Source organism: Bufo bufo, chromosome 1 (genome assembly GCF_905171765.1).
Source record: "Bufo bufo chromosome 1, aBufBuf1.1, whole genome shotgun sequence".
Lineage (NCBI taxonomy): Eukaryota > Metazoa > Chordata > Amphibia > Anura > Bufonidae > Bufo > Bufo bufo.
In genome coordinates, this window is record NC_053389.1 from 783,626,275 (window position 1) to 783,694,136 (window position 67,862).

The 67,862-nt window shown below is 46.4% G+C and overlaps 1 protein-coding gene across 1 annotated transcript; it reads right to left on the reverse strand.

The window, feature by feature from the left end:
• Positions 1-5,141: 5,141 nt before the first annotated feature.
• Positions 5,142-60,546, reverse strand: DSN1 (DSN1 component of MIS12 kinetochore complex). The gene is made up of 10 exons (XM_040415829.1): positions 60,420-60,546; positions 57,047-57,292; positions 46,607-46,680; positions 43,367-43,439; positions 29,175-29,262; positions 25,939-25,998; positions 23,850-23,921; positions 14,199-14,346; positions 5,449-5,536; positions 5,142-5,352 (listed from the first exon to the last, which is right to left on the reverse strand). Exons 2-10 carry the CDS (start codon positions 57,279-57,281, stop codon positions 5,285-5,287), a joined length of 906 nt encoding a protein of 301 aa, XP_040271763.1. The 5' UTR covers positions 57,282-57,292; positions 60,420-60,546; the 3' UTR covers positions 5,142-5,284.
• Positions 60,547-67,862: the final 7,316 nt, after the last annotated feature.

Consider the following 67,862-nt stretch of genomic DNA (forward strand, 5'->3'; position numbering starts at 1 on the left):
TGTGCGGGGAAAGTAACATGACCGTTTTATAGATCAGGTCGTTACGGACGCGGCGATACCAAACATGTGTAGGGAATTTTATTTTTTTCATTTTTAATCAGTGATAAATGTGTTTTTTGATTTTTTACTTTTTTTTCACTTTTTTTTGACCCAGACTCACTTGGTTCTTGAAGATCCAGTGAGTCTGATGTCTGCATAATACAGTACAGTACACTATATAGTGTTTTGTACTGTATTTTACTTACACTTTGTCTGAACAGATCTATGCCTTTAGCACAGATCTGTTCAGCACCATGGACAGCAGGATGCCTGAGAAGGCGTCCTGTTGCCATGGGAACCTTCCCCGTCTGCTCAGTTGTGGCCACAACTTCGCAGACGGGGAAGGGTAAGGAGGGGGCTGCCTACGGGCTCTCTCCTTCTCCATCGGGAAGCTGCAAAGGCACAGCAGCCCCCCGATGGGAGAGGGAGGGAGCTCCCTCTTACTGTTAACTTTTTCCATACAGCGGTCCGTACGGACCGCGGTATGCAAAGGGTTAAACGGCTGACATCTGCTCAGATGTCAGCCGTTTATAACAGAGTGTCAGCAACTAATTTTCAAGAGGAGGCGGGCGGGGGTCACTTTAAGTGCTGATAACTTTAAAACGCTTTGACTTATCCAGGCCATTCTGAGATTGTTTTTTCGTCACATATTGTACTTCATGACACTGGTAAAATGAAGTAAAAAAAAAACATTTTTATTTATAACAAAAACACCAAATTTACCAAAATCTTTTAAAAAATTGCAAATTTCGAAGTTTCAATTTCTCTACTTCTATAATACATAGTAATACCTCCAAAAATAGTTATTACTTTACATTCGCCATATGTTTACTTCATGTTTGGATCATTTTGGGAATAATATTTAATTTTTTGGGGATGTTACAAGGCTTAGAAGTTTAGAAGCAAATCTTGAAAATTTTCAGAAATGTTCAAAAACCCAATTTTTAGGGACCAGTTCAGGTCTGAAGTCACTTTGCGAGGCTTACATAATAGAAACCACCCAAAAAGACCCCATTCTAGAAACTACACCCCTCAAGGTATTCAAAACTGATTTTACAAACGTCGTTAACCCTTTAGGTGTTCTACAAGAGTTATTGGCAAATGGAGATGAAATTTCAGAATTTAAATTTTTGGGCCAATTTTCCATTTTAATCAATTTTTCCCAGTAACAAAGCAAGGGTTAACAGCCAAACAAAACAATATTTATGGCCCTGATTCTGTAGTTTACAGAAACACCCCATATGTGGTCGTAAACCGCTGTACGGGCACACGGCAGGGCGCAGAAGGAAAGGAATGCCATATGGTTTTTGGAAGGCAGATTTTGCTGGACTGGTTTTTATGACACCATGTCACATTTGAAGCCCCCCTAGAGTAGAAACTACGGGATAGGGTGGCAGTTTTGTTGGTAATAGTTTAGGGTACATATGATTTTTGGTTGCTCTATATTACACTTTTTGTGAGGCAAGGTAACAAGAAATAGCTGTTTTGGCACCGTTTTTACCTTTTTGTTATTTACAACATTCATCTGACAGGTTAGATCATGTGAAATTTTTATAGACCAGGTTGTCACGGATGCGGCGATACCCAATATGTATACTTTTTTTTAAATTTATGTAAGCTTTACACAATGATTTCATTTTTGAAGCAAAAAAAAAATCATGTTTTAGTGTTTCCATAGTCTGAGAGCCATAATTTTTTCAGTTTTTGGGCGATTACTTTGGGTAGGGTATGATTTTTGAGGGATGAGATGACGGTTTTATTAGCACTATTTTGGGGTGCATATGACTTTTTGATCGCTTGCTATTACACTTTTTGTGATGTAAGGTAACAAAAAATGGTTTATTTAGCACAGTTTTTATTTTTTACAGTGTTTATCTGAGGGGTTGGGTCATGTGATATTTTTATAGAGCCGGTCGATACGGACGCGGCGATACCTAATATGTATACTTTTTGTTTTATTTATGCAAGTTTTACACAATGATATAATTTTTTAAACAAAAAAAAAAAGATGTTTTAGTGTCTCCATATTCTGAGCCATAGTTTTTTTTACTTTTTGGGCGATTGTCTCAGGTAGGGGCTCATTTTTTCCATGGGGCTGGATCTCACAGGCTCGTCACCGGAAGGCAGCGCAGATGCCTAAGAAAGGCATCGTGCTGCCTTCCATGCCATCGGGTCCCCCCTACAGCCGCATGGGGACCCGATTGCACCGCCGCCCGCCGGATAAGGTAAAAGCCGCAAACCGCAGGTCTGACACGGGGGGGGGGGGGGGGGTCACGGGACCCCCCCGGCGTTGTGACAGGATGCCCGCTGAATGATTTCAGCGGGCATCCTGTTGCGATTAACCCCCGCCGCAATCGCGATTTAAAGTTAGGACGTACCGGTACGCCCTGAGTCCTTAAGGACTCGGGAAACAGGGCGTACCGGTACGTCCTAAGTCCCTAAGGGGTTAAAAATGTTTTAAATATGCTAAGGAACCTCTAGGTGCTATAAGGGCGTTGCTTCAGCACCTAGAGGTTCGGTCTACGCACCCTTTGGCATTCCCAGGTCCAGTTGATTGACTTTCGAGTTCTCCTCAGTGTCCCGTAAATCCCGCGCTTCCGCCGTCCCCTTTAGTATTCGGTGCAGGCGCAGTGAGGAAGCCGGCAGCAGGAGCGCATCCTTCCCTCTCTGCGCCGAATACTAAAGGGGACGGCGCAGGCGCGGGATTTACGGGATGATGAGGAGAACTCGAAAGTCGATCAACTGGACCTGGGCGTGCCCAAGCCTCTAGGTGCTGAGGCAACGACCTAATAGCACCATGAGGTTCATTAGCATATTTTAAAAGTCTTTATTTTAAGAGAACGGCGGCAGGCAGGGAGTTATAAAGCACACTGTTATGTACTGCTGACATTAGCACATCGCTAATGTCAGTCAGCTACATAATGTTATTTCTCATGACAGAAACCCTTTAATATAAGCTGTTATTATAAGGTAATTACAGATCTTTTGACAATCATTGACAGACTAAGGACTCATGCACACGACAGTATGGCTTTTTCAGTGTTTTGCAGTGTTTTTTTTACGGATCCGTTGTTCTGTTTTTTTGTTTCCGTTTTTCCGTATGCCATATACAGTATACAGTAATCCCCGAAACGCGTTTGGTACCGTCCTAAGAACCCTGCATATCCTGGATTAACACCGGAGGATCACACACAAGGAATCAGTTACAGGAGATTCAGATTTTTGGATAACGAACATACCATTACTACACTGCCAATTGTTCACATCCCCCTGCTGACGCGGACATCAATACATCCGGTGACATCACCGCCATGTGGGACACCGGGCAGAGGAGACGCGCGCGCGCTACCCACGAGCCGCCGCCACACGCCGAACACAGGACCATCTAAAACAGACTGCGGGGGAATCAAAGGTACTAGGGCACTACACCGTTCTCTTAATACCTCCATTTTAAAGTTATGTACAGTACAGACCAAAAGTTTGGACACACCTTCTCATTCAAAGAGTTTTCTTTATTTTCATGACTATGAAGGCATCAAAACTATAAATTAACACATGTGGAATTATATACATAACAAACAAGTGTGAAACAACTGAAAATATGTCATATTCTAGGTTCTTCAAAGTAGCCACTTTTTGCTTTGATTACTGCTTTGCACACTCTTGGCATTCTCTTGATGAGCTTCAAGAGGTAGTCCCCTGAAATGGTCTTCCAACAGTCTTGAAGGAGTTCCCAGAGATGCTTAGAACTTGTTGGCCCTTTTGCCTTCACTCTGTGGCCCAGCTCACCCCAAACCATCTCTATTGGGTTCAAGTCCGGTGACTGTGGAGGCCAGGTCATCTGGCGCAGCACCCCATCACTCTCCTTCATGGTCAAATAGCCCTTACTTTCAAAGTTTTCCCAATTTTTCGGCTGACTGACTGACCTTCATTTCTTAAAGTAATGATGGCCACTCGTTTTTTTTTAATTAGCTGCTTTTTTCTTGCCATAATACAAATATTAACAGTCTATTCAGTAGGACTATCAGCTGTGTATGCACCTGACTTCTCCTCAACGCCACTGATGGTCCCAACCCCATTTATAAGGCAAGAAATCCCACTTATTAAACCTGACAGGGCACACCTGTGAAGTGAAAACCATTTCAGGGGACTACCTCTTGAAGCTCATCAAGAGAATGCCAAGAGTGTGCAAAGCAGTAATCAAAGCAAAAGGTGGCTACTTTGAAGAACCTAGAATATGACATATTTTCAGTTGTTTCACACTTGTTTGTTATGTATATAATTCCACATGTTTTAATTCATAGTTTTGATGCCTTCAGTGTGAATCTACAATTTTCATAGTCATGAAAATAAAGAAAACTCTTTGAATGAGAAGGTGTGTCCAAACTTTTGCTCTGTACTGTATATTACAAAGGAGAGGTCCGTGTCACCCTAAAATAGGGGGTGTATTCTCCTTAATATTTCAAGAGGCTAATTTGCTGAGTGCTGGACATCTATCCTTTGGAAGTATTTAGCAGCTGTATTTTGTGCAGCGGTATATGACCAATATTCGGCCCGGCTGCTGCAAGTTGAATTCATCTGTTCAGAAAAGAGTCCATACTGGATGTCCACTGGTGTATAGCTATGATCACTGGGGCACATTATAGTGTTTGTACCATTTTTTTTTGGAAATGCTGTTTTAGTCATTCTAATTTTATTAAGTGCCTTTACTACTGAAACTGCGCATGTTTCAGAGGCATTTGCGCCTCGTTTGATCATTTTGAGACTAATTCAGAAGTTATCTAACTTTTGCTTCGATCTATGTCGGTGGCCCTATTCTATGTATGAATTAGGTGCAAAACCAGTCTAAAAAATATGTTTGTGTGCATGAGCACCAAGCAGTCCTCACTTGTCTCCACTCTGCGCTCTATGGCTGCTGGGTATAATCACTAGCCCACCGCCTACCTAGCAGAAAGTCAGTGCATGGGGATAAGATTTCCAAAGCAGCAAGGCAAAAAAAATAAAAATCTGCAGGTAACTAAAAGGCAGCTGCGTGGTCCTGGAACTCAGATTTTGCAGATCTGCACAATCGTGTCAAAAAGTAACAAGAAAACCACACACAGACGTTTGAAATTTATTACAAACATTAATCACAATAAATTTACTTTATCCTACAGACCCTATATACAATGAACGGAAATTCTATAGAACGTCAGCCTTACAAGCATGTCACCTGTACGATGACTACGGATCTCCAGGTCACGCTTCATTTTTTGTAAACTTTTAGGAATGTTCGGACGGGCGAATCTTCCATTGGTCTAAAAGACTGGGTTTCTGCAAATGAAAGCAGGAAAGTTCACGTCCGGCCCCTTTACCCACAAGCCTCATATTAACAAGACGACATAAACCTCCGACTGACGGAAGACTTACTCAGTTGTGTCGACAAATGCTGCAGATGGGAGGTGCTGTCATTCAGGAAGGAGTTTAACAAGTTGATTGACTGCTGCACGTTATCCAGCTGAAACGTAGAGGACAATCATCAGTAAAATACAGCCATACAACAGCTAATGCATATCTATCGTAAACCGCCAGGCCTAGGAAAATAAAAGGGGCCGTGCAACCTGTTTGAATTGTTGAGTGATCTTCGGAACCATAGACATTTAACCCCTCAGATGCTGTGTTCAATTGCTACCACGCAATCTGAGATGACTTTACTCAAGAACGCTACGCTCTCTGAGCCTACAGCTAACTTCATATGGAGCTGCCTTGCTTGGTCCGCAAAACATGGATCTGCATATGTTTTTTTTTATTTTTTGCAGACCCATTGGCTTCATGCATCCGATGGAACGCTTGCTCCTCACTGGAGGGAGCAGGACCTGCGCTCCTAGCGTCGTGACGTCACAATGATGGGGACGTCAGGTCCTGGTGCCTCCAGTGTGGAGCGAGTGTTCCATCGGATGCAATTAGAGGAGCTATTGTATTGTTTTTTTTATTTAACCCTTGAAGGGCCTTCCCCTTCCCCCACAGTGTACACGTCTTTAATGACAATTGGAAGGGGTGCACTTCCATCTAAACAGTTGTTAAAACCAAGCCCACTGATTTCAATGGTGTCATAAAAACTGCTGAAAAAACTACATGTCCTATTTTTGACAGCAGCTATTCAGAGGCCAAAAAAAAAAAAAAAAACACGCCATGTAAATAACCCCCATTGACTTTAAAGGGTTTCTATCACTCACTGCGCCTAATATTAAAATGTACGGTGCAGGCGCGGGATTTGCGGGGCACGGAGGAGACCAAGGATGTCAATCGCCTTTACAAGGGCGTGCCAAACGGTGAGAGGACGGAGCCTCTAGGTGCTGCAGTAACGCCCCACTAGCGCCTAGAGGCTCATTTGCATATTATAAAAGTCATTATTTAGCGCGAACGGCGGCAGGCAGGGAGATATAAGTCATACAGTTATGTTATAGCCCATCGCTCATGTCAGCCAGCTACATAACGATTTTCTGATGACAGAAACCCTTTAATTGGTTTCAAAAACAGACGTGTGAAATACTTTATAAACATGGACATTTTTCACATTTATGAGAATGCAGCCAACAGGGTTAGACTTCTCAAGAACGAAGCAATGTGGCACACGACAAAATACTGCAATATGGCTTTGTTTTTTACATTCTGTGCCTTTTCATCAGTTTAGCGAGGAGCATGAAGGAGTTAAGAAATCTCCTAGAAATGTGCCGCCTTTTTGGCATCAAGCAATGGAGCGAATGTATCTTGCACGGCATATATTGCCATAATTTTCAGCTGTTCTTCACGACATATTAAATTATTTCTCTATTTCTGTGTCTGACGCACCTGTTACAAGTCTACAGAAAAATCTGTCCCAGCGCGGACACTGCTTATAAAGAAAACGGACGCCTTCTAGATTTCATTACACCGCACAGCAAATATATATAGATTAGTTACACAACATATTACCGGACAGATTTCCAGGCCATTAGGTCTGTCTGACCGAATTCAACAGAAGGAGGATTCTGTAGCCCTGACAAAATTTAGCGAGGCGATAAACCCATCATCCTAAGGTTAAAGGTAGGACACATCTGAATAGGAGAAAAATCTACACGCTGCTCTCTGATCGCAAGGTGCTGTACAGGGGTTGTCACTTCAGCAAATGACATTTATCATGCAGTGTATAATGCGATGGAAAAATGAATCCAGCCAACAAAGGAGGCAATATGGACAATCACAATACATTAGTAAGTGGCTTGTATTAACTTTCTCTACATGATAAATGTTATTGGCTGAAGTGAGACGATCCCTTTAACTTCTTTGGGACACAGCCTTATTTCACCTTGAGGACCAGGCCATTTTTTGCAAATCTGACCAGTGTCACTTTAAGTGGTGATAACTTTAAAACGCTTTGACTTATCCAGGCCGTTCTGAGATTGTTTTTTCGTCACATATTGTACTTCATGACACTGGTAAAATGAAGTAAAAAAAAATATTTTTTATTTATAAACAAATACCAAATTTACCAAAAATTTGTAAAATATTGCAAATTTCCAAGTTTAAATTTCTCTACTTCTATAATACATAGTAATACCTCCAAAAATAGTTATTACTTTACATTCCCCATATGTCTACTTCATGTTTGGATCAATTTGGGAATGATATTTTATTTTTTGGGGATGTTACAAGGCTTAGAAGAAAATCTTGAAATTTTTCAGAAACCCACTTTTTAGGGACCAGTTCAGGTCTGAAGTCACTTTGCGAGGCTTACATAATAGAAACCACCCAAAAATGACGCCATTCTATAAACTACACCCCTCAAGGTATTCAAAACTGATTTTACAAACGTCGTTAACCCTTTAGGTGTTCCACAAGAATTAATTGAAAATAGAGATACAATTTCAAAATTTCACTTTTTTGGCAGATTTTCCATTTTAATATTTTTTTTTCCAGTTACAAAGCAAGGGTTAACAGCCAAACAAAACTCAATATTTATGGCCCTGATTCTATAGTTTACAGAAACACCCCATATGTGGTCGTAAACTGCTGTACGGGCACACGGCTGGGCACAGAAGGAAAGGAACGCCATACGGTTTTTGGAAGGCAGATTTTGCGGGAACTGGTTTTTTGACACCATCATGGGACCCCCCCCCGCGCAATTAGCCAAGGTGCCTGCTCAACGATTTGAGCAGGCACCGGGTTCCGATCACCACCCGCCGAGCGGCGGTGATCGGAAATACCAGGGCTGTGGAGTCGGAGGCAATTTTGGGTACCTGGAGTCGGAGTCTGCAAAAAATGAACCGACTTCGACTCCTACTAGATTTAAATTGGAATAAAAAAAAAAGCAAGTTTAAATGTCCCAATTCACAAAAAGTTATAATTAATTACCGTATTTTTCGCCCTATAAGACGCACCTAGGTTTTTGAGGAGGAAAATAAGAAAAAATAAATTTTTAACCAAAAAGGTGTGCTTTTGGTTTTGAACTAATGGTGGTCTGTGGATGACACTATTATGGGGGGGGATCTGTGGGTGGCATCTGTGGGTGGCGCTGTTATGGGGGGCATCTGTGGGTGGCGCTGTTTTGGGGGGCATCTGTGGGTGGCGCTGTTTTGGGGGGCATCTGTGGGTGGCGCTGTTTTGGGGGGCATCTGTGGGTGGCGCTGTTATGGGGGGCATCTGTGGGTGGCGCTGTTATGGGGGGCATCTGTGGGTGGCGCTGTTATGGGGGGCATCTGAGGGTGGCGCTGTTATGGGGGGCATCTGTGGCTGGCGCTGTTATGGGGGGCATCTGTGGCTGGCGCTGTTATGCGGGGCATCTGTGGCTGGCGCTGTTATGCGGGGCATCTGTGGCTGGCGCTGTTATGCGGGGCATCTGTGGCTGGCGCTGTTATGGGGGCACCTGTGGCTGGCACTGTTATGGGGGCACCTGTGGCTGGCACTGTTATGGGGGCACCTGTGGCTGGCACTGTTATGGGGGCACCTGTGGCTGGCACTGTTATGGGGGCACCTGTGGCTGGCACTGTTATGGGGGCACCTGTGGCTGGCACTGTTATGGGGGCACCTGTGGCTGGCACTGTTATGGGGGCACCTGTGGCTGGCACTGTTATGGGAGCATCTGAGGATGACATATATATAGCATCTTATCTTATGTGTCATCCACAGATCCCCCCCATAACACTGCCCTATCTTAAGCAGAAGATCAGCACACAAAGGAGAAGGCAGCGGCTTCCTAGCCAGTAGTTCTGTAGTAATGACATGTACAGTACAGACCAAAAGTTTGGACACACCTTCTCATTCAAAGAGTTTTCTTTATTTTCATGACTATGAAGGCATCAAAACTATGAATTAACACATGTGGAATTATATACATAACAAACAAGTGTGAAACAACTGAAAATATGTCATATTCTAGGTTCTTCAAAGTAGCCACCTTTTGCTTTGATTACTGCTTTGCACACTCTTGGCATTCTCTTGATGAGCTTCAAGAGGTAGTCCCCTGAAATGGTCTTCCAACAGTCTTGAAGGAGTTCCCAGAGATGCTTAGCACTTGTTGGCCCTTTTGCCTTCACTCTGCGGTCCAGCTCACCCCAAACCATCTCGATTGGGTTCAGGTCCGGTGACTGTGGAGGCCAGGTCATCTGGCGCAGCACCCCATCACTCTCCTTCATGGTCAAATAGCCCTTACTTTCAAAGTTTTCCCAATTTTTCGGCTGACTGACTGACCTTCATTTCTTAAAGTAATGATAGCCACTCGTTTTTCTTTACTTAGAATTTGTATTATGGCAAGAAAAAAGCAGCTAAGTAAAGAAAAACGAGTGGCTATCATTACTTTAAGAAATGAAGGTCAGTCAGTCAGCCGAAAAATTGGGAAAACTTTGAAAGTAAGGGCTATTTGACCATGAAGGAGAGTGATGGGGTACTGCGCCAGATGACCTGGCCTCCACAGTAACCGGACCTGAACCCAATCGAGATGGTTTGGGGTGAGCTGGACCGCAGAGTGAAGGCAAAAGGGCCAACAAGTGCTAAGCATCTCTGGGAACTCCTTCAAGACTGTTGGAAGACCATTTCAGGGGACTACCTCTTGAAGATCATCAAGAGAATGCCAAGAGTGTGCAAAGCAGTAATCAAAGCAAAAGGTGGCTACTTTGAAGAACCTAGAATATGACATATTTTCAGTTGTTTCACACTTGTTTGTTATGTATATAATTCCACATGTGTTAATTCATAGTTTTGATGCCTTCATAGTCATGAAAATAAAGAAAACTCTTTGAATGAGAAGGTGTGTCCAAACTTTTGGTCTGTACTGTATGTTGCCTTTCTTTCCTTCAAGGACTGTATAAAATACATTTGCATATTAAATACAGAGGAGTTGGAGTCGGGAGTACCAAAAACTGAGGAGTCGGAGTCGGACCATTTATCTACCGACTCCACAGCCCTGGGAAATACACATGACGTACCGGTACGTCATGTGTCCGGAAGAGGTTAAAGGGGTTTTCAGATATATTAATAATGATGACTTATCCTCTGGATAGGTCATCAGTACCTGATAAGTGGGGGTCCAACACCCGGGACCCCCAACGATCAGCTGTTTTTAGAAGGCAGTGCCGCTCGCAGTAGCGCCTCGACCTTCTCTCAGCTTTTCCTAGGTCAGTGACATCACATTCATCGGTCGCATGACCTGGGCACAGCTCAGCTTGGGGCTGAGCTGCGATACCAAGTACAGCCGCTATACAATGTACGACGCTGTGCTTGGTGAGCACAGGGAAGGCCGCGGCGCTCACAGGAACTCTGGTGTCCTCTCAAACAGCTGATAGGTTTTAGACTAGTACTCGATTCACAGAGCAGGTATCTGGTGGTATACTATTAGGAGAACTAAAGCAGAGTCAGGTTTTTCGACATTCAAAAAAGGCACTTTGCAGAAATTAAGTTGCTTCCATGCCTACAGCTTGACAGCTCAGTCCAGTCCTCACTCCCTTGCTGTCATCTCCTCATATAACTTGTCTACAAGGCATGAAGGTACGAAGACAATTTGAAGGAATTGGGATGCCTTCCAAATAAAGATCCATAACTGGACTGTATCAACCTACAGTTAAAGGGGTTTCATGACATAAAGTCTATTTACTGTGTAATGAAAAAAAAAAAATTCAGTATGCCTCAGGTCAACATCTCCGCTTGCTGTGATTCAATAAAACCCTTCGCCATTCATGTGATGGACACACAGGTGCACATTATGGCACAGTAATCAGACCGGTATCTGAGATGAGCCGAGCAGCCATGTGACCAGGAGAAGGTAGATACAATGAAAGTTCATGGCGAATAACTGCAAGCAGAGACCTTGAAAACCATGTGAAAAAAGTGCTACATTTTTAAGTACCACAAAATATAACATTTGTTGTAATCAAAATGCCCCTTTAGCCAACTCTGATCACTGATATTTAGAGGGGTTGTCTGAGACACTGGTGGCATATCACTAGGCTATGCAACCAATGTCAGGGACCCAAAGGTGAGACCCACACTCTCTAGAACAGGGCCAAAGTGAACGAGGACGCACCACACAAGCACAGCCACCCTCCATTTTTGTCTATGGGACTTCCGTAAAAATAGCCGATCACCGGCGTGGCTAAATCCCGCATCACTATGGAGGTGAACGGATAGGTGACTGTGCATGCGCGGTATGCTCTCAATTCACTTCTATGGGATCTCCAGAGATAGCCAAGTGTGCTTGTTTAGCTATTTTTGGAGCTCCCACAGAAGTAAATAGAGAGCATACCGCGCATGTGCGGTGCTCTCTTCTTCGCTTTGAGGGCCCCATTCTGGAGATGGGTGTGGGTTCCAGAGGTGGGACCTGCACCTATCTGACATCGATGGCATATCCTAGCCACCAATGCCTCAGATGACACAACCCCTTTAACGCCTCAACTGCGAATACTGCCAGTGAGCGATCAATTAGAAGGTGGTGGCTCCCTCCAGAGATCAAATGGCCCCACTTGATGAGAATGTTGGGGCCATTTAGTTGCTATGGCAGCCTTGGGAAGGCAGGAAGGACTTAAGGGGAGCACAACTTTTTATGTATTTTTTTTTTTTTTACCACAGACTGCAGTACTATATTATTTTAGGGTAGGGGAAAAAACAATCCAGTGATTATTGTTCAGGTTCCCTAGAACTAAAAAAAATAAAAAAATTTAAAAAAGTAAATTTTTTATTTTTTTTTAAAGTAATCTTTGATCATCCTCTGTCCCCATTTTACAAATGAAAAGGACAAGTGCTGAGTGTCGATATCGGGTCAACCCCATAAAGGTAATGAATGTTTTTCTTCCCAGTAAGACCACTGTAGAAAGAAATTAATTAAAAAAAAAACAAAAAAAAAAAACGAGAGATGCAGCTTAGAGATGTGTGATCAATTCTAATGAATCGGTTCTTCTGATCAGTAGGAATTCCTCACCTTGGGGGGGGTTGTGCCCCAAGACCTGACAATTTCCTGTCTGCACCACTGATCCAATTAGCAGAGCAAGCAGTCTGCGCAGCTGGGTGCCGCCTTCTGCGCAGCTGCTGCTCTGGAAGCAGAGCTTCTGCCTCTGCTCGGATAATGGGAGAAGTGGCGCAGGCAGGAAATTATCAGAGCCGGGATAAATGTTTGGCCATGTCAATCTAGCGACAGGTGGGTACTTCTTTGATTTATTTTTCTGTTACGCCGTTGACCGCATAGGAGACATGTTTTTATATTTTAATAGTTTGGACTTTTCGGACGTGGTGATATGTAATATGTTTATTTATTGTTTATATATTTTATATGTAAAATTGGAAAAATGGCGTGAATTAACCACATAAGGACCAATGATGTACATGTACGTCCTATCTCGCCGTAACTTAAGGACCGACCAGTGACGTACAAGTACGACATGCTGATCGAGCGGGTGCAAGAGCTGCGCCCGCCCGATAAGCTGCAGGGGTCTGGCAGTAACTGATAGCCGGACCCCTGCTGTATGCGCCACGCATTAACTCTCGCACTGCCGCATTTAGCGATGACTGCGGCACGTGTGGGATCCTGCCAGGTGGCCATCGGGTCCCCGGGCTGCTATGACGGGGACCCGATGGCAGGGATAACAGCCCGATTCCTTCCTTAGGCATCGTGGCTGCCTTCTATGACAGCCTGTGAGATCCAGCCCCCTGGATCTCACAGGCAGGAAGGCTGTAAGTGTATTACACTGGTAATACACTTACAGCCAATGCATTACAATACAGAAGTATTGTCATGTATTGTAAAGGGGATCAGACCCCCAAGAGTGGGACAAAAAAAAAAGTTTAAGAAATAAAGTTTTAAGTAAAAAAAAAAAAGAATAAAAAAAAGGGTCCTTTCTCAAAATAAAGTAAAAGAAAAATTGTAAAAAATAGGACCAAAAAAATTAAAAAGTTGACATATTAGGTATCGCCGCGTCTGTATCGACTGGCTCTATAAAAATATCACATGACCTAACCCCCTCAGGTGAACACCACCATATGAAAATATAATAAAAACTGTGCTAAAAAAAAAACTAAAGTGCAACACCAGGCGATCAAAAAGGTCTAGGACCCGCACCTATATCAAGCATGGAGCCCCGCAAGTGAAGGAGGGCGCACTGCGCATGCGCAGCCGCCCTCCGTTCATTTTCTATGGGGCTGGTGAAAATAGCCGACTGGCTCGGCTATTTCCGTCGGCCCCATAGAAATGAATAGGAGCGCAGGCCGCGCATGCACAGTACGCTCCCATTCACTTCTATGGGGAGCTAACTTGGTGGTGGCCGGACCGGAGTCCTCCAGCCACCACCTTGCGGGGCTCCATTCTCGATATTGGTGCAGGTCCCAACAGTGGGACCCGCACCTATGAGACAATGGGGGCATAGAAATCCAGGGATATATTACAGCAAAAGACCTATAACATTCACCCCTAATTCACATTTTTATTCAATAATTTAAATAGGTATATAAAAATAAAAATAAACTGATATACGGTATATTAAACCTTACTGTGTAGTTGCAGAACACAATTAAATTTTGTTGTTTTGTGAAGGAGAAATAAATCCTGGCTGACTACCATAATACCTCTTGACTAACGAAATACAATCTGGTCAGAAGATGGAATGGTGACAAAATGTGATGAACATGGAAAGGCACGTTTTCTACAACATGAAACTTACCACAATTTCCATGCAGTCAAATACTGCCCCCTGCTGGTGTAAAATAGTGCTGTAGTCTGGTTTGCTCTGGAGGACTTGATTTTGGGAAGATGGCACATCAGTGACGCTGGGTGGGGGATGGTTATTGGCTTTGCTTTCTTCAAGTTGCCTTTTGAAACAAGAGAGTAAATACTGCTTATACTAAGGGTCCATTCACACGTCTGTGTGTGTTTTGCGGATCCACAAAACACGGACATCGCCAGCACTTAATAGAAAATGCCTATTGCGGACAAGAATAGGACATGTTCTATTTTTTTCGGGAACGGAATTGCGGACCCGGAAGTGCGAATCCGCAATTCCGGATCTGGGCAGCACATCGTGCTGCCCCATAGAATTGAATGGGTCCGCAATTCTGTTCCGCAAAATGCAGAACGAAATTGCGGACGTGTGAATGGACCCTAAAAGTGATCAAGAAGGCTGGATGACTGAAAAGTGCATTTGCTGTAAGAGGAGGGGAAAAGAAAAAAAAAACTGCAAAAAATTAAATCCTGAAGTCAGCAAAAAAAGTATTGCAATTTTCACACTGAGCACCCCCAAGAGGCTGCCACATCCTGTCATTTGTGAGTATGTGTGTTGTAGATTAGTGACGTAGACTTTGGTCTCAGTGGTTCAACATAATTATTTAAAATTACGTCCCGGATGGCGGAAAAGTATACAAATTTATTTTTATTTTCATAAATCAATGGTACAAGCAAAGATTAGAAAACCACCTACCCCTGGACTAATCACAAGCTCTCAAGTCACTGCCAAAATCCACCTTCACCTGTTTATCACATCCACACATTTTCTATCCTGTGTAGGATGTCCATTGTGGTACTTGTGGTCAGCTGTAGGCATCCTCCATTGTATGCATTTTTGCTGGGGATTGCCATTAGCAGCGGACCACAAGTGCAGGATCTACCCCCCCGGTATAGATGCACCACATTTGCTAAATCTAAGCGTTTTAGCTCGCTTCAATGCTGGATTAACAACAACACTACAGCTGTATAATGTATATGCACTACAGCTTTTTAGAGTATGCAACAGTTGCAGTATCTCCTCTTCTATGTATACAGTTTATAGCAGACATCGTACCAGCTGAGCTCCACACAATAATTCAGTGAAACAGAGCCGACAGTACAGGAACGCTGCTAAAAATGCAGGAGACATGTCACATAAAGGTCAGAAATACTGTTATTCCTCAATACATGATAGCTAATTATGAAGTCACATGAAACAACATACATATATGTTATAGAGTACACACCCAAACACACTGATGAGGAGAGTAAGCACACCGGCGTGCTGTGTTTTGCAGTCCGCAAATTGCGTATCTGCAAAACACAGATACCGGTCGTGTGCATTATGCATTTTGCGGAACGCACAGGGCCGGCGCTAGGGGTGGGCGATATGGCCTAAAATCTATATTGCAATATAATTTTAAGAATGTGCAATATGCGATATATTCTATATTTCGGGGGGTAAAATGAGATTTTTGTGAACTCACCAGTAAAATCTCTTTCTCGCTTGATTCATTGGGGGACACAGGACCCTGGGTATAGCTTGCTGCGGCCACTAGGCTGAAAACTGTTAGCTCCTCCCCTGCAGGCTATACCCCCTCCAGCCTGGAGAGAGCATTTCAGTTTGTGCTCCAGCAGTAGGAGAGACCAAATTAAAGTAAAAATCAACAGAAAAATGTACACTGTCATGAGACTGAACCAAACACAAGGTCCCAACAGACAAAACAGGAACCCCACTTGCCTCACAACAATATGTGGGTGGGTGCTGTGTCCCCCAATGAATCAAGAGAGGAAGAGATTTTACAGGTGAGTTCACAAAAATCTCATTTTCTCGCTCATATCATTGGGGGACACAGGACCGTGGGACGTCCTAAAGCAGTCCCCGGGGAGGGAAACAAAATTCTCCCAAACCAACTCTCTATAGAAGTCACTGAACTGCGGCCTGCAGAACCCTGCGGCCGAGTGAAGCATCCGCCGAGGCCAATGAATGCACCCGGTAAAATTTAGTAAAGGTGTGTAGAGAGGACCAAGTCGCTGCTTTACACAACTGAGACGCAGAAGCGTGGTGGAGGTGTGCCCAAGAGCCGTGATCCCGGGTGGAGGAACCTTGTCCCTGGAACGATAGGCCTCGGCAATGGCCGAGCGAATCCACCGAGCAATAGTCACCTTTGAAGCTGCCAAACCTTTACGAGGGCCTTCCGAGAAAACGAACAGAGCGTCAGTGCGTGTAAAGGGGGCCACCACCGACAGATAGATCTTCAAGGCCCGTACTACATCCAAACGATGGAGGGAGACCTCCCGAGGATGAGAAGGCTGAGGGCAAAACGAGGGCAAAACAATGTCCTCATTCATGTGAAAGGCAGAAACAACCTTTGGTAAAAAAAGATGGCACTGGACGAAGAACCACCTTATCTTGGTGAAACACCAAAAAGGGTTCCTTGTAGGAGAGAGCTGCCAGTTCCGAAACCCGTCGAATAGAGGTAATGGCCACTAAAAAGGCCACTTTCCAGGAAAGTAGACGGACGGAAACTTTACTCGGAGGTTCGAAAGGCGCTGTCTGGAGTGCACCGAGAACCAGGTTCAGGTCCCAAGAATGTAATGGGGGCAGATATGGGGGAACGGTGTGAGCTACTCCTTGCAAGAAAGTCTTGACCGGACCTACGACGGCTAGAGTACGTTGGAAAAAAAATGGACAGGGCCGAGACCTGCCCTTTGAGGGAACTGAGAGCCATGCCCAGGTCCAATCCTGACTGAAGGAACGCTAGAACCGTCAGAAGGGAAAAACGCCTGGGAGGAAGAGCTCGTTCCTTGCAGAAACACAAGAAGGATTTCCAGGTCCGGTAGTAAATCCTAGAAGAGGAAGGTTTCCTGGCCCTAATCATGGTTCGAATGACCGCATCAGAAAAACCTCTGCATTTCAACAGAAAGGTTTCAACAGCCACGCCGTTAAACTCTGATGGAAGACTGGGCCCTGGGAGAGTAGATTGGTTCTGATTGGCAGAGGCCACGGAGCATCTTCTAGCAGAAGAATGAGTTCCGAGTACCAAGCTCGTCGAGGCCAGTCTGGGGCGATCAGGATCGTCTTGATGCCTTCCTTCCTGATTCTGCGTAGGATCCGAGGTAGAAGTGGGAACACGTAAAGAAACGCAAAGCTGTCCCAAGGTGCCACGAGAGCGTCCACGCCGTGTGCTGTTAGATCCCTTGCGCGAGAGAGGAAGCACGGGAGCTTGTGATTGAACCTGGACGCCATCAAGTCCACTTCCGGACGTCCCCACCTGAGACAGATGGCCTCGAACACCTCCGGATGGAGGGACCACTCCCCCGGGTCCACTGTTGTCCGGCTGAGAAAGTCTGCCGTCCAGTTGTCCACTCCCGGGATGAAGACTGCCGAAATTATCGGAACATGGGACTCCGCCCACTGCAAAATCTTCGCAGACTCCTGCATCACCGGAAGGCTGTGAGTCCCTCCTTGGTGGTCGATGTAGGCCACAGCTGTGGCATTGTCCGACTGCACCCTGATCGGACGACCCTGCAGAAGTGGAGTCCAATGGACAAGGGAGCGATAAATGGCCCGGAGTTCCAGTATGTTGATGGGAAGTTTGGACTCCGATGGAGACCAAACACCCTAGACCGTCCGTGTGGCGAGAACTCCGCCCCAACCGCGAAGGCTGGCGTCTGTTGTAATGATCGTCCATATCACTGGAAGGAAGGATTTCCCCGCCAACAGATGCGCAGACTCTGTCCACCAACCGAGGGCTGTATGTGTTTGGAGGGACAGCCGGATCCGGCGATCCAGAGAATCCGGGGATTTGTCCCAAGATGACAAAATGGCACGTTTAAAACACCTAGTGTGAAATTGAGCGTAGGGAATGGCTTCCCGCATGCAATTGTGGATAGACGTATTGCGGCGTTGGAGTAATATGCGTATAGATCTCTGAATGTCCACGCTCTTATCCAATGGCAGGCGTACCACGGTGGACCTGAATCTAGTATCATGCCCAGAAACCTGATTTGTGTGGTGGGAGATAAGCAGGATTTCCACCGATTGACTATCCACCCGAAGCGGGACAGGGTGCTCAAAGTGATCTGAAGAGTCTCCTTGCATTGGGAGACCGTAGATGCTTTGATCAAGATATCGTCTAGATATGGGAGGAGAGTGATGCCCCTGGAGCGCAGGAGACCCAGGAGGGGGGCAAGAACCTTTGTGAACACTCTCAGAGCTGTCGCTAGGCCGAATGGCAGGGCCACGAACTGATGAATAACATGAATAAATGGCAAAACCAAGAAAATGTTGATGAGCGGGTGCGATGGGAACGTGTAAGTAGGCGTCTTGGATGTCTATCAATGCCATGAGTTCCCCCTGTACCAAAGAGGCAATCACGGAGCGGAGTGACTCCATCTTGAACCGTTGAATGCGGAGGAAGCGATTCACTATCTTGAGGTCCAGCACTGGGCGAACATCGCCTTCCTTTTTGGGTACTACGAAAAGGTTTGAATAGAAACCCGTAAATCTTTCGTGTAAGGGGACCGGAATTATCACGCCCCGTATGAGAAGGGACTGGACTGCTTGGAAGAAAGCAGCTGCCCGACCTGGATCCTTGGGCGGCTGGGAGACGAAAAAACGGTTGGGTGGGATAGATTTGAATTCTATCTTGTATCCTGATGTCACTGTCCTGATTGGGTGGCCTAGATGCAGGTGGGGCCGCCAGACGAGTGCCCGCAAACCTACGAAAGCACTGATTACGGGAAGATGTGACCCTAGGACGAAAGGAACGTTTTGCCTTGGGTTGCGGTAAATGGGCGCTTTTTCCCCCTGTTGCTTCCGAAATAATATCATCTAGCCGGGTACCAAAGAGTCGAGACCCGGCAAAGGGAAGTCTTGAAAGAGAACGTTTGGAGGATGAATCCGCCGACCAGACTTTAAGCCACAGTTCTCGACGGCTAGATACCGCGAGAGCCGAGGAACGGGCGACCATCGTCCCCACGTCCAGAGCCGCTTCGCAGAGGTACTTTTCTGCCTGCGAAAATTTGTACCGCCAAGGACAGGAGTTCCGCCGGAGGAAGATTGGTCGCAAGGTCTTGGTTCAAACGGAGGGCCCACTCCGAAACCGCCTTGGCTACCGATGCGAAGATTGGGCGTAAGGCTGAACCACTGGCTGCAAAGACCGACTTCGATAGCGAGTAAATGCGCCAATCTACTGATTCCTGGAGAGGAGCCATCCGCCACCGAAATAGTCGTGTTCTTTGCGAGGCGAGCGACCGGTGGGTCTACCTTCGAAGGTGAGGCCCATTTTTCCAGACAATCAGTTGGAAAAGGGTAGAGCAAGTCTAACCGCTTTGGGACAATGAAGCGCAAACCTGGCTGGTCCCAAGCGATCTCCAACCATTAGAAGTCCCAGGTCCTGTGTCCTTGTGGCAAGGGAGCGCTGGAGAGGTCTTCCGGAGTGCCGCGGTGGGAAAATAGGCTCCGCCCCCTGCCGTAATTAACCCCTCAGGACCGGAGGGGTTAATTGCGGCAGATCACGGTGCGCAGTAATAGAGGCCGGGTATGGGATATGGCCGGCACATGCAGGCTACGTTTGTATTCAGTCCCTTCCCTCCTCCTCTCTGTTCTCATTGGTGGCGCAGTGGCCACAGTCCCTCCCCTCCTCCTCCTAGTCTCTTCTCATTGGTGGTCAGCGGCAGCCGCTCACAATGGGGAGGGAGGGACTCCCTCCTTCTCCACTGCGCCGGCTCAGGAGAACATGGTGCGTGCCGAGAGTGGCGCATGTCATGTTCTACTGCGATCTAGCGATATAAACGAAATCTCTATCGTTGGCCAGATTTATATCGTTTATATCGCCCACCCCTAGCCGGCGGACAAGAAAAGAACATGCTCCATATTTTTTTAAATTAAGGGACGTTTGCAGACCCATTAATTTCACGGTCGTGTGAATGTAGCCCAATGCTGAATATCCTGCAATATCCTGTGTGTCAGAGCGTTTTACCTTAGTGAAAGAGGCCACTGCTATAGGGAGGACCTCTCACTACAATGAAGGGGGGCACTTGTCTGTACAAGGTTTAAGTAGGTGGTATTTATCACATCCACATGAATGTGAGGACCCAAGGTTTTCTAGCAGAACACTGCCCAGAGTATCACACTGCCACAGCTGGCTTATCTTTTTCCCATAGTGGATCCTGGCTTATCTTTTCTCCAAGTAAGTAACGATCGAGTAAAAGATAATGTGATTCATCAGACCAGGCCACCTTCTTTCATCGCCCTATGGTCCAGCTCTGATGCTTATATGCCCATTTAGGTGACACTGACAGTGGACAAAGATCAACATGTGCACTCTGACTAGTCTGAGGGGGCACAGTCCTATATAAAGAAAGCTGCGATGCCCTGTGTGTTCTGTCATCTTTCCATCTTAAGCAGTAACTTTCAGAAATATGTGCCACAATAGATTTTGCGGGATCAGAAAAGGCAGGCTAACCTCTGCTCCTCACACACATCAATGAGCCTTGGGGTGCCCATGTAGCCCGTCCACTAGATGTGCTTACTTGTACCACTTTTGGTAGGTACTAACCGCTCAGGGGTGTGGAAATCGTATCGCCCGAGACATGCAGTTCCGGGCAGGTAGTTTGTTCAGTAGCTTAGCCCTGCTGTGGGCAAGTAGCAGGGCTGAGATGGCTTTGTTTACTGGAGCAGTGGATCGGCGACGATCTGGGCGTGGAGAGGCGTTCCCATGGTGATGGGGACGCTTGAAGTTAAAATATACCATCGGATTGGAGAAAACTCCGATCCGATGGTATATTCTAAACCCGAGGTGTTCCCATGGTGATGGGGACACACCTCTGACAGGGCGCTGCCATCTGCGGCAACTGAGGGGTTAATTGCGCGGACGGCGGCTCCCTGTCAGAGGTCGGGTGCCGGGAATGTTTCTACAATGTTTGCATTGGTGGGCAGTGCGCCCCGCCCCCTCCCCGGTATTAAAATCATTGGTGGGCAGTGCGCCCTCACCCCCCCCCTTCCCAGTATTAAAATCATTGGTGGGCAGTGCGCCCTCCATCATTGGTGGCAGCGGCAGTTCCGATCGGAGTCCCAGTCTTCTTGTAACTCACAGGTCTGTGCGGCGCATACCTATAAGCTATTGCCCACCAATGATTTTAATACCGGGGAGGGGGGTGGGGGGGGGGGGAGGGCGCACTGCCCACCAATGCAAATATTGTAGAAACATTCCCGGCACCCGACCTCTGACAGGGAGCTGCCACCCGCACAATTAACCCCGAAGGTGCCGCAGATGGCAGCGCCCTGTCAGAGGTGCGTCCCCATGAGAACGCCTCGGGTTTAGAATATACCATCGGATCAGAGTTTTCTCCAATCCGATGGTATATTTTAACTTCAAGCGTCCCCATCCCCATGGGAACGCCTCTGTGTTAGTATATACTACGATCGCGAATACTCATATCTGAAAAAGGTAATAGTATTATTTTCCGTTATAAATGGTGTTGGGCGTGGTGTAGTGACAGCGTGGGGAAGAAGAAATGACAGAGCTGGAGGGGTGGAGCAATGAAAGGTTCTGTCACGACTCCGGCTCGGGGGGAGGAGCAGTGACAGCCGTTACAGAGCCGGGGGCATTGATAGAACTCTCAACTCTGCCAGCATCCCTCAGGGACCCCCTTTCTGCAGGTGTTGTCAAACTGGGAAGGTGAGGGGGGTCCTTTCCATGCCACATCAGCAGCTAATTTGCCTAAACCACCTAGAGGTACGGGTAGTAATGTGCTAAGAACAAGAGTGTGCACTAAACTAATTGCTGTGATCACATTAAGGCCTCGTTCCCACCAGGCAGTGAGTTCCGGCCTGATTCTGTCCAGAATGCACTGCACCGCATTGCGGCTGGCTAACTATATTGTGGGGCAGGAGGGGGCGTAGTGGTCTGTTGAAGTGATTGGCACCATAACCATGCCCAACGGCTGCAATGCGATCGGCTGCACAGGATTGCAAGGCACATTATGCAAGCAGCATTTTGACCGGACCTCAGGCATAATTGTGCCTTGCGATCCCGTACATCCGATCGCCTGCGGCTGTGGCTATGGTGCCATTCACTTCAATGGATCGTCACGCCCCCTCCTGTCCCATAACATAGTGAGCCGGCCGCGATGTAGTGCATTCTGGACAGAATCATCTGGTGTGAACGAGGACTAAACTTAGAGTCATTTCACACCACAAAGACTGGAACGCAAGCCAGCCACCTCCTTGCATTAGGAAGCGTGGCAGTGCATTGAAATATGGTTTTGATTTAAAATTATTTTTTTGTATCAGGACAAGTAGATTGAGCCCCCACTTTAGTCCTTCGACAAGTATTTATTAAATTTTTTTATTTCCACACCCCTGCCGCTGCATACTGACCTGCCATTTTGGAAATGCTCTGACCCAGTCGTCTAGCCACGACAATCCGCCCATTGTCAAGCTAAGCCAGTCCCCTTCTGCATCAAGGCAGAAGGGAGCTTACTTAGCTAATGAACCAAGAAAGACAGCCCTTCATCCACATCTTTGACATACTGGGGCAGGAAGTTCCCTGCTTATGCAAGTACAAATGCAGAAGTGGAACTTCCAGAACCAAGATGAGGTCTAAAATAGGATGTTTCATGCAGCTTCAATTTATATATTATCAAAGGGGTTGTCTCACATTAGCAAATAGCATTTATCATGTAAAAAAAAAAAAAAGAATATAAGGCTCTTACTAATGTTTTGTGATTGTCAATATTGCCTCCATTGCTGGGCGGATTCATTTTTCAATCACATTATACACTGATTGTATCCAGGGGTTACGACCACCCTGCAATCCAGCAGCAGTGGCCATGCTTGCGCACTATAGGGAAAAACAAAACAAAATGCAGATCACTCCTGTGGCAGAGACCATGAGTGTGTGCATAGGCTGATGCAAGCACGACCACCACTGCTGGATTTCAGGGTTTACAATTAATCGATTCAACAAAGGAGACAATATGGACAATCACAATACATTAGTAAGTGCCTTGTATTAACTTTATCTACATGATAAATGCCATTTGCTGAAGTGAGGACCCCTTTAAATTCTATTAATTTACATTTGAAATACAAAAAAAATTATAATAATTAAGTTAAGTTAAATCGTATGCACTAAGCTACCTCTAGTGGTGTCTTTGGGCAGTGACAATCTTATCTTTTTACTTCAGGTCTGAATATGTAGATTTAAAAAGTAAGATCATGCTAAAGGCATTCAATATAAGGCCTCCTGCAGTGCACACAAACTTTTCCGTTTGAACCATTCATTTAAATGGATCAGCAAAAAAAAAAAAAAAAACGGAAGGTGTTCCGTTTGCCTTCCGTTTCTGTATTTCCGTTCAAAGATAGAACATGTCCTATTATTGTCCGCATAACGGACAAGGATAGTACAGTACTGTTCTATTAGGGGCCAGATGTTCAGTTCCACAAAAAACGGAATGCACACGGATGTCATCCATATTTTTTGCGGATCCGTGTTTTGCGGACCGCAAAATACTGAAAAAGCCATAAGGTCGTGTGAAGGATGTCTAAGACACAAGGGGTTAACATCAGTTTAAGGGATTTGCACGTTTTCATAAAACTTACCTGCTTAAGACAACAGTTTTCTCTTTGTAATCTTCAAGGAGCTCTTCCCAGCGACTGGACTCCGTAGTGAACCTGAGAACACAGAAGGCTTAGTGATGAGACTGTAATAAACGCCAATCATCTGGAATTAGTACATTGATCAAAAGGATGCAACTTCAAAAGTAGTTGTCCTGGGGTTAGAGCCTGACAGAACCAACCCGCCTGCCGCTTTATAAACAGGCTGTAAGGCAGGGAGAAGCTGTTAGTCACGGCAGCCATTGGCTCGCCAAGCACCCAGGAGATGAGGAACGGTGACAGCTACAGGGCAAGAGGTTGCTCATCCGTGTTGTATGGTCTAGTGAAGATGGCCAATTAATAGACTATCCTGTCTCTATTTCCAGCTGCTACCACCGATGCGGTCAGGAGTTTCTTAATACATTGCACAGATTCAGAGGACTTTCCTCACACTCTGTTAATTACACCAGAAAGTCTTTGAAGTTTTCCTCTTTCCAGAGACATTGTGGAGAAGAAAAGACTAATTAAAATGTTAAGTATCCTCAGTTGTATGGACGGCTTGCTCTGTACCAGAAGACTTTCCTCCGTTAAGTGTCAGAGGTGACTACACAAAGATGAAAGATTCTGAGGAATTATCTGGTTTATACTTTTCCGACACACTTCTAGTTGTTATAAGGCTACTTTCACATTAGCGGCAGCCTTCTCCGGCAGGTGAAGAGCCTGCCGGATCCGTGCTGCCGGAGGTCCGCTCCGGCCCCATTGACTATAATGTGCATGGGCCGGAGGTCCGGTGGCTGCACGGCAAACATGCCGAGAGGCGGCCGGAATAAAACTACGACAGAGAAGGCTGACGCTAATGTCAAAGTAGCCTAAGTTATCCCATATCCACAGGATAAGGGATAGCTATTAAATTGGTGGGGGTCCTACCAAAGGGGCCCAAACGATTACGAGAGCCACCCGGCAAGTCAGGCATGGGAACTGCTCCTCTATTCATTTCTATGAGAGTTCTGGAAATAAAATGACAGAATTGATGTAGAGATGAATGGAGAGGCAGTGTGCATGCTCAACGTGCAGCTCCATTCATGTGGTGTGAGGGGTAAGAGGTCACCATTCTAGGGGTTGCAGCAGTAGGACCCACACGATCTAATCGTCATTCCCTATCCCGTTGATAGGGGATAACTTGTAACAACTGGAATACCGCTTTAAAACAAGAAAACACATTCTATCTGTATAGACCATGGCTACACAGAACCCAGACACCAAGGTGCCTTGAAAATCCTTGGACAGTGCTCTGGCGACCGGGCTTTACTTTATGTCCTTCAAACATTTGGTGGCCAGGTGCTCTCTGACTAAAAGGAAAGAGGTGGCAAATTGGTTGACATCTGCCAAGACCATTGCTGGGGCGCTCTTGCTATGACCATGGGGAAAAGGGTGGCTGAAGGGAACTTATACTAGGACTAGTTGGAAGGGGCTCGCCATCAATCACTACCGGGAGGGGGCTTACAGTTAAAGGATGGATAACTTATCAACCATCCACAGGGTAGGTGAGAAGTGTCTGACTGGTCAGGATCCAACTGTTAGGACCTTCACGGATCATGAGAACGGGGTCAAGAGTCCCACATTTGAACATGCGCATTGCTACTCCATTCGGTTTCTATGGCACTGCCAAAGTCTGCCTGGATAAATTCAGTAGTCCCCTACACAATAAATGGAGCCTCAGTGCATAAGTTCAACTGCCACGCCATTGAAATCGGGGGACATGGGACCCACATTCTTGTGATCGGTGAAGGTCCCAGCCCCAATGATCAGCCACTTATCGCCAATCCTGTGAATAGGTAATATGTTGTAACTCTAAGCTACCTCTTCCAAAGTCTACGGATGAATGGGGTGGTCTACTGGCTGGTGCAGGGGTGCTTGCTGCGACTACTGGCTGAGGATGTTGTTAGGAAGAGTTTGGGACGCAACTTTTAGAAATGTAAGAGAGGGGGCACGGATACGCTAAAGAATGCTCTATTGTTACTACGGGAAGGGGAAGTCATATGTTAGACCAGGCTTTAGGATACAGAAAGATGCTATTATTGAAGTGAAAACTTACTTGGAGATATTGTCTTTGATTTCTGCCTGAGCAATCTCATATTCTTCATCTTCCATGAAACTTGTGAGAAGAGAAAAAACGGACACGTTAACATAATGTAAGCAGTGTGCCTTACAAAAAGCCTAAGGGCTCCTAACGATGAAAGACACCATTTATTTGCACTTCAGACCTAGTAAAATAACAGGTTATATATTTCCATTTCCGGGGCCATCAGCTATATTGATTTCTACTGAAAGAGAAGCCAGTTACTACCTCTCAGAGAAGACCTGCTCATTTGTTCACAGACCGGTTACGCGGATTCACTCAGACGTGTGTTTTTACAATGAAAGGAAGGTTATTTCCATGCGACAGAGTCACGAGAGGATAAAAGGTGAGGGAATACATGTGACAAAGTTGTCGGCCACATGAAAGGTAATATGGCTGACAATTATGGCAGTCAGATCCATGCTTCAGACCTTAAAGGGAATCCGTCATCAGAAAATGACTTCATGTCCCTTTTTATGTTTAACATATTTTTAAATAATTTTTGATGATGTTATTTTAAATTTTCCATGTCATTTTTTTATATTTAAACTAAAACAAACAATCCTGCAGTTTTTGCACTGGCCATCAGGGCTAATAATAGGCGCCACTTCTTGGTCTGTACAGAACACTTTACTGCAGTTATCTGTCATTCTAATGCTGCCTGTAATGATATCACCTCTGTGTATAGATAAGACAGGACCCGACATTCACAATAGGTGATATTACATCTTATCTATTCTTCCCTTGTCCAATGACCTCTGCACAGGTCACAGAGCAGCCTAGAATGAGGTCTCCTCCTGACCATTGTGCCTATGGCCCATGGGGCTGCCGTAAAGCAATTTTCTTAATGTTTTCTAAATGCTGTTAAGAACAGCTCAAGCGAGATGGCCGCCCCCATAATCAGGTTCAGGAAATAGAATTTAGAAAAAATCTACAATCAGAAAATAAAAATATTAGAAAAAAATTTGATGTGTTACTATCTAGTTTTAACATAACAGATAAATATATTGGTGACACACTGCCTTTAAAGGGGCTGTTCCATGTCACACATTGGGGGCAGTCTGATAGGTGCGGGTCCCACACCTATCTTTAGAACGGAAGTTAAGGAGGGGGCACCGCACATGCGTGGCTGCTCTCCATTCATTTCTATGAGACTGCCGAAAATAGCAGTGCGCTTCCTACCCATTTCAATGGGACTTCAGAAAATAGTGGAGTGCGCTGCTTAGCTAGTTTTGAACCTTAGATAAAAATGAATGGAGGACGGCCATGTGTTCGCAGTGCGCCCTCCTTCACTTTGCGGGCTCCGTTCTAAAGATAGGTGCGGGTTCCAGAGGTGGGACCTGCATCCTTCAGACAATGGGGGCATATTCTAGCAATATGCCCCCATGTACGAGATGACACCTCCCCTCCTCTAATAGATAAGTAATACTTTATTATTTTATGTCATTTTCCACCATTGACCTGTTTTTTTGGTTGTTTACGGACAACCCCTGGACGAAACATCCAACCAGGACATACATTTGAATTGCAACTAGTTCAACATGCAATTCCGTGGAAATCCACAGCATTTTTAGGCATCATGTGGATGAGATTTGTTATCAGTTCCAATTTGCCGATACTGGAAAATGCTGTGGATTTCACACACCTGGTGAACATTCTTAAAGGGGTTGTCCACTTTTTACTATTGAAGACCTATCCTCAGGACAGCTCATCAATATAGAAGCCGCCCCATAGAAGTGAACGGGGACGCCATACTTGTAATTACACTGCTCACCACTGCGGCGAGCAGGTAAACAGAGCAGAGGAGTCAGTGCTTGTATGAGAGTTGCTTTCTCTTCTAACAGTCGACCGGGGGGGGGTGCCCCCCCTATCTGATATCGAAGGCCTATCCTGAGGATAGGTCATCAGTAGTAAAAAGCGGAAAACCCCTTTAAAGTCTCAGCAGAGCGCTGTCCTTCTTCCATTCACGACCTTCTCCACTCTCCCTGAACCATGTGATGCTTAAAAGGCAAAGGACACCTTTAGAGCATTTTTTGAATCAATATAGCTAAACTCTTAAAGGGGTTGTTATAAACTGGAGATCTCTCAAAGGTTGATACCGTTTAATGGCCAACTGAAAAGATGACTACAAAACTGGAAGCCCTTGAGAGTACTCGGGTTTCTTTCTCGGGCATGTTGTAACGGTATCTGAAGTTTCACATATGTATACACAAAAACACATGTAATAGCGAGGTAGGTATATATCCAGTACAGGAATGTGATGAACCCAGCAATTCTGCGGGTCAAATTAATTAAGAGATGTAGAAGGTCAAAAATCTATGTGGCACATTCATTACTGATCTGAGGGTCATGAGCTTGTACTCTTTTCTGTCCTTCTTAAGATTTGAAATTCCCTTCTAAAGGGGTCGTCTCACTTCAGCAAATGACATTTGTCATGTAGAGAAAATGAATATAAGGCACTTAACGAATGTATTTTTATTGTCCATATTGCCTCCTGTGCTGGCCGGATTCATTTTTCCATCACATTATACACTGCTCGTTTCCATGGTTATGACCACCCTGCAATCCATCAGCAGTTGTCGTGCTTGCACACTATAGGAAAAAACGCCAGCCTCTCTGGTGGCTGAGGCCGTGGGAGCTCCCATCCCTACCACCTCATATCAGTGCTGCTGTGGTGGCCGTAAGCCCCGCAAACATCCCCTGTATAATGCGATAGAAAAATGAATCCAGCCAGCAAAGGAGGCAATATGGACAATCACAATACATTAGTAAGGGGCTTGTATTAACTTTGTATAATAAATGCCATCTGGGGCAGTAAGACAACCCCTTTAACATCAAGAGTTTCCTGTTTCATCTTTGTGCAGTGCAAAGATATGTCCTAAAGATAGGTCACCAACATCAGATCGGCAGGGGTCTGACTCCCGGGACCCTGGCCGATCAGTTGTTTGAAGCTGTAGAGGAAAAACTGTTGAATATTCTTAATTAAGACGAAGTGAAGAAATGAGTTTAGGCCCACAAGGAGTAGAAAGGTGTCCATAGCCTTTAATTTCTCCTGTGGTAAAACTGCAATACTGCTAGATTTTTACATAGATTAAAGCTGATTAAAGAAGGTCCCTGCAGTGCGACACCACGATTCCCTTTATCTAAAAGGAACTTAAACATCTCTAAAAGTCTGGACCAACTTTTAATTGTCCAACACCCACAGTATTCACCTGGTCAGCTTCGCCGTACATCTTTGAAAAGTTCCATCGCGGGATAATCGTTCAATGAAACGTTTAAATTTCTCTTTCACCGACATGGCTGCAAGATGAAAATAATAGTCAATCACAAGTCCGATAAACAGCGTGCATCCATCGCCCTACACAGCGAATGCAACGTGAACTCGCCCCATGTTCATGGTTCGTTTGCAAAGGTGGTCGCCTTGGACAACGATGCACCAAATAGACTGACCGATTTCTGCCATGATCTGTGGCCTAGTCTGCGTCACCATAGAAGAAATGCAGCTCTACTGTTTCAGCTATAGCACCAGACACAGACTAACAGTGGATATTCGCCATGTGTCAAGTTAAGGAAATCAGAGGGTGAGAAGTCACCTAATTGATTCCAGCAAGCCGAAAACTGGCCATAAACACTAGATGTATGTCGGCAGAACTCGATGATTTAGGTAGGATTACCAGCCCATCTAATCTGCTCTCGGGGAGGAGGGCCCCATACACATGTCAGGGAGAGAAGGCTGGAACAGCTGGATTTCAACTGCCCGACACACGTCTGATAGGCGGCGTATCGCCCCTCTCCAATTCAAAACATTTTACTACTCGGCCAAATGTGCACGTGTAAGGCCGGGTTCACATCACAGTTTATTTTTCCGTTCTTCTGATCCATCAGAACAGAAAACTAAAGAAAACAACGGATTCTGTATTTTAAAGAGGACCTTTCATGGGTCCAGACATTATAAACTAAGTATCAGGATATGTAGGGCATAGTGCAGGGATCTTACTGCACTTAATATTTTTTCTGGGCGCCGCTCCGCTCGCCCGCTGTGGCCCCCGTTAAATTCTCCCGCCTGGTATGCTAATTTTAGTATCGGAACAGGGAGGAGGAGACTGCCCGGTTTCTCAATGTTGCGCTGTCCAATCCCAGCGGAGAGCGTCATAGCCAGGGAGAAGGAGACACCCACAGAAAAAAACTCAGTCTCCTCCTCCCTGTTTTGATACTAAAATTAGCATACCAGGCGGGAGAATTTAACGGGGGCCACAGCGGGCGAACGGAGTGGAACCCAGAACAAAATATTAAGTGCAGTAAGATCCCTGCACTATGCCCTACATATCCTGATACTTAGTTTATAATGTCTGGACCCATGAAAGGACCCCTTTAACCACCTCAGCCCCCTGTGCTTAAACACCCTTAATGACCAGGCCACTTTTTACACTTCTGACCTACACTACTTTAACCGTTTATTGCTCGGTCATGCAACTTACCACCCAAATGAATTTTACCTCCTTTTCTTCTCACTAATAGAGCTTTCATTTGGTGGTATTTCATTGCTGCTGACATTTTTACTTTTTTTGTTATTAATCGAAATTTAACGATTTTTTTGCAAAAAAATGACATTTTTCACTTTCAGTTGTAAAATTTTGCAAAAAAAAACGACATCCATATATAAATTTTTCTCTAAATTTATTGTTCTACATGTCTTTGATAAAAAAAAAATGTTTGGGTAAAAAAAAAAAATGGTTTCGGTAAAAGTTATAGCGTTTACAAACTATGGTACAAAAATGTGAATTTCCGCTTTTTGAAGCAGCTCTGACTTTCTGAGCACCTGTCATGTTTCCTGATCTATAATTGTATTAGTGTCACCTTAGCTCGCCCTCCACCCAAAACGCAGTGTTTGCCCGATCAGACCGGCTCCACAAAATTCGGCCCCTCATAGACCACTTCAACCAGAAATTTGCAGATTTGTATACCCCCGAGCAAAACATCTGCATAGACGAGTCCCTAATACATTTTACCGGGCGCCTTGGCTTCAAACAATACATCCCAAGCAAGCGTGCCCGGTATGGGGTCAAATTGTATAAGCTCTGTGAAAGGGCCACAGGCTATACCCACAAATTTCGGATCTATGAGGGAAAAGATCAGACCCTGGAGCCGGTCGGTTGCCCTGACTACCTGGGGAGCAGTGGGAAGACAGTCTGGGACTTGGTGTCACCCTTATTTGGCAAGGGGTACCATCTTTATGTGGACAATTTTTACACAAGTGTGCCCCTCTTCAGGCATTTGTTCCTAGAACAGATTGGCGCCTGTGGCACCGTGCGACCTAGTCGCGTGGGCTTCCCCCAACGGCTCGTTACCACCCGTCTTGCAAGGGGGGAGAGGGCTGCCTTGTGTAACCAAGAACTGCTCGCGGTGAAATGGAGAGACAAGCGTGACGTTTACATGCTCTCCTCCATTCACGCAGACACGACAATCCAAATTGAAAGGACAAGCCGTGTCATTGAAAAGCCCCTCTGTGTCCACGACTATAATTTGCTCATGGGAGGGGTGGACTTCAATGACCAGATGTTGGCTCCCTATTTAGTTTCCCGACGCACCAGACGCTGGTATAAGAAGATGTCTGTATATTTAATTCAATTGGCTGCATATAATAGTTTTGTTCTCTACAATAAGGCTGGGAGAACACGATCCTTCCTCAAATTTCAGGAAGAGATCATCGAGAACCTCCTGTATCAAGGAGGTTCCGTGGCCCCAACCACCAGTGTAGTGAGCCGTCTACACGAGCGACATTTCCCCAGTGTCGTTCCTGGTACCTCAACCCAACCGCCACCCTGAAAAAAATGTCGTGTCTGTAGCAGGAGTGGAACAAGGTGTGACACCCGCTATTTCTGTCCTGACTGCCCTGACCACCCTGCCCTATGCTTAGGAGAGTGTTTCCGGAAGTACCACACACAGGTACACTTAGCATAGGGATTGCATCTCACAGGACAGGCACACAGGGCTATTAGGTCCCTTTTTCTCACAGCTGCTGCAAACCTCTCCTTTCACCTGGGATAAAGTGCATAACGTACTTCGCCACATCTGTGGGCGATTTGCGCTTTGCACATTGTCCCATGGGGAAGGAGAGGTGAAAAAAAAATCATTGGTAAGTATAAAAGTTAACGTTCAGTTCAATAAAGTTTATATGTTATGTACAAAAGTTATTATTAAGTTAATAAATTTATTGCGTTGCGGCCTGGTTTTTTCTTTTTTTTTTTTTTACCTTCCAGGTGGACCAACCGATCGACTAGCTGCAGCACTGATGTGCATTCTGACAGAAGCATTGCGCTGCTGTCAGATTACACGCAAGTCGGTGTATGCGGCGCTGCAAGACGAGATTTCTCCTCTGCAGTAAAAGATACGTTTGCCGAGGCATATGAGCTGAGGAGGTGGCGGTGTTCATATACTTTGGCAAACACTTTGTATATAAAAAAAAATTAAAAAAATCCCGGCAATGATTTATTCATTCACATCGATTGATGTGAATGGAGAAATCGGGTTTGCCAGGGCATACGAGCTAAGTGGGTATGGATGTTGGGCGGAGCTCCTATGTCCTGGCAGACGCCTTTCCCCTCCATTTTTTTTTCTTGGCAGAGATTTTTTCATCCACATTGATCGATGCGAATGAAGAAATCTGTGCCGTTCATTTTTTCTTTCAGCCCAGAGGCTGAACGGAAAAAAAAAATATCATTACCCGTATGCTCAATATAAGGAGAATAGCAGAAACTCCTAATGCTGGGCATACATGTAATGATTGCGGAGACCCTCAAATGCCAGGGCAGTACAAACACTTCACAAATGACCCCATTTTGGAAAGAAGACACCCCAAGGTATTCGCTGAGGGGCATATTGAGTCCATGAAAGATTGAAATTTTTGCCTCAAGTTAGCGGAAAGGGAGACTTTGTGCGAAAAAACAAAAAAAAAAACAATTTCCGCTAACTTGTGCCAAAAAAATAAAAAATTCTAGGAACTCGCCATGCCCCTCATTGAATACCTTGGGGTGTCTTCTTTCCAAAATGGGGTCACATGTGGGGTATTTATACTGCCCTGGCATTTTAGGGGCCCCAAAGCGTGAGAAGAAGTCTGGTATCCAAATGTCTAAAAATGCCCTCCTAAAAGGAATGTGGGCCCCTTTGCGCATCTAGGCTGCAAAAAAGTGTCACACATGTGGTATCTCTGTACTCAGGAGAAGTTGGGCAATGTGTTTTGGGGTGTCATTTTACATATACCCATGCTGGGTGAGATAAATATCTTGGTCAAATGCCAACTTTGTATAAAAAAATGGGAAAAGTTGTCTTTTGCCAAGATATTTCTCTCACCCAGCATAGGTATATGAAAAATGACACCCCAAAACACATTGCCCAACTTCTCCTGAGTACGGAGATACCGCATGTGTGACACTTTTTTGCAGCCTAGGTGGGCAAAGGGGCCCACATTCCAAAGAGCACCTTTCGGATTTCACCGGCCATTTTTTACAGATTTTGATTTCAAACTACTTACCACACATTCTGGCCCCTAGAATGCCAGGGCAGTATAACTACCCCACAAGTGACCCCATTTTGGAAAGAAGACACCCCAAGGTATTCCGTGAGGGGCATGGCGAGTTCCTAGAATTTTTTATTTTTTGTCACAAGTTAGCGGAAAATGATGATTTTTTTTTTTTCTTACAAAGTCTCATATTCCACTAACTTGTGACAAAAAATAAAAACTTCCATGAACTCACTATGCCCATCAGCGAATACCTTGGGGTGTCTTCTTTCCAAAATGGGGTCACTTGTGGGGTAGTTATACTGCCCTGGCATTCTAGGGGCCAGAATGTGTGGTAAGGAGTTTGAAATCAAATTCTGTAAAAAATGACCTATGAAATCCGAAAGGTGCTCTTTGGAATATGGGCCCCTTTGCCCACCTAGGCTGCAAAAAAGTGTCACACATGTGGTATCGCCGTACTCAGGAGAAGTTGGGGAATGTGTTTTGGGGTGTCATTTTACATATACCCATGCTGGGTGAGAGAAATATCTTGGTCAAATGCCAACTTTGTATAAAAAAAAATGGGAAAAGTTGTCTTTTGCCAAGATATTTCTCTCACCCAGCATGGGTATATGTAAAATGACACCCCAAAACACATTCCCCAACTTCTCCTGAATACGGCGATACCACATGTGTGACACTTTTTTGCAGCCTAGGTGGGCAAAGGGGCCCATATTCCAAAGAGCACCTTTAGGATTTCACAGGTCATTTACCTACTTACCACACATTAGGGCCCCTGGAAAATGCCAGGGCAGTATAACTACCCCACAAGTGACCACATTTTGGAAAGAAGACACCCCAAGGTATTCCGTGAGGGGCATGGCGAGTTCCTAGAATTTTTTTATTTTTTGTCACAAGTTAGTGGAAAATGATGATTTTTTTTTTTTTTTCAGACAAAGTCTCATATTCCACTAACTTGTGACAAAAAATAAAAACTTCCATGAACTCACTATGCCCATCAGCGAATACCTTGGGGTGTCTTCTTTCCAAAATAGGGTCACTTGTGGGGTAGTTATACTGCCCTGGCATTTTAGGGGCCAGAATGTGTGGTAAGTAGTTTGAAATCAAAATGTGTAAAAAATGGCCGGTGAAATCCGAAAGGTGCTCTTTGGAATGTGGGCCCCTTTGCCCACCTAGGCTGCAAAAAAGTGTCACACATGTGGTATCGCCGTACTCAGGAGAAGTTGGGTAATGTGTTTTGGGGTGTCATTTTTCGTATACCTATGCGTATATGCGTCCAGGAGGAATCAATCAACCACCTCCAGGACGCGTCGCTGTGTTCGGCGGTCCGGAGGTGGTTAAAGGGGTCGTCTCACTTCAGCAGATGGAATTTATCATCTAGAGAAAGTTAATACAAGGCACTTACTAATGTAATGTGATTGTCCATATTGCTTCCTTTGCTGGCTGGATTCATTTTACCATCACATTATACACTGCTCGTAGCCACGGTTATGACCACCCTGTGATCGAGAAGTGGTGCTCGTGCTTGCACACTATAAGAAAAAGTGACAGCCTATGCCCACTCCCACGGTCCCAGCCACGAGAGAGGTTGCTGCCTTTTACTATAGTGTGCAAGCATGGCCACCACTGCTGGATTCCAGGGTGGTCGTAACCATGGAAATGAGCAGTGTATAATGTGATGGAAAAATTAAGACAGCAAAGGAGGCAATATGGACAATCACAATACATTAGTAAGTGCCTTGTAATTACTTTATCTACATGATAAATGCCATTTGCTGAAGAGAGACAACCCCTTTAAAGAGGACCTGTCGCCACTCCTGACATGCCTGTTTTAATAGCTTCATGCATTCCCAGTGTAAGGCCTCATGCACACGACCGTTTTTTTTTAAGGTCCGCAAAAACGGGGTCCGTAGGTCTTGGAGGATCCACGGACATGAAAATTGAAAAAAAAATCTAAGTCAAGTTTGCCATTGAAATGATAGGAAAAAACGTACACGGATCACGGACACAGATCACGGACGACAATCTTGTGTGAATGCGTGATTTTTCACGGACCCATTGACTTGAATGGGTCCGCGAACCGTTGACAAAACACGGCTCACGGATGCGGCTGCCAAACGGTGCATTTTCCGATTTTTCCACGGACCCATTGAAAGTCAATGGGTCCGCGAAAAAAAAAACGGAAAACGGAACCACGGACGCACACAACGGTCGTGTGCATGAGACCTAATAACAATTCTGGAGCATCTATACTTATTACTCTATGATGTGCCGTCCCTCTATTATTTCTACTAGAAGTTATGAATGTATTGCTAGCAGTCTGCAGTAAGGGTACAGAGAGGTGGTAACAAGTTGGGGGAGTGTAGTTGCTAGCAATTCATTCATAACTTCTAGTAGAAATAATAAAGGAACGGCACAACATAGAGCCATAAGAATAGATGCTCCAAAATTGTTATTACATGGGAAATGAATGGAGCTATTAAAACAGGCATGTCAGGAGTGGTGAAAGGTCCTCTTTAAGCTTCAGTTATGCACATTTTAGCCATTTCCGTTATTTTAGATACTTAAAGGGAGTCTGTCACCTACATAACATGTTTTAAACTGATTATATAGCTCTGTGGGAGGCAGATCCATAACACTGATGGTACCAGGGTTTTCGTTTTTCAGAGCCTCCTAAGTGACAAAAACAAAGTTTTAAAGATATGCATATTACCTATCGCAAGTGCCCAGGGCGAAGAGTGTGCTGCAAGTGCCCAGGGGCGGAGAGTGTGCTGCAAGTGCCCAGGGGCGGAGAGTGTGCTGCAAGTGCCCAGGGGCGGAGAGTGTGCTGCAAGTGCCCAGGGGCGGAGAGTGTGCTGCAAGTGCCCAGGGGCGGAGAGTGTGCTGCAAGTGCCCAGGGGCGGAGAGTGTGCTGCAAGTGCCCAGGGGCGGAGAGTGTGCTGCAAGTGCCCAGGGGCGGAGAGTGTGCTGCAAGTGCCCAGGGGCGAAGAGTGTGCTGCAAGTGCCCAGGGGCGGAGAGTGTGCTGCAAGTGCCCAGTGCTCCTCGCCTTACTTGCGCCTGACTCCTCTCCTCTGTATCGTCCGGCCAACCCTGTATCCTTGCGGCGTCATTCTCGTCTCCATTCATAATCCAGCGCCTGTGCGCTTCACCGCCGGGTCCAGCCTTGCGCAATACATTGCCCACTGTGGGCAGAGGCATACTGATATGCAGTGCGCACGCGCCGGTTAAGTAACGGGCCCGACGGTTAGCTTTCAAACACATTCATAGACCCTTATTCACCAGACGGAGGCCAGAAAAGTGTTCTTCGGGCCTGGCGTGCATCACCATATCTTTTTCTTTGTTTTAACTTTATAGAAAGATGTACACCGATCTTTCCTATAAAAGTACGCCACCGCACAAAGGTGTACACCAAGTTGCACAGGTATTTTTTGGGTCAAATATCGGGGCTTGTAGGCGAGATAGGACACTGTGTGATATATAGCGGAGTACATCTAGCCTTTACGTTCTGCGATTCAGATTTCCCCATTGTATGCACTATACAACATAAAGGGAATACAAAATGTGAACAGAGCCTAATCGTAACATATTATGGATCTTCAAGGAGTTTGTAATTGAATGTAATAAAAAAGGAGACTTTTGTATTACTTACCAGTAAAGTCTCTTTCTCGCTCTTCCTTGGGGGACACAGGAAACCATGGGTATAGCTCTGCTCCCTAGGAGGCGTGACACTAAGCGAAAGCTGTAAGCCCCTCCTCCATCAGCTATACCCTTCAGCCTGGAGAAGAGACTGCCAGTTGCGTGTCCAAGTAGTGAAAGATAACCACCAACCGGAAAAAGAACTGTCGAGCCCCAACGGGGGCAACCAAGCCGGAACCACAACTGTAACCCAATGAAGGGCGGGTGCTGTGTCCCCCAAGGAAGAGCGAGAAAGAGACTTTACTGGTAAGTAATACAAAAGTCTCCTTTTCTCGCCCATATTCCTTGGGGGACACAGGAAACCATGGGACGTTCCAGAGCAGTCCCAGAAGGGAGGGACCAGAACAAACTCAACCAACACCAGAGGCATCAATCAACTGCCGCCTGCAACACCAGACGGCCTAAAGCAGCGTCAGCCGACGCATGAGTATGCACCCTGTAGAACTTGGTGAAGGTGTGCAAGGAGGACCAAGTGGCCGCCTTGCAAAACTGCTCCGAAGAAGCCCGATTTCTCTGAGCCCAGGAAGCCCCGACCGCTCTAGTGGAGTGAGCGGTAACACCAAGGGGAGGAACCCTGCCCTTGGCGAGATAAGCCTCAGTAACAGCCATCTTGACAAAACGAGCGATAGCAACTTTGGATGCCGCCATCCCTCTGCGCGACCCTTCCGGGACCACAAAGAGCGAGTCAGTATGCCTGAAAGAGCTGGTTACTTCCAGGTAAATCTTGAGCGCCCTGACAACGTCCAGGCGATGAAGCTTCCTCTCCCGCGGATGGGAAGGGGAAGGACACAAAGAGGGGAGAACGATGTCCTCGTTCAGATGAAAGGCGGAGACCACCTTAGGAAGGAAGGAAGGGACCGGACGAAGAACCACCTTGTCCTGGTGGAACACTAGGAAAGGTTCCAGACAGGAGAGTGCAGCCAATTCGGACACCCTCCGAAGAGAGGTGATGGCTACAAGGAAAATAACCTTGCAGGACAGAAGTCGCAAGGAAACCGTCCGCAGAGGCTCGAAAGGAGAAGCCTGGAGCGCTGAGAGAACCAGGTTCAGGTCCCAGGGCGGTACCGGAGGGCGATACGGGGGAACCGCGTGAGCCACGCCCTGAAGGAAGGTCTTGACAGGACCAAGGGGGGCCAGTGGGCGCTGAAACAAAATGGACAGCGCAGATACCTGACCCTTCAAAGAACTAAGGCCTAGACCTTGGGCCAGTCCGCTCTGCAGGAAGGACAAAACGGTGGGGAGAGAAAAGCGGAGCGGAGGAATCCCCAGATCGGCACAGAACCCCAAAAAAGTCCTCCAGGTCCTATAATAGATCCTAGAAGAGGACGGCTTACGGGCGCGGATCATGGTGCGGACGACGTCCGCAGAAAAGCCCCTACGTGTCAGGACGGTGGTCTCAACAACCACGCCGTCAAACGTAGGGACCCTAAACGCGGGTGGAAGATCGGTCCCTGAGAGAGAAGATCTTCCCTGGCGGGCAGTGGCCAGGGCGCGTCTGCCAGGAGCAGCATGAGGTCGGCATACCAAGACCGGCGGGGCCAGTCCGGAGCGACCAGAATCACCGAGACGCCTTCCGCCGCGATCTTCCGAAGGACCTTGGGCAGGAGAGGGATGGGAGGGAATATGTATGGGCGCGCGAAGCCTCGCCAAGGAAGAACGAGGGCGTCGGCTCCGCAAGCTCCCGGATCCCTGGCCCTGGACAGATAGGCGGGGACCTTGTGATTGAATTTTGAGGCCATGAGGTCCACGTCCGGAATGCCCCAACGAAGGCAAATGGCCTCGAATACCTCCGGGTGAAGAGACCACTCGCCGGGGTCGACGGTGGTGCGACTGAGGAAGTCCGCCGCCCAATTGTCCACCCCTGGAATAAAAATTGCAGATAGGGCCGGGACGTGGGCTTCCGCCCAACGGAGAATGCTGGTGACCTCCCGCATCGCTGCGAGTGCCCCCCTGGTGGTTTATGTACACCACGGCCGTGGCGTTTGTCTGATTGTACACGAACTGGATGACCCTTCAGCAGATGAGTCCAGTGTCGTAGAGACAGAAGGGCCGCTCTCAGTTCCAGGACATTGATCGAGAGTTTGGACTCCGATGGAGACCAAATGCCCTGGACGGATCGGGGAGGAAACACGCCTCCCCAGCCCGAGAGACTGGCATCGGTTGTAACCACCAACCAGTTGAGTGGCAGAAAGGACCTGCCCAGAAGAGGGGACTGTAACCACCAGCGGAGAGATGACCGCACCGGAGGCGAAAGATGGAAGGGATGATCCAGAGACTGCGGCGATTTGTCCCAGGAGGAGAGGATCGCCCGTTGGAGAGGGCGGGAGTGAAACTGCGCAAATGGGATCGCCTCGAAGCAGGCAACCATCTGCCCCAATACCCGCATGCAGAAGCGGAAGGACGGTCGACGGTGGAGAAGGAGACCCCGAACCGCCCCACGGAGGATCAGACGTTTTTCCGAGGGAAGACGTACCTCCGCCGCTCCCGTGTCTAAAAGCATTCCCAGGAAGACGAGTTGTCTGGAGGGGGGAAGAGAGGACTTGGGGAAGTTGATGACCCAACCGAACCTCGCCAGAGTCTCTAGAGTGAGATCCACGCTGGCAACCGCTTGAGAAAGGGACGGAGCCTTGATGAGGATATCGTCCAAGTACGGTAGCAGAAAAACACCCCTGGAACGGAGTAAGGCTAAAACCGGGGCCAGGACCTTGGTGAACACCCGGGGGGCTGTTGCCAGTCCAAAGGGAAGGGCGACAAATTGGAAGTGGAGGTCCCCCACGGCGAATCGAAGGAAGCGATGGTGACACTGGGCTACCGGAACATGGAGGTAGGCATCCTGTATATCGATGGAAGACATGAAATCTCCCTGCTCCAGGGAAGCCACCGCGGAGCGGAGGGACTCCATCCGAAACCGTCGAAGGAGGAGAAAACGGTTGAGCTTTTTGAGGTCCAAAATGGGCCGCACCGAACCTCCCTTCTTGGGAACTACAAAGAGGTTCGAGTAGAACCCTTGGAATCTTTCCTCTAGAGGAACGGGGGTAATCACCCCCCTGTCCAGTAAGGCTTGAACGGCCGCGGAGAACGCAGCCGCGTCTTTCGGGTCTCGCGTGGGGCGGGAGCGAAAGAACCGATCCGGAGGGAAGGATGCAAATTCGATTTTGTATCCGGAGGACACAATTTCGAGGGCCCAGGCGTCGGAGACGTGAGCCATCCAGACGTCCTTGAAAAGGAGGAGCCGGCCCCCCACCCGGGTGGGTGGGGGCGCGCCTTCAGGCAGAGGACTGTTTTGCTGCGGGTGTGCGGGCAGCCTGCGGCTTGCGCCAGGAGGGCTGCGCCCGAAAAAACGGCTTCCTACGCTTGTCCTGGGGAGGAGCCGAAGCGGCAGCTGTGGTGGGAGCCCCAGAGGCCCTGCGGGAGGACCGAAAACGAGACGCACCAGGGCGTCCGCGGGGGGCGCCCCTGGCTTGGGGTTGAGGAAGATGGGTGCTTTTACCACCCGTGGCCTCTGAAATAAGTTCGTCTAAGCGGACCCCGAAAAGGCGGGAACCCGCAAACGGTAGACCCGCCAAGGAACGTTTGGAGGCAGCGTCCGCTTTCCAGACCTTCAGCCAGAGCTCCCTCCTGACGGCAACTGCCAGGGCGGAGGAGCGTGCAATAAGGGCTCCCGCATCAAGGGAGGCCTCACAGACAAAATTCCCGGCCCGAATAATAAGCTGGGCCAAGGAACGTAGGTCCTGGATGGGGATGTCCGAGTCCAACTCCTGTTCCAGCTGCGTACCCCAAGCAGAGATTGCTTTCCCTGCCCAAGCAGAGGCAAAAACCGGTCTGAGGGCAGAACCGGAGGCAGCAAAAATGCCCTTGGACAGGGTCTCCATGCGACGGTCCTCCGCTGACTGAAGAGAGGACCCGTCGGGAACAGGGATGGCCGTGTTCTTTGACAGCCGGGCCACAGGGGGGTCCACCTTGGGTGGGGAAGACCAGGTGGCCACGACATCGGCTGGAAAAGGATAGCAAATGTCCAGCTTCTTTGGGTTGACAAAACGGGCGTCCGGGCGAGCCCAAGCCTTAGACACCACGGAGGAGAAATCAGAGTGGATTGGAAAGACTTTTGAGGCCTGCCTGGGTCTGATAAAGGAGACGCTAGCTGCGTCCGAGCTAGGGGGGTCATCCTGCACCTTAAAGGTGTCACGTATATCAGAGATGAGTTGACCCATCGTTGAGGCTAGCTTGGACGGCAGGGCCGAGTCCATTTCCAAATCTGAAGCCGCCAATTCACCTTCAGAGAGCGAATCCTTTGAAAAGGAGAGGCTCGTCTGGGTGCGCACGCGTGGCGGGGAGAGGGAGGCATCCGAGGAGGAGGCTCGCTCTACTCTAATACGCTTCTGAGAGTGCCTAGCTCGGGAGGGGTCACTAGGAGAGGGTGAACCCGCTGCAGCGGCAGAAGCAGTGGACCCGGAGGGCGCGACAGTCAGAGTGGCGTCCTGCGGGGTAGGTGGCCTGTCTATTAGGCGGCCCACGACATGAGTGAGGCTTTCCACGGCCTGGGACAGGGATCTAGCCCAGTCAGGCGGGTCAGAGGAAGCAGGGAGCGACACAGCGGGCGACTGAGGCTGCGGTGGAGCTCGGCATGCAGTACAGTGCGGATCAGACTGCCCCCGGGGAAAGGGTTCCCTACAAGCAGTACAGGCATGGTACCATGGCTTGGCGGCTGCAGAAGGGTCTGACATGGTGGAAAGATGTTGCACTTAAAAGTGAGAACCAAGCAACAGTACTGTGGCACGGAGGGGGTTAAACAGTCCTACCAGACCCGGAGATACAAGCGGCAGCTGTAAGGGGAACAGACTGAGGAGGCTGTGGAGGAGAGGCAGCAGCACGGAGCTGAATGGCTTCAGGATCGCACGGCAGAGAGATGAACCCGGAAGTAGCGGAGCGCAGCAGCACGGAGCTGAATGTGTAAGGAAGCTCCGCCCCCCCTCTGCCGTGCTGAAGCCGAAGCAGAGCCGCGCGCGCGCGGCAAAATGATTTTAACCCCCAAGGATGTTGAAGTGCCGGCCATGACATGGCGCCGTTCATGCCAGGAAAACGGCTCCCACCGCGCCTAGATGTAGCAGACGGCTTGCATGTCTGCAGCCGTCCCTGTAAGGCAGCGTTCTAGGACTGCCCTCCAACTAAGCCCGGTAACGTCCCGATATTCCGTGGCGGGGGGCGGGGGGGGGTTGTCCGGGATTGTAGCAGTGGCCATGTAACAGTGGCCATGTTGGTAGCAGCGGTGGGAGGGAGGAAGGGGAGGCTGGAGCAGCCACTCTCACCATACGCTGTCTTCGCCCTCAGTCCATCCAGCGGGGGTCGCCCCTTCAGCTCCTGGCACCGCGGTGGCAGGAAGCCGGGGGAGGGACTTGGCGTGCGGGCGACCCTGAGCTGGCGGGACGCAGGGGAGCGAGGCTGCCCTGGTCCACCTTGTCTTCTGTGGGGGAGGCGGCAGTGCGGAATTACCGGCACTGGCGCAACTCAACCCCGGGAGAAACAGAGGGGTCTAATGCGCCTCTGTTGTCCCTGTAGGTAGAAAAAAACCGAGTTAAAAACAACAAATACGTAAAAATAAAAATCATAGGATAACAACCCTGCATAAGCAGGGGGTGTCTTGCCTCCTTGGACACTAAGCAAAAACTGGCAGTCTCTTCTCCAGGCTGAAGGGTATAGCTGATGGAGGAGGGGCTTACAGCTTTCGCTTAGTGTCACGCCTCCTAGGGAGCAGAGCTATACCCATGGTTTCCTGTGTCCCCCAAGGAATATGGGCGAGAAAAATTGTGTATAGCCACTGATCTATTCACTAAAAATCTGTGTAGCGCCACCTGCTGTTTGTTCTTTTCCTTATTTTTTTATTTATTTGCTAGTTTATTAGAGCTAGGCATGTACACCTGAGTTAGGTTCCATTCACACGTCCGTAAGTGTTTTGCGGATCCGCAAAACACGGACACCGGCAATGTGTGATCCGCAATTTGCCCAGAGAACCCCTTTAAAACTTTCCAGGAACCCCATCAACAGGAAATATGAACGCAATAAAAAGGATTCCCATGTGGTTCGGTTACAGTTCACACTTATGGCTGCTCATTCAGACAGGATCATATTAATGGTAAACTGTCAGTCCTTTTAATTACATTTACTAATCAACAAAAAAACTAAATACTCACCGCTAACACGGAACGATTCTGCACTGAAACCGTCTGAATGGGACAGAGAGTTTTCCAAATTGTGAAGGGAGAACTTAACCAAAAAAAGAAACAGAAAAATATCCTCATGACACTACCAGATACAAGCTTTCCTTTATTACTCTTAAAAAAACAACAACACACCTTAACCCTTTCAGAACATGGCAGATTTTTTCCTTCCCTGCCTTCCAAGAGCCATAATTATTTTTTTTCCGTTTTCCGTTCACATTGCCACATAAGGGCTTGTTTTTTGCAGGACAAGTTGTAATTTTTAATGGCATTCTCATTTTACCAATGCTTGCATAGGAAAACGGAGAAAATAAATTCTTTGAGAGGTGCATTTGGAAACAAATGTCAAATACAAGGTTATTTGGGTTTTGTTTTTATGACGCTCACTGTGTGCTAAAAAGACATGACGTATCATTATGGCGATACCAGTCTTTATTATGGTTAAAGGGGTTGTCCCACGAAAAATATTGTACAGTTTTCAAACCAGCCCCTGGATCTGAATACTTTTGTAATTTCATGTAATTAAAAATTTAGCAAAGCCACTGAGCTATTCAATAAAATGTGTCTGTATAGCGCCACCTGCTGTTTGCTCTTTTTCTTATTTCTTTGACCTGCTCACTAAGAAGGCCGCACATGCTCAGTTTCATCCTTCATCTGCCTCCTGAACTGTGATAGGGGGTCCTCTGACTTGCCTCAAACTGCAATAGCGGTGTATGGGATCCTGAGAGGCTATGCACGAGGCAGTTAGCCATGACAGCCCTGGAAACTTTCCCAAGGCCCCAGGCTTTCATGGATACCTAATGAAGCATGCAATTTCATTGCGTGGGCTCCAATTGGAAGGCAGGGGTAGACCCTTCCCCTCCCTAACCTTACAGATGCCAAGATCGCTATTGACTAGAGCATCTTAGGGGGTTAAATGACTGGGATTTGTATCATTGTTGATCCCAATCATTGCGGCTGGGTGCCTGCTGTATTACACAGCCGGCACCCACCACGTATAGAGCAGACTCAGTGTGCGAGCCCCCTCTATACACTTTACACTGCAACATGACATAACTGTACACCGTGGAGGGTGTAAGGGTTAAAGGGGTTGTTTCACTTCAGCAAATGGCATTTATCATGTAGAGGAAGTTATTACAAGGCACTTACTAATGTATTGTGATTGCCAGTATAGCCAGTGGCATATCCGTTTGGTGCATTCTCTCTCTGTGTTTCATGATTATTTCCTACATTTTTGTGTAGGATGCCTTTGTGGTGCATGTGGACCGCGCCGACATCCTCTATTGTATGCATATTTTGCTGGGGATAGTCGATTACTGCGGTCCACATGCGGTGGGGCTGCTCCCCCAATGAAAAACACGCCACAGTGTTAGGGGTTGAGCAGCTCCTCCAGTATTGCCACTATATTTCTGTGTTTTTGTAATGTATTGTGATTGTCCTTATTGCCTCCTTTGCTGGTTTTCATTTTTCCATCACATTATACACTGCTCATTTCCACGGTTACGACCACCCTGGAATCCATCAGTGGTGGTCGTGCTTGCACACTATAGGAAAAAGCATTGGCCTCTTTGGTGACCAGGACCATGGGAACGAACATCGGCTGGCGCTTTTTCCTATAGTGTGCAAGCACGACCACCACTGCTGGATTGCAGGGTGGTCGTAACCATGGAAACAGGCAGTGTATAATGTGAAAAATTAATCCAGCCAGCAAAGGAAGCAATATGGACAATCACAATACATTAGTAAGTGCCTTGTATTAACCTTCTCTACATAATAAATGCTATTTGCTGAAGTGACACAACCCCTTTAATACCTCAACTACTTTTAGCTATCTGTACTCTATAGAAGTTCTACGTCTTTGGTTTCCTCCCAGACTCCAGAGACATACTGATAGGGAACTTAGATTGTGAGCCCCACTGGGGACAGCCTGATGCCAATGTCTGTAAAGCGCTGCGGAATATAGTACCGCTATATAAGTGCATAAAATAAATAACTGCAGAAAACCAATTCCATGCCAGTTTGAAACCTGACAAACATTTTAAGACACCAGTAGCCGTGTCTTCCCCCCCCCCCCCCCCCAAGACTAACAATAATATAACATTTTCAGCCTGAAAAAATAAAAAAAATAAAAATCAAATAGGGCATAAAACCTACGTCTTTTAGCAACATAATCGATAAGAAAGCTCTGGCGCTATAAGCCGATTTATGTCCTCAATGAATGCTCAGTGGAACGCTATTCTACAGGGCAGCAGAATGGAGGCATGAAGGCTGGGTGAATGAGGAGGACATGTTCACTATACAATAGGGATGTATAGGTCAATTTTCAGTTTGGACTGGAGGGATGATTTAAAGATCTTCTGTCAGCAGAATCAATCCTATTAAACAGGGTAGGGCTGACCTTGCTGATTAAAAGCAAAACGCTTGCTACATTCTGGATAAAAAGTTTCTTGAATCCATATGCAAATGATCAGTTAAATGCACCAAAGGAGGGTCCAGACCACTCTGTGGACCCCCATGCTTCCTCTGCCAATCCCTGTGTCTTTCTTGATTGACAGGTTCTTACAGTTATCCTGCTTGGCCTGTCAATCAAGAAGGAGAATGAGGGACTTGCAGAGGAAGCAAAAGGTGTAAGGGTGCACAGAGTGGCCTGGGCCCGCTCCTCCGTTGCAGCGCTGTGCCCCCGCTCTGTTTTGGCGCCCTGTATGCTAATCAATACCTTTGGTACATGGAGGGGGAGACGGCAGCTTTTCTCATGGGGAGTCTAGAAGGTGAGCTTTTTTTTATTGTCCTTGGCTGTGACGCGGCCCGCTGCGACTGGACAGCTCATAGCTGGGGACAAGGAGACGCCCCCCTGAGAAAAGCTGCCGTCTCCTCCTCCATGTACCGATGCTATTGATGGGGTCGGGGGGCACAGAGGGGCGGATGATCAAATAAAATACCGAGGTGACATCTCCTAATCATAAGCTCAGCCTAAGGTATTGATTAATTAAAGTATAAAGTGGTGAAATGCTCATTTGCATATGGATTCAAAGTACTTTTTCTCCAGAATCGATCTGCATAACAAATTATGGCTGTAATCGGCAGGGTCAACTCTGCTAGTCATCATGTCTGGTTTAATAGAATGGATCCTGCTGATAGATGCTCCGCAGACGGGTTGGCTTTTGCTCGTGTGAAGTTCCATCTTCCATTAGCAGAGATGAAGACATGACATACCTCAAAGCAGGACAGCAGGAGTTGAGACAGGCGGTCACTTTCTGGTAATTCCAGACTGATGGCTTCACTGAGCTCTTATAAAGAGAAAAAGAGAATTAGACTTATCTCAGGCTGGAAAAGGATCAGTCAGCTCGCCTGCCTCGCCTGTTTTACTAAATACATCCCCCTGAACACGAAGCAGTCAAGCTATTCATACATTTTCAGTAGGAATAACAAGAGTAATGGCACAAGGCAGAGCTCAGAGAAAAGGAGCTTCAGAGCTTATATTCCATAATGAATACATTTGGTGAGAGGTCCTAGAGACCTTACAATAGGCAGCAAAGGAGTACACACAGAGTAGGATTACAGACACTTCCAAGATTTTTTAACTGATGATCTTTTCTCATCAGTATCTGATCAGTGGGGGTCTGGCACGTGGGACTCCAACTGATCAGCTGTTGGGAGAAGGCACCGGCCTTCTCTCTGCTCACCAAGCACAGCTCTGTACATTGTATAGTGGCCATGCTTGGAATTGCAGCTCATCCCGATTCACTTCGATAGGGCTGAGCTGCGCCTAGGCCGCGTGACAGCCGAATGTGACATCGCTGGCCTAGGAAAGGCTGCGTCGCTACTGTGAGCGCTGGGGTCTTCTCAAACAGCTGATCCTGAGGACCTAAACAGAGGACAAGTCATTAAGTCATCAGTTAAACATTTTCAGAAAACCCCTTTAAGGGGTTCTTCAGGACTTTAAAGTTGAGTGCTTTGTCCCCGGAACTGCTTACAGCACTAAACACTGCAGCTCGCCCCAAGGCCCCTCACTGTGCAGGAGTACAATTAAAAAAGCAGCCAAACATATTGAGTCAGGGCATCTTAACCACCTCCGGACCGCTGTACGCAGATTCGCGTTCCGGAGGTGGCAGCGCTGCGCACAGTCACGCATATACGCGTCATCTCGCGAGACGCGAGATTTCGCTCCAAGCCGGCCCGCGCATGCGCATCGCGGGCCGGCAAAAGTTAAAGAACAAGTTCGTCACCAGCCTGCCAGCAACGATCATTGGCTGGCAGGCTGGCGATTTTTAAAAAATCCAATGACAAGCCATATAACAGATCATATTAGTAAATATGATCTGTTATATGGCTTCTCTGCTGGTCCTTTTCGTCGGTTGGATCCAGCAGAGAAGCAGACATCACTGTGAGTACACCAAACACTTCACTGTAGCCCCAGATCACCCCCCTGCACCCCAATTAACCCTTTGATCACCCCTTTGATCGCCCCTGTCAATCACCAGTGAAAGGAAAAAAAGTGATCAGTGTAAACTGTCACTTTTTTTTTTTCACTAGTATTGGCTGTTAGGTTTTAGGGATAGTTTAGGCCCCTTGGTTAGGTAGTTAGCATCAGTTAGCGCCCACCCCACCGCACCGCAGTCACTTTTATTCGCTGAATAGCGTATCGCTAATCAGCATTTGTACTTTTATAGTATCTGTAAGTGATCAAAACTGATCACGGTCAGATCTATAATAGTATTAGTGTCACTTTAGTTCGCCCTCCACCCAAAACGCAGTGTTTGCCCGATCAGCCCTGATCGGTCGCCCACACGTGCGTTCACCCACGCCCGCCCCACCGCAGTGACAAAAAATATATATTTTTTGATCACTGCACATTCATTTTACACGCACTGCGGCAATAAAAAAATCAGTTTTGATATTTTTTATCAACCGCAGCGGCCTCCGGTACTTCGCTAGCCTCCCCTTTGTAAGACAGGCTTGCTTTTTTTCTTGGGTAGTCTCAGGGAATACCCCTAAATTTAGTAGTCCAAAATGTCAAACAGGGGGTATTCTTCTGAAGAGGCCTACAGGATTCTGACCCAGTCGGATGAGGAGTGGGAACCCTCATCTGATGAATCTAGCGGGTCAGAATATGAACCTGTGGAAAGCAGTGGCTCTCTGACCCAAAGTTCGGACGAGGAGGTGGAGGTCCCTGGCAGCACCAGGCGTACCCGGTCCCGTGTCGCTAGACCACAGGTTGTGCAGGATCCGCTTCAAGAGCAGCAGAGTGGGGCTGTCGCTGCCGGATCACGTGGTGAGGCATACACCAGCAGCGCAGCCCTCCCTGGACCTAGTACCAGCACTGCCGTACAACATGGTGACGTGGCGAGCACCAGAAGGGCAGTTGAAGCTGGTACGGTGGCACGTGCAGTAGTTACCCCGTCGCAGCCACCGCACAGACAGGCCCGTAGAGCCCATAGAATCCCTGAGGTGCTGGCAAACCCTGATTGGCAGTCACCAACTTCAGCCGCACCTGTAGTTCCCCCTTTCACCGCCCAGTCTGGAGTTCGGGTTGAGACGGCTCAAATCGGTTCGGCCCTGGGATTTTTTGAGCTGTTCTTGACTGCGGAGCTCTTGGACTTAGTCGTGGCAGAGACCAACCAGTATGCCACACAATTTATATCCGCCAACCCGGGAAGCTTTTATGCCCAGCCTTTCCGGTGGAAACCAGTCCAAGTTTCCGAAATTAAAATTTTTTTGGGCCTTCTCCTCAACATGGGCCTGACAAAAAAGCATGAATTGCGGTCATATTGGTCAACGCACCCGATTCATCACATGCCCATGTTCTCTGCTGCTATGTCCAGGGCACGATTTGAGGCCATCCTCCGTTTCCTGCATTTTAGCGACAACACCACCTCCCGTCCCAGAGGCCACCCAGCTTTTGACCGGCTCCACAAAATTCGGCCCCTCATAGACCATTTCAACCAGAAATTTGCAGATTTGTATACCCCCGAGCAAAACATCTGCGTAGACGAGTCCCTAATACATTTTACCGGGCGCCTTGGCTTCAAACAGTACATCCCAAGCAAGCGCGCCCGGTATGGGGTCAAATTGTATAAGCTCTGTGAAAGGGCCACAGGCTATACCCACAAATTTCGGATCTATGAGGGAAAAGATCAGACCCTGGAGCCGGTCGGTTGCCCTGACTACCTGGGGAGCAGTGGGAAGACAGTCTGGGACTTGGTGTCACCCTTATTCGGCAAGGGGTACCATCTTTATGTGGACAATTTTTACACAAGTGTGGCCCTCTTTAGGCATTTGTTTCTAGAACGGATTTGCGCCTGTGGCACCGTGCGAACTAGTCGCGTGGGCTTCCCCCAACGGCTTGTAACCACCCGTCTTGCAAGGGGGGAGAGGGCTGCCTTGTGTAACGAAGAACTGCTCGCGGTGAAATGGAGAGACAAGCGTGACGTTTACATGCTCTCCTCCATTCACGCAGACACGACAATCCAAATTGAGCGAGCAACCCGTGTCATTGAAAAGCCCCTCTCAGTCCACGACTATAATGCGCTCATGGGAGGGGTGGACTTCAATGACCAGATGTTGTCTCCGTATTTAGTTTCCCGCAGAACCAGACGCTGGTATAAGAAGGTGTCTGTATATTTAATTCAATTGGCGCTCTACAATAGTTTTGTTCTCTACAGTAAGGCTGGGAGAACACGATCTTTCCTCAAATTCCAGGAAGAGATCATCGAGAACCTCCTTTACCCAGGAGGTTCCGTGGCCCCATCCCCCAGTGTAGTTAGCCGTCTACACGAGCGACATTTCCCCAGTGTCGTTCCTGGTACCTCAACCCAACCGTCACCCCGAAAAAGATGTCGTGTCTGTAGCAGGAGTGGAATAAGGCGTGACACCCGCTATTTCTGTCCTGACTGTCCGGACCACCCTGCCCTATGCTATGGAGAGTGTTTCCGGAAGTACCACACACAGGTACACCTAGCATAGGGATTGCATCTCACAGGACAGGCACACAGGGCTATTAGGGCCCTTTCTCTCACAGCTGCTGCAAACCTCTCCTTTCACCTGGGATAAAGTGCATAACGTACTTCGCCACATCTTTGGGCGATTTGCGCTTTGCACATTGTCCCATGGGGAAGGAGAGGTTTGTTCTATAAAGGTAAAAAAAACTAAACAAAAAAAAAAATACCGGTAAGTAAAAAAGTTAAAAAAGTTTAAAAAAGTTAATATGTTCTGTTCTAAAGTTAATAAAGTTATTGCTTTGCGGCCTGGTTTTTTCTTTTTTGTTTTGTTTTTTTTACCTTCCAGGTGGACCAACCGATCGACTAGCTGCAGCACTGATGTGTATTCGGACAGAAGCATTGCGCTGCTGTCAGATTACACGCAAGTCGGTGTATGCGGCGCTGCAAGACGAGATTTCTCCTCTGCAGTAAAAGATACGTTTGCCGAGGCATATGAGCTGAGGAGGTGGCGGTGTTCCTATACTTTGGCAAACACTTTGTATATATAAAAAAAAAATCCCGGCAATGATTTATTCATCCACATCGATTGATGTGAATGGAGAAATCGGGTTTGCCAGGGCATACGAGCTGAAGTGGGTATGGATGTTGGGCGGAGCTCCTATGTCCTGGCAGACGCCTTTCCCCTCCTTTTTCTTTTTTTGGCAGAGATTTTTTCATCCACATTGATCGATGCGAATGAAGAAATCTGTGCCGTTCATTTTTTTCTTTCAGCCCAGAGGCTGAACGGAAAAAAAAAATCTCATTACCCGTATGCTCAATATAAGGAGAATAGCAGAAACTCCTAATGCTGGGCATACATGTAATGATTGCGGAGACCCTCAAATGCCAGGGCAGTACAAACACCCCACAAATAACACCATTTTGGAAAGAAGACACCCCAAGGTATTCACTGAGGGGCATATTGAGTCCATGAAAGATTGAAATTTTTGTCCCAAGTTAGCGGAAAGGGAGACTTTGTGAGAACAAAATCCAAAAAATCTATTTCCGCTAACTTGTGCCAAAATTTTTTTTTTTTCAATGAACTCGCCATGCCCCTCATTGAATACCTTGGGGTGTCTTCTTTCCAAAAGGGGGTCACATGTGGGGTATTTATACTGCCCTGGCATTTTAGGGGCCCCAAAGCGTGAGAAGAAGTCTGGTATCCAAATGTCTAAAAATGCCCTCCTAAAAGGAATTTGGGCACCTTTGCCCACCTAGGCTGCAAAAAAGTGTCACACATGTGGTATCTCCGTATTCAGCAGAAGTTGGGGAATATGTTTTGGGGTGTCATTTTACATATACCCATGCTGGGTGAGATAAATATCTTGGTCAAATGCCAACTTTGTATAAAAAAAATGGGAAAAGTTGTCTTTTGCCAAGATATTTCTCTCACCCAGCATGGGTATATGTAAAATGACACCCCAAAACACATTCCCCACCTTCTCCTGAGTACGGAGATACCAGATGTGTGACACTTTTTTGCAGCCTAGGTGGGCAAAGGGGCCCACATTCCAAAGAGCACCTTTCGGATTTCACAGGTCATTTACCTACTTACCACACATTAGGGCGCCTGGAAAATGCCAGGGCAGTATAACTACCCCACAAGTGACCCCATTTTGGAAAGAAGACACCCCAAGGTATTCCGTGAGGGGCATGGCAAGTTCCTAGAATTTTTTATTTTTTGTCACAAGTTAGTGGAAAATGATGATTTTTTTTTTTTTTTTTCATACAAAGTCTCCTATTCCACTAACTTGTGACAAAAATTTTTTTTTTCCATGAACTCACTATGCCCATCAGCGAATACCTTGGGGTCTCTTCTTTCCAAAATGGGGTCACTTGTGGGGTAGTTATACTGCCCTGGCATTCTAGGGGCCCAAATGTGTGGTAAGGAGTTTGAAATCAAATTCTGTAAAAAATGACCTGTGAAATCCGAAAGGTGCTCTTTGGAATATGGGCCCCTTTGCCCACCTAGGCTGCAAAAAACTGTCACACATCTGGTATCTCCGTACTCAGGAGAAGGTGGGGAATGTGTTTTGGGGTGTCATTTTATATATACCCATGCTGGGTGAGAGAAATATCTTGGCAAAAGACAACTTTTCCCATTTTTTTATACAAAGTTGTCATTTGACCAAGATATTTATCTCACCCAGCATGGGTATATGTAAAAAGACACCCCAAAACACATTCCTCAACTTCTCCTGAGTACGGAGATACCAGATGTGTGACACTTTTTTGCAGCCTAGGTGGGCAAAGGGGCCCACATTCCAAAGAGCACCTTTTGGATTTCACAGGTCATTTACCTACTTACCACACATTAGGGCCCCTGGAAAATGCCAGGGCAGTATAACTACCCCACAAGTGACCCCATTTTGGAAAGAAGACACCCCAAGGTATTCCGTGAGGGGCATGGCGAGTTCCTAGAATTTTTTATTTTTTGTCACAAGTTAGTGGAAAATGATGATTTTTTTTTTTTTTTTTTTTTCATACAAAGTCTCATATTCCACAAACTTGTGACAAAAAATAAAAACTTCCATGAACTCACTATGCCCATCAGCGAATACCTTGGGGTCTCTTCTTTCCAAAATGGGGTCACTTGTGGGGTAGTTATACTGCCCTGGCATTCTAGGGGCCCAAATGTGTGGTAAGGAGTTTGAAATCAAATTCTGTAAAAAATGACCTGTGAAATCCGAAAGGTGCTCTTTGGAATATGGGCCCCTTTGCCCACCTAGGCTGCAAAAAAGTGTCACACATCTGGTATCCCCGTACTCAGGAGAAGTTGAGGAATGTGTTTTGGGGTGTCTTTTTACATATACCCATGCTGGGTGAGATAAATATCTTGGTCAAATGACAACTTTGTATAAAAAAATGGGAAAAGTTGTCTTTTGCCAAGATATTTCTCTCACCCAGCATGGGTATATATAAAATGACACCCCAAAACACATTCCCCACCTTCTCCTGAGTACGGAGATACCAGATGTGTGACACTTTTTTGCAGCCTAGGTGGGCAAAGGGGCCCATATTCCAAAGAGCACCTTTCGGATTTCACAGGTCATTTTTTACAGAATTTGATTTCAAACTCCTTACCACACATTTGGGCCCCTAGAATGCCAGGGCAGTATAACTACCCCACAAGTGACCCCATTTTGGAAAGAAGAGACCCCAAGGTATTCGCTGATGGGCATAGTGAGTTCATAGAACTTTTTTTTTTTTGTCACAAGTTAGTGGAATATGAGACTTTGTAAGAAAAAAAAAAAAAAAAAAATCATCATTTTCCGCTAACTTGTGACAAAAAATAAAAAGTTCTATGAACTCACTATGCCCATCAGTGAATACCTTAGGGTGTCTACTTTCAGAAATGGGGTCATTTGTGGGGTGTTTGTACTGTCTGGGCATTGTAGAACCTCAGGAAACATGACAGGTGCTCAGAAAGTCAGAGCTGCTTCAAAAAGCGGAAATTCACATTTTTGTACCATAGTTTGTAAACGCTATAACTTTTACCCAAACCATTTTTTTTTACCCAAACATTTTTTTTTTATCAAAGACATGTAGAACTATAAATTTAGAGCAAAATTTCTATATGGATCTCGTTTTTTTTGCAAAATTTTACAACTGAAAGTGAAAAATGTCATTTTTTTGCAAAAAAATCGTTAAATTTCGATTAATAACAAAAAAAGTAAAAATGTCAGCAGCAATGAAATACCACCAAATGAAAGCTCTGTTAGTGAGAAGAAAAGGAGGTAAAATTCATTTGGGTGGTAAGTGTCATGACCGAGCAATAAACGGTGAAAGTAGTGTAGGTCAGAAGTGTAAAAAGTGGCCTGGTCTTTCAGGGTGTTTAAGCACTGGGGGCTGAGGTGGTTAAAAACGGCAGGTCTTGTGAGAGGTTCTAGGTGTGCTGTGGTTGGCACCTACCAAAATGGTTCAAGGAAAGAACCTGTGAACCAGCAAAGGGAACATAGGAAGTTAGTTATTCCCAAAGTCGCGCATGACTTCGTTGAATAACTTCGGTAGTTGATTTTTAAAGTGGAAAACTTCGGTTTCGGTTACGAGGTACAGAACAGTCGGTTTCGATTTTTAAAGTGGTTTTCCACTTTAAAAATCAACTACTGAAGTTATTCAACGGAGTCTCGAGCAACTTCGTTAATAACTTACTTCGGAACATTGGAGCCCATACATTCTAAAGGTCCATTTCACACGTCCGTATGTGTTTTGCGGATCCGGAAAACACGGACACCAGTAATGTGCGGACCGCACATTGCTGGCACTCTCGTAGAAAATGCCTTTTCTTGTTCGCAATTGCAGACAAGAATAGGACATGTTCTATTTTTTTGCGAAACTGAAGTGCGGATCTGGAAGTGCGGATGCGGAAAGCACATTCCGGCCCCATTTAAAATGAATGGGTCCGCACCTGTTCCGCAAAATTGCGGAACGGATGCGGACCCTTTTTGCGGACGTGTGAATGGACCCTAATACTGTATGGAGACGGATCTCTGTATAGTATTATTCCGAAGTTTTGAACAAAGCGACTTCTGATGAAGCATCCGAAGCTCGCTTTGCTCAACACTACTACAAAAGCAAAAATTGCTTAAAAAGTTAATGCCGGACACCTACAGAGGTTTTAAGGGGTTCAATTCATCGAATGCTCACAGCTGTTTTCGCAGCACGAGGGGAACCTGCACAATGTTGGGGGTCGGCAACCCTTTCAAATTCGACAGCTGACCAACGCATAGATCCTGGTACCACAAGACAATTCGTCTGGTACACCACTGAAGATAATTTTCCGGGCACAACACTGCAGTGTACAGTCGTGGCCAAAAGTTTTGAGAATTACATAAATATTGGAAATTGGAAAAGTTGCTGCTTAAGTTTTTATAATATCAATTTGCATATACTCCAAAATGTTATGAAGAGTGATCAGATGAATTGCATAGTCCTTCTTTGCCATGAAAATTAACTTAATCCCCAAAAAACCTTTCCACTGCATTTCATTGCTGTCATTAAAGGACCTGCTGAGATCATTTCAGTAATCGTCTTGTTAACTCAGGTGAGAATGTTGACGAGCACAAGGCTGGAGATCATTATGTCAGGCTGAATGGGTTAATATGGCAGACTTGACATGTTAAAAGGAGGGTGATGCTTGAAATCATTGTTCTTCCATTGTTAACCATGGTGACCTGCAAAGAAACGCGTGCAGCCATCATTGCGTTGCATAAAAATGGCTTCACAGGCAAGGATATTGTGGCTACTAAGATTGCACCTCAATCAACAATTTATAGGATCATCAAGAACTTCAAGGAAAGAGGTTCAATTCTTGTTAAGAAGGCTTCAGGGCGTCCAGGAAAGTCCAGCAAGCGCCAGGATCGTCTCCTAAAGAGGATTCAGCTGCGGGATCGGAGTGCCACCAGTGCAGAGCTTGCTCAGGAATGGCAGCAGGCAGGTGTGAGCGCATCTGCACGCACAGTGAGGAGAAGACTTTTGGAAGATGGCCTGGTGTCAAGAAGGGCAGCAAAGAAGCCACTTCTCTCCAAAAAAAACATCAGGGACAGATTGATCTTCTGCAGAAAGTATGGTGAATGGACTGCTGAGGACTGGGGCAAAGTCATATTCTCCGATGAAGCCTCTTTCCGATTGTTTGGGGCATCTGGAAAAAGGCTTGTCCGGAGAAGAAAAGGTGCGCGCTACCATCAGTCCTGTGTCATGCCAACAGTAAAGCATCCTGAGACCATTCATGTGTGGGGTTGCTTCTCATCCAAGGGAGTGGGCTCACTCACAATTTTGCCCAAAAACACAGCCATGAATAAAGAATGGTACCAAAACACCCTCCAACAGCAACTTCTTCCAACAATCCAACAACAGTTTGGTGAAGAACAATGCATTTTCCAGCACGATGGAGCACCGTGCCATAAGGCAAAAGTGATAACTAAGTGGCTCGGGGACCAAAACGTTGACATTTTGGGTCCATGGCCTGGAAACTCCCCAGATCTTAATCCCATTGAGAACTTGTGGTCAATCCTCAAGAGGCGGGTGGACAAACAAAAACCCACTAATTCTGACAAACTCCAAGAAGTGATTATGAAAGAATGGGTTGCTATCAGTCAGGAATTGGCCCAGAAGTTGATTGAGAGCATGCCCAGTCGAATTGCAGAGGTCCTGAAAAAGAAGGGCCAACACTGCAAATACTGACTCTTTGCATAAATGTCATGTAATTGTCGATAAAAGCCTTTGAAACGTATGAAGTGCGTGTAATTATATTTCACTACATCACAGAAACAACTGAAACAAAGATCTAAAAGCAGTCTAGCAGCAAACTTTGTGAAAACTAATATTTGTGTCATTCTCAAAACTTTTGGCCACGACTGTACAGTCTCTGGCTCCCCTGTTCACGCAGATTCGATGCTGGAGAACAGAAGCGGCCACTGACCTGTGTGTGATGAGCAGATCACCCTCCTGCCAATCACACATACAGCATCAGTTTGGGCCTTCACAGAGCATAGACCTCTCACAAACCAAGTTTCAAGATAGACTATATACGGTCAGAATGTTCTCCAGCATCAAGTCTACAAGATAAAGAAAAATAACAGATTGGCAGAGTGAATTTAATCTGAACAGGAATAAGAAGATGGAAGGCTTCTTCTTTTATATTGTTAAAACTTAGAACTGAGGCAACAACCCCAACCTGTGGCACTGTGGTAAATTGGAGGCAAGGTCCTACGATGTTTTTTGCCAACAGATCTTCTTAAGGATTTTCTTCTCTGCTGGGGGCTGGGAGAATTCTCTTTAAACGACAAGTTGTTTGGACTATTTTTGAGCTTCTTGGCTGGGCTTGGGCTTGTCGCTGCGGCATGTGGAGGAGTGGAGGACTTCTTTCTTGTGCTTGATCGAGTGGGAGTGACATTGGGAGTAGTCTCCATTCTGTCTCTACCTATAATAGATAATATAAAAGTTACTTAACCAGAAATGTGATCTGCCCTCAGAAAACCTTACAGCTGTGATTCAATAGCAGTGGACGTATACCGGACATGTAAGACTACTTTCATACATGTGGTAAGGCTATCCTGCAGGCTATTTCGGCAAGCTTGGCTGAATACGACCGTGCACCGCCAGACCCCGATTTTTGTCGGGCTGAAACTCGCCGCTCAAGCCGGAAACTGGGCGAATCCCCGCCCGATCCCAATCAAGTCCATGGGCTCCAGCGGTGCACAGCCTGCAGGACAGCTTTACTGCATGTGTGAAAGTAACCTCAGGTAAAAAGATGTTCACTTCCCTTACGGCGACATTACCGCGCCGACCCTGCATGATGACTTGAAGTCACTGGGCGCGAGTATTGGGGTGTTTTCCTCAATCAAGATGGCTGAGACGGCCCTTCCCCGATCAAATGGATGAGGTATGTTTTTTGTTTTTTTTACTGCCATTTCAGGAAAAATTGATTCAGTACCCTGAAGCAGCTGCTGCGGCGGGTGGACGTGGCTAGGACACATGCGGCCAGATGTGCTGTGTTCCTGCACCTTAAAGGGGTTGTCCAGGTTCAGAGCTGAACCCGGACATAACCAGAATTTCACCCAGGCAGCCCTCTGACAAGAGCATCGGAGCAGTTCATGCTCCGATGCTCTCCTTTGCCCTGCCCTGAATCGCGCAGGTCAAAGGCATTTTGTGGAGTTCTGGTGAAGAACCAGGCTCTCCTTCAGGCTGCCAGTCGGAGGTTTCAGCCCAGCAGTGAGCCCGGTGATGTCACCAGCACTGATAGGCGGGCTTTAGCGCTGCCCTAGCCTGTAAAACGGCTAGGGCAGCGCTAAAGCCCGCCCATCAGAGCCGGTGACGTCACCGAACACCGATCTCCGTACAGTATTATTCCGAAGTTTTGAACAAAGCAACTTCGGATGAAGCATCCGAAGCTCAGTTCGCTCGACACTAGTCATCAATATCAGATTAGCGGGGGTCTGACACCCGTTACCCCAGCAGATCAGCTGTTGCAACTGCAGGGGTGAGCAGTGTAATTACAACGATCATGTATGAATAAGGCATCTGAGGGGTACAATGACGGGGGACGGAGCAATTGATGTTCCCTGTCACTGCAGCAAAAATGTGCTTCGTGACAAAGCAAATTTTTTCGTAAAATTTGGCGAGGCAGCCAAGTTGAATTTTTGAATACCGTATTTTTCGCCCTTTAAGACGCACCGGCCCATAAGACGCACTTAGGTTTTTGAGGAGGAAAATAAGAAAAAAAATATTTTGAACCAAAAGGTGTGCTTTTGGTGGGCTTTGAACTAATGGTAGCTTGTGGCTGGCACTGTTATGGGGGCGTCTGTGGATGGCATGACACTGTTATGGGGGCGTCTGTGGATGGCATGACACTGTTATGGGGGCGTCTGTGGATGGCATGACACTGCTATGGGGGGGGATCTGTGGATGGCATGACACTGCTATGGGGGGGGATCTGTGGATGGCATGACACTGCTATGGGGGGGGGGATCTGTGGATGGCATGACACTGCTATGGGGGGGGATCTGTGGATGGCATGACACTGCTATGGGGGGATCTGTGGATGGCATGACACTGCTATGGGGGGGGATCTGTGTATGGCATGACACTGCTATGGGGGCGTCTGTGGATTGCATGACACTGCTATGGGAGGGATCTGTGGATGGTATGACACTGCTATGGGGGGGATCTGTGGATGGCATGACACTGCTATGGGGGGGGGATCTGTGGATGGCATGACACTGCTATGGGGGGGGGGATCTGTGGATGACAGATGAATAGCATCTTATGCTATTTGACATCCACAGATCCCCCCCATAACAGTGTCAGCCACTGTGAATGACCCCCAATACAGGGGGTGGGGGCTAGCATCTACACTAGTTTTTAAATGGCAGTGGGGGCGCAGTGCAGTCATTGTATTCCATTGCACAGGGCCCCGCTCACTGTACTAATAGTATCTACTGTAACTGCAGGCAGGCAATGGTTAACTATAGATATGTTCGATCCAGCAGCATGTACTTACGATCATAGCAGGCTGGAGGCAGGAGGCTGGGCAGGCGGGCACTGGCAGCGTAACTTCCTACGTCACGTGCCTGCGCCGCCTGCTTCATTCAGAAAGTAGTACAGGCTGCTCAGTGCTGGATCGAACATATCTATAGTTAACCATTGCCTGCCTGCAGTTACAGTAGATAGCATTAGTACAGTGAGCGGGGCCCGGTGCAATAGAATACAGTGACTGCACCGGGCCCCGCTGCCATTACAAAACTAAAGGCCGGCCCCCAGCCCCTCCTCGCTGATGCACACGCCGGCCGCGCAGCTTGCGGTCGGCGGTGTATCAGTGTAAAAATGGCAGCCTTCGTTTCATAAGACGCACTGCCATTTTCCTCCCACTTTTTCGTCTTACAGGGCGAAAAATACAGTACTTTGCTCATCACTTGTTGGAAGATATGCCCATTAGCTCAGGGATATCACCATAATGGAGGTCAATAGACAAGCATAATGGAACCGCTCCGTTCTTCTTGCCCATAGACCTCCATTATGACTGATCCAAACAGAACGCCTCTAAGTAGTGTTGAGCGAACTTGCGTTTTAAGTTCAGCGTCTAAAGTTCGGGTTATCGAAGTATCCCGTTATGGATTCCGCTACCACGGACCATAACGGAATTTAGAATCCATAACGCGATTCTTCGATAACCTGAACCCGAACTTTAGACGCCGAACTTAAAACACAAGTTCGCTCAACACTATTCATAAGGTTGACATGAACCCGCCCTAATATATCATCTATAAACTCGCTCCACAAAGTAGCCTGCCTAAAAATAAGCTTTATTTCCGTGGCCTTCAAACGGTGCCTCTCCAGCTACAACAACCCTCAGCATGCCCAGACAGAGCTCCTACTGGGAGTCGCAATTTTGCAGCCACAGCTTTAAAACCTCAGGACTATTCCATGAGCGGAGGAGGGGGGGGGGGGGGGGGTTCAACGACTGAGCCGTTGATCTATTCCAAATGCTTTCCAGAACAGTCCCTGTTACAAACAACACAAGCACGGGAGCCAGCTCTCATAATACATACCGTTCACAGGCGTCGGTAACTTTCTATTTACCCGGAAGTAAGAAACGGCAGAAAAAGCGCCACCCAATCACAGCCAATAGCAGCCTTTCCAAGAACTGACCAATAGCGGTGCAGCTCTTATCTGCATCCGCGCCTGTATAGCGAAAGAGGAGTGATGTCATTGGTCGGGGGGGTTGAGGACGGTTAGGCGCGCTTTTTTGAGGCGACGATTTGTTTGTGGAGTAGTTGAGGCGATGTGTCGCACGTCGGGGTTGGGGGTTGGTTACTCATAGTGGGTGTCCCAGTAGGTGGCGCAGTCTATAGCAGAGCCTAATCGTTTGTACAGCCGGCAGGAAAAGGTTAAATGCCGAAGGCCCCTTTTCAGACGGCCATAAGTCCGGCTCCTTCACACACAGGGCAGGGGATATCTGCATTGGCCTGCTTTGTGCCACATGTATCAAGTGTGGAATGCTTCAGAAATTTGCCTCACCTTAGGGCTCATGCACACGACTGTTGTTTTGCGGTCTGCAAATTGCGGATCCGCGAAACACGGATACCGGCCACGTGCGTTCCGCATTTTGTGGAACGGAACAGCCGGCCCATATTAGAACAGTCCTAACCCAGTCCGTAATTACTAATACAATAATAGGAGGTGTTCTATTTTTTGCGGAATGGACATACGGACACACTTCCGTTTTTTTTGCGGCACCTTTGAAGTGAATGGTTCTGCATACGGCCCGCAAAAAAAATAAACTAAATGGACACGGACAAAAGATACGTTTGTGTGCATGAGCCCATAGGGTGCATTCACACAACTGTATTTTGGGTACGCATTTTTTTACGCATAGGATGCAGACCCATTCGTTTAAATAGGTCCGCCAAAAAATGCGGACAGCGCACCGAGTGCTGTCCGTATCCGTATGTCCGTTCCATAGCCCCGCGAAAACGATAGAACATGTCCTATTGTCCGTTTTGCAGACAAGGAAAGGCATTGTTACAATGGATCCGCAATAAAAAAAAAAAACGGATGGAACACGGATGTCCGTATTTTTTGCGGGCTGCGTAATACCATCATGTGAGTGCGCCCTTAAGGCCTCTTTCACACGAATGACACGGATTGTGTCAGGGTGCGTTCAGTGAAACTCGCGCCATTTCGCAAGCAAGTTCATTCAGTTTTGTTGGCAATTTTGCATTCAGCGTTTCAGTTTTTCTTTGCAGGTGCAATCAGTTTTAATGCGTTTTTCACACGGGTGGAAAAAAAAAAGATATTATTTAGGGCTGTTGCCCGGCCGTTCCTTGCAATTTGCGACCCCTAATGCTCGGGCAACATTTGTGCGGTTTCCGCAGACGGGTGCAGATCAATTCAACATGTTCTATTTTATTGCGGTGTGTTCCGCACCGCACCTTCCGGATTGTGGACCCATTCAAGTCCGCTTCCGTGATGCAGTGCAAAAACGTCCGGGGCCCGTATATTGCGGGCCGGCTGTGTGCATGAGCCCTTACAAACATTTCCTAGTGACCATCAGTGGAAAACGCATTGCATCCGGATGCAATCCGTTTTTCACTGAAGCCCCATTCACTTCTATAGGGTCAGGGCTGCGTGAAAAACGCAGAATATAGGACATGCTGGGATTCTCACGCAACGCAGAACTGAAGCAAAAAAAATAATAACTCTCATGTGCACAGACAGATAAAAATGAACGGGTCAAGATTTAGTCCAGGTGCTATGCGTTTCTTTCATGCATTACACCCACGCGGAAAACTTGCTTGTCTTTCGTCGAGAGAAAGCTACCCCAGTTTTCCTACTCCATCCCCTTGCTAGAGTGAGATTGGGACTCAGATATAAGTCTCAGTTATATATCGGCAGAGAAACTCTACAGCTATTAGGGTATGCTGGGAGTTGTAGTTTTGCAACAACTGGAGGGCCACAGGTTGAGCATCTCTGAGTAGCTAACTACGCCCTCTTTCCCACCCATATTTTAAAACTGGAGTGAGTGGCGTAAAAATGCAAAAAGTTGCAAAAGCCTCATTTTGGGACGAATTCTGGACTTGGGTGGAAAAAAGATACATTCAAAATTCCACACGCCAGTGTCCATCTTGTGGACCCGCAAAATACGGACACCGTCCGTGTGCACTTCGCATTGTGTGTTTCTGGGTACGTGCTGCAAAACATAGGACATGTGCTATCTTTGGCCTCATCTTGCGGATCATGAGCCCATTGAAGTCAATGTGGCACAGTTACTAAGACCGGATTTTTAACCGGGTCTTAGCTTCCCCATTGCACTGCCCTACAATTCATCTAATTTATGATGAGGCATGGACAGCTTTATGGCGGTGACCATGCCGAGGAAGGACATGTCCTTTCTTGGTTCATTTGTGGCAGTAGACAGTGGCCACATGAATGGCAGCTTGGATTCGCATTAAAAACAGTTCACACTAAATTCAGCTTTCAAAGCAAGCCTTTGGCTAATTTCACACGAGTGTGTTCAGTCCTGTAAACATTCTTTGTGTGATGGCTACTCCTCACGGACTGAACATTGCTTCTGTGACCTGAACTAACAGCATCAAAATCATTTATGATGCCGTGAATTCCTGCCTGTCCGCAGGTCCACTGATTTGTACTCATTGGGGCACATTTACAAAGACCAGCGTTTTCACCCTGGCCCTTTTTTTGCCTTGGCAAAGCTGGCGGTTTAGACTGATTTATGATGAGGCGTGCACCTTTTCATAAATTTGCACGTGGCCAAAAACCAGCCCCAGGCAGACATAGTTTTTCGTCAACATGTACACCTCTTTCCAGGCATACATGTTAGTAAATTTGACAGTCCCCGACATGGCCCCGCTCCACTCTTGTCTCGCCCAACTGTCAAACTCTTTAACACCGGCCATGCGACTTAATAGTGCTCAACAGCCAGTCAAAAAGGGGACTTGCGATTATGTTTGCACCATAGCTGCTGTAAAAATATTTGTAAATAACCCCTATTGTGTAATTGGACCATAAACCTGGGTGAGACAGGATCTCACAACATCATAAATCATTTTATTGTTGTGTGTTTGGTTTAACCCCTTCAGGACCCTACCATTTTTCACCTTAGGGACCAGGCCATTTTTTGCAAATCTGACATGTGTCTCTTTATGTGGTGATAACTTTAAAACGCTTTTACTTATCCAAGCCATTCTGAGATTGTTTTCTCGTCACATATTGTACTTCATGACAGTGGTAAATTTGAGTCAAAATATTTCATTTTTATTTATAAAAAAAATACCAAAATTACCAAAAATTTTGAAAAATTCTCTGCTTTTAAAAGAGATAGTGATACCTCCTAAAATAGTTATTACTTTACATTTCCCATATGTCTACTTCATGTTTGGATCATTTTGTAAATTACATTTTCTTTTTTTTGGAACGTTAAAAGCAAATCTTGAAATTTTTCAGAAAATTTCTAAAACCCATTTTTTATGGACCAGTTCAGGTCTGAAGTCACTTTGTGAAGCTTACATAATATAAACCACCCATAAATGGCACCATTTTAGAAACTACACCCCTCAATGAATTCAAAACTGATTTTACAAACTTTCTTAACTTTTTAGGTGTTCCTCAGGAATTAAAGGATAATGTAGATGAAATTTCAGAATTGCACTTTTTTGGCAGATTTTCCATTTTAATAAATTTTTTCCAGTTACAAAGCAAGGGTCAAACTGCCAAACAAAACTCAATATTTATTGCCCTGATTCTGTAGTTTACAGAAACACCCCATATGTGGACATAAACTGCTGTATGGGCACACGGCAGGGCGCAGAAGGAAAGGAACCGCATATGGTTTTTGAAGGGCAGATTTCACTGGGATAATTGTCACGCCCTGCCCTGTGAGAGGCCTGAGAAGATCTGACAGACGTGCTACACGTGAGTCTATCTGGCAGATTGTTCTTTTTCTCTTTGTTGTGGTTTTGGACAGGATCCTACCTCCCCACAGGTTCTGCTCATTAGCTATTTAGTGGTGCTATTTATACCCGCCTCTCACTATAGCCCGGTTTAGATTTGCTTCTGGAGTTCTCAGCTGGTGTTTGGTGGATCTCCTGCTCCCTGTCCGTCCTAAGCTAAGTCCAATTCCTTTCCTTTTTGTTGTGTGTTTTGGCTAGGCCTCAGGAAGACGCTGGTTTATGCACCAAGCGCTAGGAACCGGTTGTCTTATCTCCAGCTCCCTAGCTGAGGGTTTGTTTCAGTTTCAGTTGGCTTAGGTTTCAGTGCATGAGCACTTCCACGCAGTTCGGTTGCACTGTGTCAGAAATCCCTGGCGTCACTGGTGGGAACCAGGTCAGTCTTGAACCTAAGGTCGCTCTCCCAGATTTCTGGGGGAAGTGATAACTTTGTTCAGTTCAGGGAATCTTGTAGATTGTATTTTCGTCTACGTCCGATCTCATCTGGAGACGAAAATCAAAGAGTGGGGATTATCATTTCTCTGCTAAAAGGTGATGCTCAGTCTTGGGCCTTTTCTCTGCCAATCGGTTCTCAGTCCCTCCGATCGGTGGATTAATTTTTCAGAGCCCTGGGCCTGATTTATGATGATCCATATCGGGTCTCTCTGGCCGAATCTAGGCTGAGTAGCTTGAGTCAGAGAGAACGTTTTGCTGAGTCATATTGTGCTGAATTTACAAGATGGGCGAGTGACTCGGAGTGGAATGACCCAACACTCCATAGTCAGTTCTGTCAGGGGCTGTCTGAGAGACTAAAAGACGCCCCTGCATTTTATGAAAACACAGATTCTTTGGAAGCGGCCATATCACTAGCCATACGGATTGATAGACGCCTGAGGGAGAGGTGCAAGGTTCCCCTCAACCAGGATGCACTATCATGTGGGGAAACTGTCCCTCGCGGTACAGTGACACTTGAACCTGTGCCTGGAGGTGAGCCTATGCAGTTAGGCCAGGTCTCTTCTTGTCCTGGTAATAGGAACTCTAGAGGTCAGAGAAGATTCTGTTTCTTCTGTGGTAAAAAAGGACATTTCATTAATGTGTGTCCTTTTAGGAAGCCTCAAAGTGGAAAAGAAAAAAAAAGAGTTCTATTACCCTTGGTAGCGTGAATAGGGAGTCAGAAAAGGTATATTTGTATTCTACCTGCAGTACCCGATTTATCCTGCCTGCCATGGTGGCGCTAGTCTCTGAAACTATTGAGTTAGAAGTATTTGTTGACCGTGGTGCAGGGGTTAACCTTGTTGATTAGCAATTTGTTCAGAGTCATGGTTTTATAACAAGCGCATTAAGCAAAGGGATATCAGTGTTTGCTATTGTTTCCACTCCTCTCTTGCAAAAGTATCTAACTCATATGGTGCAGGATATTCATTTGAGGGTGGGTGATTCTCATGTTGAGTCCATTTCTTGTTTTGTACTGAAAGTTTTGCCTGCTCCTCTGGTACTGGGTTTACCATGGTTGATCAAACATAATCCTACCATTGATTGGCAAACTATACAAATCAGTAATTGGAGTGATTTTTGTATGGACAACTGTCTCGGTGCATCTATTTCTGTGGTATCCACTAAGGTGTTACCTTTGTTTCTTTCTGATTTTGCTGACTTATTCTCTGAGGGTGGAGATCAGGAGTTGCCCCCTCACTGAGAGTATGATTGTCTGATCAATCTTATTCCCGGAGCTAAATTGCCAAAATCTCGGCTATATAATCTTTCCCAACCCGAAAGAGTAGCTATGCGGGAGTATATTGCAGAGAGTTTGTCAAAAGGTCATATTAGACCATCTAAGTCACCTATGGCAGCTGGCTTCTTTTTTGCTAAAAGAAAATGACGGAACCCTTAGACCATGTCTTGATTTCCGGGAACTGAATCTCATTACTGTCCGTGATCCTTATCCTCTTCCCTTGATCCTGGATTTTTATGATCAGATTGTCGGAGCCAAGGTGTTTTCTAAATTGGATTTAAGAGGGGCTCATAATCTGATAAGAATCAGGGAAGGGAATGAATGGAAGACTTCCTTCAATACCCCGGAGGGCCACTTCGAGAACCTGGCCATGCCCTTTGGTTTGACTAATGCCCCGTCAGTCTTCTAGCACTTTATCAATGACATTTTTCATCATTTGGTGGGGAGGTTTGTTGTTATTTACCTCGATAGCATACTAATTTACTCACCCTATATGGAGACTTATCAGGGTCATTTAACCCCTTATGAACTGGGCTCATTTTCACCTTAAGGACCAGGCCATTTTTTGCAAATCTGACCAGTGTCACTTTATGTGTGAATAACTTTAAAACGCTTTTACTTATCCAGTCCATTCTGAGATTGTTTTTTTGTCACATATTGTACTTCATGACACTGGTAAAATGGAGTCAAAAAAATTCATTTTTATTTATAAAAAAATACCAAATTTGAAAAAATTTCCAAATTTCCAAGTTTCAATTTCTCTACTTCTATAATACATAGTAATACCTCCCAAAATAGTTATTACTTTACATTCCCCATATGTCTACTTCATGTTTGGATCATTTTGGGGATGCCATTTTATTTTTTGGGGACGTTACAAGGCTTAGAAGTTTAGAAGCAAATCTTGAAATTTTTCAGAAATTTTCCAAAACCCACTTTTTAAGGACCAGTTCAGGTCTTAAGTCACTTTGTGAGGCTTACATAATATAAACCACCCAAAAATGACCTTATTTTGGAAACTACACCCTTCAAGGTATTCAAAACTGATTTTACTAATTTTGTTAACCCTTTAGGTGTTCCACAAGAGTTATTGGCAAATGGAGATGAAATTTCAGAATTTCCATTTTTTGGCAAATTTCCATTTTAATCCATTTTTTCCAGTAACAAAGCAAGGGTTAACAGCCAAACAAAACTCAATATTTATTGCCCTGATTCTGTAGTTTATAGAAACACCCCATATGTGGTCGTAAACTGCTGTATGACCAAACGGCAGGGCGCAGAAGGAAAGAAACACCATATGGTTTCTGGAAGGCAGATTTTTTTTGACACCATGTCCCATTTGAAGAACCCCTGATGCACCCCTAGAGTAGAAATTCCATAAAAGTGATCACATCTAAGAAACTACACCCCTTAAGTGATTCAAAACGGATTTTACAAGCTTTATTAACCCTTTAGGCGTTCCATAAGATTTAATGGAAAATGGAGATAAAATTTCTGAATTTCACTTTTTTGGAAGATTTTCCATTTTAATAATTTTTTTCCAGTAACAAAGCAAGGTTTAACAGCCAAACAAAACTCAACATTTATTACTCTGATTCTGCAGTTTACAGAAACACCCCATATGTGGTTGTAAACTGCAGGGCGCAGAATGAAAGTAACGCCATTTGGTTTTTGGAAGGCAGATTTTGCTGGATTGGTTTTTAGACACCATGTTCCATTTGAAGTCCCCTGATGCACCCCTAAAGTAGAAACGCCAAAAAAGTTACCCCATTTTGGAAACTACGGGATAAGGTGGCAGTTTTGTTGGTACTATT

Excerpts from the sequence above, each read along its gene's own strand:
- DSN1 (XM_040415829.1), bottom strand. The coding sequence starts at position 57,281 with ATGGAGACTACTCCCAATGTCACTCCCACTCGATCAAGCACAAGAAAG. Across the intron at positions 46,681-57,046 it reads AATTTACCACAGTGCCACAG|AGCTCAGTGAAGCCATCAGT; the intron begins GTTGGGGTTGTT and ends TCTCTTTATAAG. Across the intron at positions 29,263-43,366 it reads AGAATCGTTCCGTGTTAGCG|CCATGTCGGTGAAAGAGAAA; the intron begins GTGAGTATTTAG and ends TTCATCTTGCAG.